Source organism: Eretmochelys imbricata, chromosome 23, assembly GCF_965152235.1.
Source record: "Eretmochelys imbricata isolate rEreImb1 chromosome 23, rEreImb1.hap1, whole genome shotgun sequence".
Lineage (NCBI taxonomy): Eukaryota > Metazoa > Chordata > Testudines > Cheloniidae > Eretmochelys > Eretmochelys imbricata.
In genome coordinates this window covers 5,780,566-5,841,784 of record NC_135594.1, presented here as the reverse complement: position 1 = coordinate 5,841,784, position 61,219 = coordinate 5,780,566, and the positions used below count along the sequence as shown (strand labels likewise).

At 58.2% G+C, this 61,219-nt stretch overlaps 3 protein-coding genes across 3 annotated transcripts; all 3 read left to right on the top strand.

Moving 5' to 3' along the window:
• Positions 1–14,095: 14,095 nt before the first annotated feature.
• On the top strand, positions 14,096–16,604 carry MYPOP (Myb related transcription factor, partner of profilin). Its single transcript, XM_077840717.1, has 2 exons — positions 14,096–14,528; positions 15,925–16,604. Exons 1-2 carry the CDS (start codon positions 14,096–14,098, stop codon positions 16,602–16,604), a joined length of 1,113 nt encoding a protein of 370 aa, XP_077696843.1.
• Positions 16,605–20,528: 3,924 nt separating this feature from the next.
• Positions 20,529–24,859, top strand: IRF2BP1 (interferon regulatory factor 2 binding protein 1). The gene is given in 2 exon segments (XM_077840353.1): positions 20,529–21,436; positions 21,439–24,859. Coding segments are annotated over 2 exon segments (1,803 nt in total). The 5' UTR covers positions 20,529–20,614; the 3' UTR covers positions 22,420–24,859.
• A 7,537-nt stretch (positions 24,860–32,396) lies between these two features.
• Positions 32,397–55,226, top strand: FOXA3 (forkhead box A3). The gene is made up of 2 exons (XM_077840566.1): positions 32,397–32,468; positions 54,057–55,226. The coding sequence occupies exons 1-2, from the start codon at positions 32,397–32,399 to the stop codon at positions 55,224–55,226; spliced, it is 1,242 nt and encodes a 413-aa protein (XP_077696692.1).
• Positions 55,227–61,219: the final 5,993 nt, after the last annotated feature.

Here is a 61,219-nt window from a genome sequence, read left to right as displayed (position 1 = left end):
AGTGGGGGACAGAGGGGTGCACGGAGTGGGTGACAGAGGGGGGTTCAGGAGGCGGGAAGAGGGGGGTTCAGGAGGGGAGAATGGGGTGCAGGGGTGGGGGACTGAGGGGGGTGCACAGGGGGGTGCACGGGGGGGAGAGGAGCCTCCAGATGCAATTGACAAAGGAGGGCAGCTCCAGCAGCCGGGCTCAGGGGGGTGATACGAGCTCCCCCCCACCGCTTCCCTCTAGCCCCCAGCCCCCACGGGAAGGAAGGGGGGTGCAAGGCGGGCGGCGGGGGCTTGGGGAGGAACAAACACAAAGGAGGCAGGAAGAGAGGGATGGAGGCGGCGGGGAAGGGCGCAAAGGACCCTCCGCTCCCCCCCAGCAGAAGGGCTCCGCGGGCTGCCCCCCGGGGGCAGGTGGGGGGAAAGGCGGCGGAAGGGTTGAGCAGGTCTGGAGGGAGCTGGGGCGGAAGGGCCGGCCGCGGGCACAGGCGAAGGGCTAAAACCTCCCGCGATCGCTGCAGCCCGAGGCGGAGAGCGCGGCCGCCGGTCCCCAGTGCAGCATCCTCGCCCCAGCGGCCCGGCTCGGCCGAGCTCGGCCCTGACGTCGGAGACGCCCCCGCCCCTCCCCCCGCCCCAGCACATTGGCTGCCGGCCCGGCCCGGCCCGGCCCAGCTGCCTGCGGCTCCTCGGAGCTGGGGGCAGGTGCGGGGACGGGGCTGGGCGGGACGGCGTGACACGGGTGGGGGCGGGGCTGGCAGAGGGGGGCAAGAGAGGGGTGTGTTTGGGCGTGGGCCACTGTCATCCGTCTATCCCGCTACGCCCCCTCTACCTAGGGATAGACCTGTCAGCCCCTCCCCACACACCTGTCTGCCCCCACACACCCCGATCCATCCCCATATCCCGCATCTATCCCTCCCTCCATCCATCTGCCCCTCCCCACACACCTGTCTGCCCCCCCACACCCCGATCTATCCACCCATCCCCATAAACCCCCATCTATCCATCCATCTATCAACCTGTCCCTTCCTACCCACCTGCCTGGCCCCATATACGCCGATCCGTCTATCCATCCCCATACTCCCCCAGCTATCCATCCATCCATCCATCTGTCCCTCCCTACCCACCTGTCTGCCCCCACACACCCTGATCCATCTATCCATCCCCTACACCCCCATCTATCCATCCCTCCATCCATCAATCTAACCCCCCTAAACAACTGCCTGGCTCCATACACCCCGATCCATCTATCCGTCCCCATACATCCCCATCTATCCATCCATCTATCAATCTGCCCCTCCCTACCCATCTGCCTGATCCCATACACCCCAATCCATCCACCCATCCCCATACACCTGCATCTACCCATCCATCCATCTGTCCCTTCTTACACACCTGTCTGCCCCCACACACCCTGATCCATCTATCTGTCCCCCTGCAGCCCCATCAATCCATCCATCTATAGACCTGTCCCTTCCTACCCACCTGCCTGGCCCCATACACATCCATCCATCCATCCATCACTCCCTACACACCTGCCTGTCGCCATAGTCCCCGATTCATCTATCCATCCCCACAGACACCCATCAATCTATCTGTCGATCGATCTATCCCCTCATACTCACCCATCTATCCCTATACACATCTCTATCTATGCATTTCTCAATCTATCGATTGATCGATCTATCCTCAAACACCCCAATCCATTTATTCATCCCTGTACACACCCCATCTAGCTATCTACACAGTGTTGCTATAGCCATGTTGGTCCCAGGATGTTAGAGACACAAGGTGGTTGAAGAAATGTCTTTTATTGGACCAGCTTCTGTTCTTGAGAGAGACAAGTTTTCAAGCTCTTCTTCAGGTCTATCTATCAGTCTGTCTGTCTGGCCAGTGTGTCTCCTAGCTCTTTCTCTAATTTGGGGGATCTGATAAAATACATGCCAGCAAACATTTAATGTTGTTTATATAATCTGAGCCTAGTAGGAAGTATTTCCACAATTTAAAAACAAAACAAAAAGAAAAAACAAACCAAGAAACCAAAAACTGTGAAAACCAATGTCTTAAAATGGATGTACCTTGCTCTGGAGTGACAACAGCCATTCCCTGGAGTGCCAGACACCCAACCCCAGGAGTAACAACACCCATCCCCAGGTGTGCCAGACACCCATCCCCAGGAGTGACAACACCCATCCCCTGGATTGATAACACCCATCCCCTGGAGTGCCTGACACCATCCCCTGGAGTGCCGGACACCCACCCCCAGGAGTGACAACACCTATCCCCGGGAGTGCCCAACACCCATCTCCAGGAGTGACAACACCCATGCCCTGGATTGACAACACCCATCCTCTGGAGTGCCCGACACCCATCCCCAGGAGTGACAACACCCATCCCCTGGAGTGCCGGACACCCATCCCAGGGAATGCCTGACACCCATCCCTGGGAGTGACAACACCCATCCCCTGGAGTGCCGGACACCCATCTCCTGCAGTAATAAGGACCCTGAAGGTGAAACTGACCATAGACATGCTGTTGACATAGGGAATGCCCAGCTGATCAATCACTGCCATGTGTGGTAACTCCTTTTTGAAAAAGGCCTGATCCTCCAACATCAATGGCCGGGTGAAATAAAACATGGGGAACCCTGTCACGGGGGCAGGAATGGCAGACAGCTTCATGCCAGGGGCTGGTAGGTTTTAGAAGGCTGGTGTCTTTGGAGTCGAGGTAGCAAATGAACACAAATGGGCCTTCTATAAGGACAGATGCAGGTAGGAATGAAACTTTGATGTGGAAAGTCCACGGGTGCTAATGACACAGTAAAAAGTGAAAGGGAAATGAAGGGTGTTAATTGTGATAAGTGAACTGGATTTTAATAGGTTTCCCCTTTAAACAAGCTCAGGTACCGTTAGTATCTATTTGGAGCCTGATCCATGGAACACTTTCAAGCAGAGCGTGGTCCCTTTGGCTCCCATACGGACGAGATCCCCTAGCACAATAGGGCAAACTGGAGGAGTCCTGGATTGGCGTTGTGTTAGGTATAGCAGCAGGCAGACCACACCTGTTGGCCGTGTGGAGACGGGCTGCAGTAGGCTGGCCTGTCATGTCCATTCATTTGTCCACAAGAAACCAAAATCTTCTGGCAAACCTGGATGCGATGAGTGAAAATTTCCATTTGGTCAAAAAAGCCTTTTTCTGTCAACCCCGCCCCACTCCTCGATTTCTTCATAACTTAAATTTTTCAACCAGCATCGTTTTGTGATCCCCACTCTTGATTTTTCAGGAAAAGACCATCTGTGGCGAGCTTGGCTACCCTCTCCCTGACCCAGGTGTGAATCCGGAATAACTCCACTGGTGTGAGCGGCAGAACTGATAAATGAGAGAATCAGCAAGACATTACAGCATTCTGCACCAGCGTGCCGTGCCCAGGGCCGGCCAATTTCACTTTCTAGTTTGGGTCCATTTCACACTGGGATTCCCCAGCGTTTTTCCCCTGCTGCTCTTGGGATATTGCACCCAAGCCCGACCCGCAGGGGGAAGCGCCGGGGAATGAAATAACTCCTGAAAACACTGGCTAGGAGAGTGTGTAAATGAGGGGCTGATGGTTGTATTTTGCGTCTGAAAACCTCACATTTGATCTTAAATTCATTTCATGCTCTCCCTGGTTCTTATCTGGCCCCGATCACTGTGGCATCTGGGTGCCTCCTGGCTCTGCAGTGAGTGACACGACTAGCACCTGCCCCGTGCAGTTCGTTCCCTCTGCAGGGACTGTGCTGTGGAGTGGGTTGTTTTGGGGTAGGGTGTTTGGGTTTACAGGTACACACTGCACTGTGGGGATGTCAGAGCAGGCGAAGGAGGGCGACGAGGGTGGGCAGGGGGACCAGGATGGTCCTAGTTCATTCCACAGGCTGGAACCAGCTCCCACCCAGACAAACTTCACCCTGACAATGGAGAGTCCCTCCGGGCCAGAGAAGCAGAGCTGTCCCACCCCAGCACTTTCAGCTCTTTTCCATCCCTGGGCCCAGGCCCCTGAGTGCCTTGAAGATCAGGACCAAGCCTTTGCCCTGCATGGGGAGTCGCTGTAGAGAGAGGAGGACAGAACTCACCGGAGGCAGTGTGGCCTACTGGGTACAGCACTGGATTGGGCTGGTGGGTGACCTTCCCCGTGCCTCAGTTTCCCCCGCCGTGCAATGGGGATAATGATCCTTGTGAAGCACTTTGGGAGCTACTGAGGACCAGCGCTCAATGAGATTAGTATCACTAATTGGGAAGAGGCCCATTCGCAGAGGTCATTTTTGGTGACCTCGGCTTGCTTCTGTTTTTATAATAGATCACAGAGCCGGAGACGCGTAAGCCTGGCAGGGACCTCGAGAGGCCTCGAGTCCAGCCCCCTGCACTCATGGCAGGAGCACGAAGTAATTTGCCTGCCCCTGCCAGGTGTGAGGCCAGTGGAGATTCTGCAGCCTCCCTGGGCGATTTGTTCCACCGTGACGTGGCTTTGGCAACACGATGCCGGCACACGGCATGCTCTCGGCACAGTGTTTCCAGCCATTCCCCCAGCCCTAAGCTAGCCCTGGAGACCCCATAAGCCTAAGGAGCGGCACGTTGAGTTGAAACCCTAGCGAGCATGCAGCTCACATCTTCCCGCTACTGAGCCTTTCGCCACCTAGCCCTGGCCTTGTTCCCTAGATGAGCTGCCTGCCCCCCTATCTGTGACCACTCCACAACCCTGCCCTCCTGGGATACAGGCCAGGATCCCTGATCCCCAGCTTCCAAGTGACATCTGGCAAATAGTCATTGACCCCCCATTTGCTGGAAGGAATTGCAGGCCACGTCCCTCTCTAGCAGCTGGCCCAAAGACAAGAGCAACAATTCCGGCAGGAACCATCCCTAGCTCCTGTCGTCGGGCGGATCTCAAAGCGCTTTCCGCCGGGACATTGTGCAGATGGGGAAATGGAGGCTCACATGGACAGTGCGGGGAGGGGGCTTGTGTTATGGCTGCATATGATAGAACCGCCTGGTGTTTTTTTAATTCACCTGGTGCAAAACCATCCTTTAAAACAGCTTCTTTCCCCCTTACAAACCAGGCTCAGCGGTGGATCAGGACGTGCTCCTCCCAGCTGGGTCGGCAGCTGTAGCCAGGCGAATCCCCATGAGAAATACAGGCTCCAATGGGTCATGGTGCAGGTGTGATCAGCCATCGGACCAAGCTGCCCGGGGAAGTGGTGGGGTCTCCATCTCTTGATGGCTTCAATTCAGGGGAGCTGAGGGACTGGAATGACCTGGGCTATACAAGGGGGCAGGTTATTGGGTCCTTTTGCTGACAGATGCTGCCCGCTGTCAGGTGAACATGGGTGGCACATGAATGCCCCCTTTGGGCAAGCTAGCCCCAGCCAGCCCTGCCCCTTCTGCCCCCCCTCACCCATCAAAGCCCTGAGGGCCCTCCTCCCACAACTGGAGGAGCCCCAGACAAATCACCCCAAGCACCAGGCCGCCTTCTGGCCCTGAGCACTGCCCCAAGCCCTCAGCTGCCAGGCTGCCCGACTAACCCCCAGGGCACCGGCCAGCCCCCGAGTGCCGTCCTGGCCCACAGGCCACTGACTGGCTGGCCCCAAGCCGCCCCCTGATCTCCTATACCCGCCACCCATGCAGATGGGACGCGACGAGGGGTCCTTCAGAGCGGCAAGGACGGGGCTCCCAGAGGGAGGGAACCCCCAGCAGCTGCAGCCACTCCCAGCTGTCTCCAGTGACCCCCCAGGGGTGAGAGGCTGGGGTGTAATTCCAGGCCAGCAGTGAGGCAGAGGCCCCGCACCTCACCCCGGGGGATGTTGCTGGTTGCAAAGTCTCACCTTGCAGGAGGGTCGACTCAGCCAAAAGCAGCTTCTGTCGGACAATGTGGGCTGTGAGGCAGGGCAATCACGCAGTGATGTTCGGCTTGGATGGGTGGGTACAGGGGTAGTTTGATATAGAAATGGGTTTTTTTGGGTGGGGCAGTTGTAGGTTTTAGGCACAGGACTCCTGGGTTCTCTTTTCGGCTCTGGGAGGGGGGTAGGGTCTAGTGGTTAGATCAGGGGGGCTGGGAGCCAGGACTCCAGGATTCTGTCCCCAGCTCTGGGAAGGGAGTGGGGTCCAGTGGTTAGAGCAGGGGGGCTGGGAACCAGGACTCCTGGGTTCTAGCACAGCTCTGGGAAGGGTGTGGCTCTGATGGTGGGAGTGGCGGGGCTAGGTGGGAGGATTCGTGGGATCTTTCCCTAGCTGTGGGGTTAGCGCAGCGAAGGTTGGGGAATCAGGACTCCTGGGTTCTATTCCCAGCAACGAGAGAGAGTGCGGGCTAGTGGTTAGAGCAGTGTCAGGGAGAAAGAGGAAGTAAGGGGGTGACCATGAAATAACAGCTTAAAATAAAGCCGGGGGGGTGGGGGGGGCTTTGCTTTAGTAGGTGGATACACAAGGGTTTATGGAAGGGCCCTGGCTCCCCGCTCCAGTTCCCAGCGTCCTTGCTGGGGGAAGCCAGTGCCAATGGGCCCCTGCCACCTGGGACAAGTCCAGCCAGCCGGCTGCTTTGTGGATGCCACCCTGCAGAGCCGGCGAGGGTCATGCCGCACAGGAACGCCATTTCCCGGGGAGCGCCGGCAGAGCTGAGGAGAGGCAAAGGGGCCCCCGGACTCCTCAGGGGATAGACCTTGGGGTGCAGGAGGAGAAGAGCCGGAGTGGCTCTGTGCCCCTTGCTGGAATGGATTCTGGGGGAAACCCCAGGGAGGGACAAACCTGCCCTGGATCCCTGGGTCCCCCTGGAACGGGTCTGGCTGCAGCCAGCGCCCAGGGAGGGCAGGGAAAGGGCCCACTTGGATGGCTGAGGCCGAGTCCCGCCGGGCACTGAGAACCTCCCTGGTGTCCCAGCCTGGGCCGAACGGGGGGAGCTGGGAGCAGATGGGCCCTTTCATCCTGCCAGGCGGAGCTGCAGCCTTTGGCTGGGCTCAATAGCGTCAGGGGGAGGAGGGGAGGCGGCCGAGCGCGGCTCCTGAATGCTAAACGGCTCCCGCATTGTGTGCGCCGCCCCATCTGTCCCTTCGCGCTCGGCTATTGTCCACGGCCGCCACATCTGGACGCCGCGCACCCCTCCCCCACCACACGGCCTCCAGGGACACAGAGGCGCCCCCCCCCCACACCCTCTTTGTGTCCCGGTACCAGGGCCAGGCTGCTAAAGGGTCTCACCCGTGGGGCACCGAGTGGGCAGGGAGCCCCCCTCTTCCTCAGGGCCGCCCTGCGGGGAGAGGAGCCTGGGGGGAAACTGCACAGGGTTGGGGAGCGCCCCGAGCACCAAACTGGGCCCAGCACTGACTGTGGGGGGAAAGCACCCCCTGCTGAACTCCTCTCACCCTGCTCCCTGCAGCACAGCGCCCCCTAGCACCACACGGGGCCCAGCAGCGACTGCGAGGGGAGAGCGCCCCCTGCTGAGCCCCTCCCAACCCGCTCCCTGCAGCCCAGCACCCCCTAGCGCTGCATTGGGGTCAGCACTGACTGTGAGGGGAGAGCGCCCCCTGCTGAACCCCTCCCACCCTGCTCCCTGCAGCACAGCGCCCCCTAGCGCTGCATTGGGGTCAGCACTGACTGTGAGGGGAGAGCGCCCCCTGCTGAACCCCTCCCACCCTGCTCCCTGCGGCACAGCGCCCCCCAGCTCCACACGGGGCCCAGCAGCGACTGCGAGGGGAGAGCGCCCCCTGCTGAGCCCCTCCCAACCCGCTCCCTGCAGCACAGCACCCCCTAGCGCTGCATTGGGGTCAGCACTGACTGCGAGGGGAGAGCGCCCCCTGCTGAGCCCCTCCCACCCTGCTCCCTGCGGCACAGCACCCCCTAGCGCTGCATTGGGGTCAGCACTGACTGTGAGGGGAGAGCGCCCCCTGCTGAACCCCTCCCACCCTGCTCCCTGCAGCACAGCACCCCCTAGCGCTGCATTGGGGTCAGCACTGACTGTGAGGGGAGAGCGCCCCCTGCTGAACCCCTCCCACCCTGCTCCCTGCAGCACAGCGCCCCCCAGCTCCACACTGGGCCCAGCACTGACTGTGAGGGGAGAGCGCCCCCTGCTGAGCCCCTCCCAACCCGCTCCCTGCAGCCCAGCGCCCCCTAGCACCTCACTGGGGCATTGTGGGTAATATTAACAGCCCTGCTTACTGGAAAACGCAACCCATTTCGTCAGTTCTCAGGGTTTTTCTTGGAAAGCTCCCATGGCAAAGCTGCTTAATGTAGCTTATGGGAGCAAAGCATCTTGCAGCCCAAGTCAGGATCCCGTGTGTCTCCCCCTCTTCCGTTCCCTGGGCTCAGGGTTCTGGGCGCTGGGCCCCTCGCACTGGAGGACAGAGTCCCCCCTCTCCTCCCCCCCCCCAAAAAACCTTCCAGTCTATCGGCTGAGTCCAGCGTCGCTAATCTCCTCTCTCTGCCCTGTGATCTCCAGCGGCTGCCACCCCTGTGGCTCACAGACTCACAGATTCCAAGGCCAGACGGGACCCGTGTGCCCATCTTAGGGAGGGTCTACCCTGGGCACTTACCCTGGCACAGCTGTGTTGCTCTGGCGGTGCGAACCATTCGCACCGCGGAGAGGTGGCGCTAGACTGCCCGAACCCGCGGTGGGGAGGAATTCTTCCATCACCCCAGCGACCATCTGCCGGGGAGGTGGGTTACCGATGCCAATGGGAGAACCCCTCCCAGCGGCCCAGCTGAGCCAGTCTAGTATTTAATGAGAGCGATGGACCCTTCCCAAAAACGGGGGGGAGGGGCCACCGGTGCCCAAACGGTGGCCCCGCCCCCCATACTGCACAAGCCCTCGCCCCATGCCACCCCTTCCCCACGAGCCCCCACCTCCCACTCACCCCAACCCCCCGTCCTCGCACCATCCCCTTCCCCTGAGGCCTTCCCCTGCCCGGCCTCTTCCCCCAAGACCCCTCTCCCCCATTGCTCACCCTTACAGCAGGTTAGAAGTGGTGGGGCCGTGACCCCTGGTCCCGCGCCCCTGTATTTTAAGTGTAGACACGGCTGCAGGCCAGTTGCCTTCCCCAAAATAATTACTAGCACAGCTCTTTTAGGAAAACACCTGACCCTAATTTTAAAACAGCCAGTGATGGAGAATCCACCACGGCCCCCAGCCAGCGAGTTGCTCCCATGCTTCATCACCTGTTAAAAAAATCACACCTTATGTCTAGTCTGAACTGGTCTCGCTTCCAAGGGTGGATGCAGAGTTAGTGGGGCCCTGTGCTCAGCTTCATTTTGGGGGCCCCTCCTTGGGATCCAGCCAAGAAAAAGCACATTCTCTCTTATCTCCCCCCCACCCTTGTTTTTCATTCTTTTTTCCTTCATCCTCCTCCTATAAGTAATAGCAAGTAAATGAAAGTAAAGTTGACAGTTTTTCTAGTCTAATTTATTTCTCCACAGACCACTTGAAAATCGCTGGAGGTCTCGGCGAACCACTTAATGATCTTTCAAATATTGTTTGTACCATTAGCTAACTAGTTTAAAGCACTTTGGATAAGAGCCCTTAAGAAAACATTGGGGTGCAGGGTCTGGGAGGGAGTTAGGATGCAGGAGGGGGCTCAGGGCTGGGGGTGCAGGGTCTGGGAGGGAGTTAGGGTGCAGGAGCAGGCTGAGGGTTGGGGTGCAGGGTCTGGCCAGGAGTTAGGGTGCAGGAGGAGGCTCAGGGCTGGGGGTGCAGGGTCTCGGAGGGAGTTAGGGTGCAGGAGCAGGCTGGGGGTTGGGGTACAGGGTCTGACCAGGAGTTAGGGTGCGGGAAGGGGCTCAGGGCTGGGGCAGGAGGTTGGGGTGTGGAGCGCTTACCTGGGGCAGCTCCCATTTGGTGCGAGGGGTGCAGGTGGGGTGGGGGGGTTGCAGGAGTCAGGGAGGGCAGAGGGCTGGGGGGATGACGGTGTGCACCGGTGCAGGAGTCAGGGCTGGGGTCGTGGGGTGCTCCCGGCCCCCAGCCCTGCCCGCCGCCGTGAGAGCAGGCTGGGCTGGGCCCCTTTGGCAACCCGGTGCTGGTTCTGTGGGAAGGAGCAGAAAAGAGCATGGGGCTGCGGTATACGCTGGCATGGGATTTCTTTGCCCTGGTTTGCTGTAAGTGTGAACAGTGAGAGATTGCTAATCACAGGGCAGTGGGCGGGCTTATGCAAATTAGGAGCATACAGAGAAACCAGCCAGAGGAGGGCAGCTGCAAGACTTGTCTGTCTTTGAACAGAATTGTGTGTTCAGGGTTCTCGCTTTGAATCCTGCCCCTGGAGTCATGTCGGGAGTGACCTCACGTGGAGTCACCTAGCGATGGTGTTTGTTGCAGGGCTGGGAGCTGGTCACGGTGAGGTAGAGAGCATGGGGTGCAGGGGTGGGCGCGCGTCACAGAGTCTCAGCATTGTTTCTCTGCTCTCTGAACTAAAATCAAGTGTAGAACATAGCCATTATATGAACCACGTACCCTCATCTCTCAATGTCTGTACTTTGACCTGTTAAACTTTTACCCCCAATGGGGGATGTTGCAGATTATGTATTCCTTATGCTATCTGATCCTAAACTGAATTTTGCACTCCTTGATAATCTGTACCTCATTCCCTGATAACCAGAAACTTCTATGCTTAAACTCTGTACCATTTTTTTTAATTTTAACATCATCTTAATAAAATTATTAAATTTGTTCTTATCAGTTTAATCTCTAATAGGCCCTGTCTAAGGACTGTGTATTAAATTGTTTTTTGGAACAGGGGGCTGGGCTAGGAGCTTGCTCCCCCCTGGTATTGCAGTGCCATCAGGAACGATGTGACTCCCTCCGGGGAGAATCTTCTGGTCAGAAAAACAGAAAGAGTTTCACTGGGATGGTGGTTCTTTAAAGGGGATTTTTTTAAAATAGTTGAAAAAGCTGAAATCTTTGGCTCAGGGCTGGAGATGTGTGTATGTATGGGGGGGAGGGGAAACTTAGGTCTGGGTAGCAGCACATGAGAGCGGAGACCCCCTGGTCTGCGGCTCCCTTCCCTTGGCCTTTTTCCAGGGGCCCCAGCAGCGGTGCACGCCAGGGACTGCACCTGCCCGGCGTCCAGAGGCGCAGGACAGGTGCAGACGTGGTGCTCGGGGCCGCCAGCGCCAGCCTGCAGCAGGAGTCCCGGGAACCAGCAGGAGCGTGGCTCACCGGCTGGCAGAGCACAGCTCTTAAACAGCTCCCTCCCTGCAGGGAGTGCTGGACGGTGCTGGGCCGCCCGGCCCTGGGGCCCCCTGTAGTTGGGGGGGGTGCCCATGCCAGTGTACTGTTTGTTTCATTGTAAATCCGCCTCTGCTTGCTTCAGGGCATCAGACCCTTGTCTGGTGTCAGACCCTTGTCTGCCAGGAGTCCTTTATTAGCGAATTTCTGTTCCCCGGGCTGGAGGGGCCCTGCTAGACTGGGATCAAGTCACCCTTGAGCCTTCTCTAACAGATCCAGCCCCTGGACAACTACCTACAGAGGGAAGAGCCAAGGGCCCCTCCCCATGGCCTCTGACTGGTTGGGGGCTGGGCTTTATTAGGTTCCTGGATTCCCCTTGGCTTCAGAGCTAGCGAGGGACTCCTGGGTTCCTCGGGCATCCCCCAAGGCTGCCTGCCCCGTGTCCGCTGGCTGGGGGTGAAGCTGCATGCTGGCAGACAGGCCAGCCTGTGTCAGCAGCCTGGCACCTGCTGGCCATGGCAGGGGATACGGTAAAAAAGATTTACCTTAAAGGATGCGGTGAGGAGGAAATCGGTTCTATTGTCCCGGCCTGAAACAAAGCTTCACTAAAAACACCTGCATGGGCCAATGGGGGGACACTGAGCTATTAACTCAGCCTGCTGGCGGTGTGCTGGTTTATTAACAATCATAAGGAATTAATTATTTTATGCATTCTGGTAGCGCCTCAGAGCCCCAGTCATGGGTCAGGCCCCCACTGTGTCAGGCGCTGTATATTTTATTGCTATTAGGTGTGTTATGGTAGCACCTTGGTGCCCCAGTCTTGCACCAGGCCCCCATGGCGTTAGGGGCTGTACAAAGACACCCCAAGGAGTGAAATGGGTTCATTTTTTGTTCCGTGCTTAGCCAACCCCTGGCACAGCCAGGTGCTGACCAGTGACTGGGGCTCCAGGGCAATACAGTAAAATGAAGAATCACCACTATTATTATTATTAATTACTCTCCCCCCCCCCCCCCAGCCTCCTGCTAATTCTTTAATTTGTTTCAACCTTTGGAAGCCGACTGGCTGGTCAGTTTGACCTTTTGTTCCTAGTCAGTTTCAGGCTTGGGTCCCAGCCACTAGGTCAGTGAGGATCTTGGGGTCAGTGCTTGGTTCCCCCTCAGCTTCCACCCCTGAAGCGAAAGGAGTAATGCTGAAGCCAGCAGCAGTAGGGCATTATCATCCTCTGACATGTGCCAGCCACCGGACAGGGTCAAAGACCCGCAGACACAGGGGACTTCCATTCCCCTTCCTCTTATGGCAGAACAAAGGGTCACACCACACAGCATTAACCCGGGGTTTGGGGCACAGGCGCTACGGACCCATGCTGGAGTCACAGGGTCACAGCCTGAATCCATGACTATGAGAGGGGGGAGCTACCCTGGGTGTAACTGACACAGCGATGCTGCCTGAGTCTGCCGAGAGCCTGAGCCCCTTGCTGTGAGAGGGGGAGCTGCCCCAGGCATCCCAACGAGATGCTGACTCCCAGTCCCACTGCTCCCGGGGCCCGGACAACCCCACCCCAGCGGAGGACTTTGTGCAGAGCAGGAGAGGAAGAGCACTTGGAGTCAAGCTCCATGCGCCCATCGGCTGTTGCGGTAAGCGCTGATCCCCTCGGCTGCCCAGTGTCCCCACCTCACTGGGGTGGAGAGAGGAGCTTGGGTGTGGGGAGGGGAAAGTCCCCTTTGTCCCTGGCCATTGCTGCTGCTCCCCTGAGGCTCAGGACCTTCTGTTGGGGGCAGGGAGCCAACAGAAGGGGGTGAATCTTGCAGCCCCATCCCCCATGAAGCCTGGTGAACCCCTCACCAGTGGGGAGATAACAGGGGATCCTAAAAGAGACCTAGACCTAGCCCGCTTCCCTACCCTTTCTCCGCAGGACTGCTCCTTCTCTGACCTGCCTTCCCTCCCCACAGGAAATGCCAAGGTCCAACAGGCAGCCAGAGGCAAAATGGGCAGGGTATGGAACGAGCTAGAGGCGGTGTGTGGAGATAGATAGATAGATGGGTGTATGGGGATGGATGGATGGTTAGATCAGATAGATAGATAGATAGATAGATGGGTGTATGGGGATGGATGGATGGTTAGATCAGATAGATAGATAGATAGATAGATGGGTGTATGGGGATGGATGGATGGTTAGATCAGATAGATAGATAGATAGATAGATGGGTGTATGGGGATGGATGGATGGTTAGATCAGATAGATAGATAGATAGATAGATGGGTGTATGGGGATGGATGGATGGTTAGATCAGATAGATAGATAGATAGATAGATGGATGTATGGGGATGGATGGGGTGTATAGATAGATGTGTGGGGAGGAATAGCTCACTGGATCGATCACTCTGGAGACTTTCCCACCCCACTTGAGGCTGGGGAGCAGCGCCCCCGTTGCCAGGCTCAGGGGTTCTGCATCCTCCAGCCTGCGGTGGTGGGGGGAGGAAGGACTGGCAGGGGGACCCAGGCAGGGTTGCTACGGAAACCGAGCGCCCTTGGCCTGCTGGGAGCAGGGCTGGGAGTGAGCATGCCCGGTGCCGGGGAATGGGAGGGGACGGAGGCAGCCGGGCGGAGGAAGGACAGGGGAGGCTGGCGCCAGGCTGCAGCAGGGGCCAGAGTGGGCAGGGGCACGCATTGCGGAGTGGGAGGGCACAGACACCCCTCCCCAGCAGAGCGGGGGGCTCGGCTTCATGCCGGGGAGGGAAGGGAGCAGCAGAGAGGAGGTCAGACTAGATGATCATGATGGTCCCTTCTGGCCGTAAAGTCTCTGAGTCTCTGAGATCTGCAGGGCACTGTCTTGCCTGGCACCGTGCCCCCTTCCTCTAGCACCACCGTGGGGCCCGCCTCGCCGTGCAGGGTATCCACGCCCTCTGGGGACCCCCCCCCAGCCGCCCCTCCCCACTGGGCACCAGGCATGCCCGGGGACGCCGAGGAGATCACCCGTCTGCGCAAGCCCCGTTTCTCCTACGAGGAGAACCAGATCCTGATCCAGGAGGTGCGCGCCCACTACGCCAAGCTGTACGGTGCCCAGAGCCGGCAGGTGACGGTCGCCGAGCGCCGGCGGGTCTGGGAGGGCATCGCCGCCAAGATCAACACCATCACCAGCTGGAAGCGGACGGGCCAGGAGGTGCAGAAGCGCTGGAATGACTTCAAGCGGCGCACCAAGGAGAAGCTGGCGCGGGTGCCCCATTCCACCCAGGGCGCTGGGGGAGCAGCTGCCAGCGAGGAGACCTTCTCGGCGGAGGAGGAAACCATCTTCACCATCCTGGGGCCCGGCGTGGTGATGGGGCCCGGTGGGGCGGAGCAGCACCCCGCAGCCTTCGCCCACAGATACCACCATGGCTCTGGTGAGTGCCCGCCCCAGGATGGGAACGTGCCACCCACCGGTGGGCAGGGCCGACTCCCCCAGCCAGGGACAGCGGTACCACCAGATCTAGGGGGGCTTGGTAATACCCCCTCATGAACCAGACAGTAATTGGGGAATTTGAGGGGGCACTTGGAGCTGCGTCGCCTCACACGGGGCTACCAAGCTAAGCACCGTGGGGTAGAGTCAGAGCTGAGATGAGAGAGCCCGTCTGGTGCCAAGGGAAACCCAGGTGCTGTGGGGTGGGAGCTTAGTAGGGGGCACTCTCCCCTCGCCATCAGTCCTGACCCCAATGTCCCAGTGCAGCACCAGGTGGTGCTGTGCTGCAGGGAGAGGGGTGGGGGCTCAGTAGGGGGGCACTCACAGCTCAGTGTCTGTGCTGACCCCAGTGGGGGCAGTAGGGGGCGCTGTGCTGTAAGGAGCGTGGCACGTGCTCAGCAGGGGGCGCCCTCCCCTTGGTCAATGCTGACCCCTGTAGGGCACTAGGGGGTGCCGTGCTACAGGGAGCGTGGCAGGGGCTCGGCAGGGAGGGCTCTCCCCTCGGTTAGTGCTGACCCCTGTGGGGCACTAGCGGGTGCTGCACTACAGGGCTGTTGGGTGGGGGCCAGCAGGGGATGCTCTCCCCTCAGTCAGTGCTGACCCCTTTGGGACACTAGGGGGCGCTGTGCTGCAGGGACAGGGGTCAGGGCTCTGTCCCCTGGCAGCCAGCACCAGCCCCCCTACGGTGTGAGGGGGTGGAGTGGGGCCCAGCAGGGGTGCACACACAGTCACTCACAGCGCCCCCTAGCATGACACTGGGGCAAGACAGAAACCTCGACTGACCCAGTTGGCTGGCTGCTTCGCCCTGAGCTCTGCCTGGGTGAGCCGAGCTTGGTGGGACTCACGCCATCTCTCAGTGGGGCGGGTCCTTCGGGGCACAGCTAGTTAATTAGTACTGACTGTGCCACCAACCTGCCCTGCTCCTCACAGCTCCACTCCTCACTGCTGCCCGCTCTGGGATCAGAACCCAGGAGTCCTGGGCCCAGGCCACAGCGGGTGCAGGGCATTAGGAGGTGGGGGCAGTTCAGCTCTGCTGAGGCGGCCGCTTGTCCTGGCAACAGGACCCCCGTCCCCTCTGGGAGCCAAGCAGGATGGGGTACCAGGAGGCAACCCCAGCTCCAGGACAACTTCAGGAGGGCTAACCTCTGGGGGACGGACGGGAGGGGGGTGGTTCCGCCCCGCGCGCCCCCCCCCCCGGGGGGAATAGACCAGAGGGGACAGTCCCGGCCACCACCACTTCTGGGGAACAGATCCCACCCTTTGGGGGGACGCACACTTTGGGGAGCGACCTGCCCTGTGTCCAGAGCCCACAGCCGACGCTCTCTCTTCTCTCTCTGCAGAGACGCTGGCTGGGGGCAAGGTCTCCTCCAGCCCCAAGCCCTCGGTCCAGCCCCCGTGCTGCGCCCTGGATGGGGTCCTGCTGCGGCCAAAGGAGCGCGACTCGCCGGCGCCCCCCTCGGTGGAGCCCTCCCTTCAGATTGTGCGGCTGGCACCCTCGCCAGCCGGGCTGGGCTGCCGGCCCCACCCGGGACACTCGCCCACGGAGCAGCTGGGCAGGGAGCGGCCCCTGGGCTCCCCACCCCCCCGGCGCCGGCGTCCGCACTCTGAGCCACCCCCAGAGCCCTCGCTGGATCTCCTGGCTGCCCAGCGGGAGACGGCCGAGGCCATCCGCGACCTGACCTACACCATGCACCACAGCCTGGACCGTCTCACCAACGTGGTAGCCGCCCTCCTGCCCCTCCTCCCGGCCCAGGGACCTGGCCTGGGCGCCCCTCGCGGGGGCCTCTTCCACCAGCAGGCGCCCGTCGGCTCCCCACTGCCAGCACCCCCCACCAAGAGCCCACTCCCCGCCGAGACCTTCACCACCAAGGTGGAAATGTCCTCTGAGCCAGCGGAGAATGCGGGACAATCTCAAGGGGGCCTCCCCGCCGAGGCCCCCTCCTGCTGCAGCTCCCCGCCACTGAAGCGAAGGAAGGGGATCCCCGCTCGGAAGCGTAGGGGGCGCTGGAAGAATCTGTGACTCCCCAGAGCTTGGGGATCCCCCATGGCGGATCCTGCCCCCCAAAGTAGGCGGGTGCAGGGCACCAGCCACGGGACAGCGAGAGTTCAGTCACTTGAAGGGAAGTTCTCCTGCAGCCCCCCCGCAATCCGATCATCCCACATACCCCATGGTGCAGAGGACGCCCCGTCTGCTCTAACAGAGAGCGATTCCCCCTCCCCCCCGGGGCTTTGCTACAGTGGATGAGCTGAGTGGTCAGCAAAGCCCTGGCAAAAGGGCTGAATGTGTCTGCAGATGGAAATCGGAGACTGCCACACCCTCTGCCCAGCTCTGCCGGTGACCCTCAATCCCAACCCACAGGCTCCCCCCAGCTCTGCCAGGGCCCTTCACTCCAGACCCACAGCCCCCTGCCAGCCCAGCCCTGGGCTCCCCCCACCCCCGACCCACAGTCCATCTGCTACTCCTGTAACTGGCCAATGCCACTAAATTGTGTCCAGGCAGGGGCAGGTTTATAACATGGATAAACACTGTCCAGGAGTCAGGTGAGATCCCCAACCCCACAGGCCAGGACTGAGCCCCAGGGCACGGAGAGGCAATTGTTGCCTTCCTCTGGGTTCCCCTTTCACTTCTGTGTCTGTCTTGGTGCTCCCCTGGAGGGATCCGACAACACAACCCCGCCCCATGCCCCAAGGTCGGGATCCGTGTCCAGGCTTCAGATTCCAGGTCTGGGTTCAGATTCAGCGTCCAGCCCAAGGTTTGGGGTCCCTCTTGGGGGTCCCACAGTCCCCCCCCCCCAGCGACAGACCACAGGGGTGGGGGGCTTTTATACGCCTGTTAGCAAGGCGCCGGGGAGCAAGGGGTTAACGGCCCAAGTGTCTGTGTGGGGGGGGATGGATTTCAGCCCACATGACCGGAGGGGGTGGGGTGTCAGGTCTAGTCTGTCCTTCCTGCGTCACATCCCCTAGAGGTCACCCGAAGGAGGGATAGTGGCAGACACCCCAGGGCCCCTGCCTGGGAAGGCCTCGCTCGGGGGTGCCCATTTGCACCCCTTGGTCCAGACACCCCCCCGCCCCCCGGGACACGCAATAAACTATTTTCATACTGAACCCTGCAACCTGTGGGGCGTCTTCGGGGGAGGGGGAACTGCCGGGGGGGCTATTGGTGTATTGCCATGGGTACCCACTGATCTCACCAGACACCCCTCCATCCCGCCACCCCTCCCTCCACACCCCTGCCCAACCCCTCTGTCCCGCCCTCCATCTATCCCTACAGCACCCCTCTATCCCTCCCCCCACACCTCTCCCTCCATCCCCCCTACAGACACCCCTCCATCCCGCCATCCCTCCCTCCACACCCCTGCCCAACCCCTGTCCTGCCCTCCATCTATCCCTACAGCACCCCTCTATCCCTCCCCCCACACCTCTCCCTCCACCCCCCCTACAGACACCCCTCCATCCTGCCACCCCTCCGTCCCTCCCTCCATCTATCCCTACAACACTCCTCTATCTCTCCCCCCACACCTCTCCCTCCATCCCCCCTACAGACACCCCTCCATCCTGCCACCCCTCCGTCCCTCCCTCCATCTATCCCTACAACACCCCTCTATCTCTCCCCCCACACCTCTCCCTCTATCCCCCCTACAGACACCCCTCCATCCCGCCACTCCTCCCTCCACACCCCTGCCCAACCCCTGTCCTGCCCTCCATCTATCCCTACAGCACCCCTCTATCCCTCCCCCCACACCTCTCCCTCCATCCCCCCTACAGACACCCCTCCATCCTGCCACCCCTCCGTCCCTCCCTCCATCTATCCCTACAACACCCCTCTATCTCTCCCCCCACACCTCTCCCTCTATCCCCCCTACAGACACCCCTCCATCCCGCCACTCCTCCCTCCACACCCCTGCCCAACCCCTCTGTCCCACCCTCCATCTATCCTTACAACACCCCTCTATCCCTCCCCTCACACCTCTCCCTCCATCCCCCCTACAGACACCCCTCCATCCCTCCCTCCACACCCCTGCCCAACCCCTCTGTCCCTCCCTCCATCTATCCCTACGACACCCCTCTATCCCTGCCTGCACACCTCTCCCTCCATCCCCCCCTACAGACACCCCTCCATCCCGCCACCCCTCCGTCCCTCCCTCCATCTATCCCTACAACACCCCTCCATCCCTCCCCCCACACCTCTCCCTCCATCCCCCCTACAGACACCCCTCCATCCCTCCCCCCCCACCTCTCCCTCCATCCCCCCCTACAGACACCCCTCCATCCCGCCACCCCTCCCTCCACACCGCTGCCCAATCCCTCTGTCCCTCCCTCCCCCCACACTCCATCCTCCATCCCCCCTAGAGACACCCCTCTATCCACCCCCCCACATTCATCCCTCTCTGCTCTCTCCCTCCCCCACTCCTCGCTCCCCCCCATACCCCTACCCCGCCCCTCCACCCTCCAACACCCCTCTAACCATTCCTCCACCCCCACCCCTTTGTCCATCCATCCCCACACTCCCACATCTATCCAGACCCCACCCCACCCCCTTTCTGCACCCCTCTCTCCACTGCCCCACACACATGCCATTCCCAGCCCCAGCACGCCCCTCACCGGGGTATCTGGCCTCCAGCCCCTCCCAGGGTCGGGGGCTGCGGTTGCAGCGGGCGGGCCGGTCCCCCCTTGGGGGCCGACCGGGTGGGGAGGGGGGTCACACGCGGATGGATCCTTCCCCAACCCCCGTTTCCCCCAGACTGGGCCGGGTCCGCGGGGCGCCGCTCGGCCACCTGGGGGTCGGGGGGGCCGCGGGGCATTCTGGGAATCGTAGGCTCTCTCGCACCCCCCCCCCCCCCAGTGGCAGGACGGAGCTATTAACCCTTCCGGGGCTGGAGCCCTGCCAGCTTCCCCAGTCAGGGCGAGAGGGAGCGAGGGCCGCGCCCCGCCGGGGCCAAACCCGTCCTGAAGGGGGGATGGGAGGAGAGAGAGAGAGAGAGAGAGGGAAGGTAGAAAGAAGGATGGATGAGTGTGAAAGGAAGGATGGACGGACGGACGGCAGGCGCTGGGTGCGAGGGGCCAGTGCTTGGGGCAGGGGTGACTCTGAGCCCCCCAGGCAAGGAAGAGGGAGGGTCTGTGTGTTTGGTGCCACGCGGTTCGCTGGGTCCCACCCCAGAGGTGGCTGCATTCAGGCCTCTATCCCGCCCCACCCCCACTCCTTGGAAGGCGCCGGTCGACCACCCCTCGTCCCCCTCTCATTTACTGCATGGCCTCCTCCCTGCCCCCTGCTGGGGCAAACCATTGGGGCAGAGGGCGCTCCATAGGGGGCACTCTCCCCATCCAGAGCCTCCGGGGGGGATGACTCCAGCCCCTCAGCTGTGGGGCGGGGGTCAAACCAGCTGGGAATGAAGTGGAGAGCCCCTGGGTTGCTGCTATCACTGTGCGATCTGGTGGGGCCAGCCTCAGTGCGATGTGGGATGGGGGCTGGGAGCCAGGGTGCCTGGGTTCTATCTCTGGCTCTGGAGGAGGTGTGGGGTCTAGTGGTTGTGGGGCGGGGCTGGGAGCCAGGACACCTGGGTTCTATTCCTGACTTTGGAAGGGGAACGGGAGCTAGGCCCCGGCTCTGCCACTGACTCACTGGGTGACCCTGGTCAAATCCCTTTGCTGCGCCAGGCCTCAGTTTCCCCCCTTAGTATAACAAGCCGGGGAGAGGAAACTGCACCAAACCATTCATTAACAACATCCTTAATCACCCTGGATGGGCTCTCACGAATGGCCCGTACTCCCGCAGGCGGGGGGAGGGGTCCGGCTGACGACCCCAGGCCAAGGCGGGGGAGGGGTCCCAGCCAGGCATGTGCCCCTTTAAGACGGCCCCGGCGGGCGGGACTACATGTCCCAGCAGGCGCCGCGGCGGAGTTATGTAAGTTTCTCCATGAGCAGGGCAGCAGCCGCAGCGGGCGGCGGAGCGCGGACCGGGCCGCTCCTAGGCTGCGCGGGGCCCTGCGCGGGGCGCGCAAGGCGCGAGGGGGCGGCGGCGGCGGCACCATCATGGCCGCGGTGCAGGCGTCCCGCCGGCAGTGGTGTTACTTGTGCGACCTGCCCAAGATGCCGTGGGCCATGATCTGGGATTTCAGCGAGGCCGTGTGCCGGGGCTGCGTGAACTTCGAAGGGGCCGATCGCATCGAGTTCCTCATCGAGACGGCGCGGCAGCTCAAGCGCAGCCACGCCATGCAGGACGCCCGCTCGCCGGGGCCCCAGGCCGTCAAGCATGCCAAGGACGGAGGGCCCCTGGACAGGGCCGGGCTGGAGCGCTACGAGCGGGCCCGGGGGCCCGGCGACTACACCCTCAGCCCCCGGCTGCCCAACGGCCTGGCCCGGGCGGAGGACGGGGGGCCCGAAGGCAGCCGGCAGAGCCCCACCGCCCGGCGGGCGCTGATCGGCCCCGTGCCGCCCAGCTTGGGGCTGATGGGGGCGCCGCAGGGCTTGCTGGCCGCCGTGTCGGGGCTGGGGGCCCGGGGGCCCGGCTTGGGCTTGGCCGCCTCCTCGCCCCTCCTGGGGGAGCTGGGCAAGGCGCGGGGGCCCTACGGCGAATACGAGAAGCAGCGCAATGTGGAGTGCCTGGCCGAGCTGAGCGAGGCCCTGCGGGGCCGGGCGGAGGAGTGGCACGGCAAGCCCAAGGCGGTGCGGGAGCAGCTGCTGGCCCTCTCGGCCTGCGCCCCCTTCAACGTGCGTTTCAAGAAGGACCACGCGCTGGTGGGGCGTATCTTCGCCTTCGACGCCGCCCCCCGGCCCGGCTACGAGTTCGAGCTGAAGCTCTTCGTCGAGTACCCATGCGGCTCGGGCAGCGTCTACGCCGGTGTCCTCGCCTTGGCGCCTTGGCCAAGCAGATGTTTCACGACTGCCTCAAGGACCCCGGCAAGGTGATCTCCTCCGGCTACAAGTACCTGGAGTACGAGAAGCGCCACGGCACCGGGGACTGGCACCTGCTGGGGGAGCTCTTCACCGAGGGCGTCCGGTTCTTCCGCGACCCCCCGGCCCCCGAGGCCCTGCCCCAGCAGTTCCTAGACAGCAGCTGCGCCATGCTGCCCAGCGCCCTGGTGCGGGCCATGCCGCCCCGGGCCGTCATGCGGCGCCGCAAAGCCTCCCCGGAGCCGGAGGGCGAGGGGGGCGCGGCGGGCAAGCTGACGGGCGAGGAGCAACAGCAGAGGCAGAACTGGCTTCCCCAAGGCTCGGCCGGGATCTACTCGCCGGGCATGGCCCACCTTGCCACGCCCGCCGGCCAGGCCCCCGGGCCCGAGGGCGCCCTGCGCAACGACCCCTCGCCCATCACCGCGCTGAAGAACGTCGCCGACGCCCTGGGAGCCGGGCAGTCGCCGAAGGACGCCAACCCCGTCCACTCCACCACGGCCCGGCAAAACAGCGCCAGCCCTGCCTCGCCCGCTGCCTCGACCCAGCACCGGCTGGTCCCCCGCAATGGCGAACCTGGGCAGGCGCCTTCCTCGTCCTCCTCTTCCTCCGGGGCCCACTCGGCCGGCGGCACCGACTCGGCTGGCGCCCAGAGCGCCCCCGATTCCTCGGGCGGCCCCAGCAGCGCCCCCCTGTGCTGCACCATCTGCCACGAGCGGCTGGAAGACACCCACTTTGTGCAGTGCCCGTCGGTGCCCTGTCACAAGTTCTGCTTCCCTTGCTCCCGCGATTTCATCAAAGCCCAGGGGGCGGCCGGCGAGGTCTATTGCCCCAGCGGGGAGAAGTGCCCCCTGGCCGGCTCCAACGTGCCCTGGGCCTTCATGCAGGGAGAAATCGCCACCATCTTGGCCGGAGACGTGCGAGTCAAAAAGGAGCGTGATCCGTGAACCGAGAGCCGGGAGGGGGGATCGTGGGGGATCCCCCCTCGCCTGTGATCTGGGGGCCCCCTGGCAGCAAGAGGCCTCAGGAATAACTGGCGCTACAATTAACTTATTGCCCTTTTTAACCTTTCCCAGTCTGGGGCCCTGTGTATAATCTATTTTTTAATATTTCCATAGTACTCTTATATATGAGGTCATATCTACATAACCGACTGGGGGGGGGGGGATTGCGTGTGTGTTTGGGGGGAGATGGGAGGGTTTGCTACATAGCAGCATAAGGGGTTTGAGGGTGGGAGTGGTAAGGGACAGAGCAAGGCCCAGAGCCCGTTTTGGGCCACCCTGGAGATGGAATCTCTCTTTTCCGCCCCAGAGGGCATGCAACTGTGGCAGGGACTCCCTGCCTGTCTGCTAATGTGTCTCAGGCCTGGCAAGGGGTCACCCCTGGGGTGAGGGTGCCATGTGTCAATCTCCGTGGCTCACTGGGGCTGCGGCTCCTGCCAGTCGATGGAAGCAGCTGAGAACCCACAAACTCGCTCCATGCGAGGAGGGGGGAGAGGGATGTGAGCTTTGCCTGTCACGGTCCTGGGTCCGGATCGCAGCTGGTACCCCCTAGAGGGGAATGGCCCCATATCCCCATGTCCCTTGCTCGCTCTCCTAGCCAGGGGGGCAGTCCGGGCCTTGGGGCCAGACTCTGGGCACCTTATTTAGCAGCTCAGCTCCTGGCATTCTGGGTTCCAAGGTTTGGGGAACTCTTCCCCCCCCCCCCCGCCCCTCTTGTGGGTTCCCCAGCCGGGCCCATAAGGGAGCCCCCCTTCCCCCGGGGAGAGCAGCACAGGGACCCTGTGAGGTGAAGGGTGACCAGCTGTGCCTCCTTGCCACCCAACTACCTGTGCCAGTCTGCTCACTCCTGACTTGCAGCCCCCTGCTAGCACAGCCCTGGGCTCCCCCCAGCTCTGCCGGTGACCCTCACTCCTGACCTGCATCCCCCTGCTAGGCCAGCCCTGGGCTCCCCCCCTGGCTTGGCTGATGCCCCTTGAGCCCGACCCGCAGCCTGACTGGGAGCCACGAGCAGAGGTTGCTTGGCTGAATAGTGTGGATGGGAGCGAACGAGACCCACCAGACTAATGTCACGTGAGCCCTCAGTAGCGCACAGAGTTACAGCTGAGCCCGCAGCGAGAACTAACCCCCCCACCCCCCCATATTCAGGTGCTAGTGCACAGCCATTCCCCACTAATCCTTACGAGCGGGAGTCAGGACTCCTGGGTTCAATTCCCTATATGGGGCTAAAGCTGGGAAGACACTGCCCTGGAGAGATTTGAGGTTCCTGTTGTTTGAATGGGGGAACCCCAGCTTCCTTGGCCAGAGAAACAGTTTTGAGAGGAGATGGGGTTGATTTACAATAGGGCCTACCTTTGTTGTTGTTGATGATTGTAGGATCCAGGCTGTCTGGGAAGGAGACAAGGGGATGACAGCCAAGATTCCTGGATTCTGTCCCCAGCTTGGGGAGGGGAGTGGGGTCTAGTGGTTAGAGCAGAGGGCTGGGAGCCAGGACGCCTGGGTTCTATCCAAGGCTTTGCTACAGGTTTGCTGTGCAGCTGTGGGCTAGATACTTCACCTCTCTGGGCCTCAGTTTCCTTCTGTCAAGTGGGGAGGCTGGCCCTGTAACTGCTCAGCCAGCCTAGGGCTGCGATGTCCCCCTTTGTCAGTGCTCCTCTTTCAGAGCCCCCCAGTAACAACCCAGGGGCACTCCTGAATCCCCATGACAACAAAGATCCTTGTGCAACCCTACAATAACAAACCGGCATCCCGTGTCTCCAAGGACAAAATTCATAAGCAGTGGGGAAAAGGAAGAGGAGCAGTTCTGTGGGTGACCCCTCCCCCCAGCTCAGCCAGCGGCCCCTTTAAGGGGTCCTCGCTGATTTCCGGTCCCCACCCCCACCACTGGATTTCCATCGTAGGCAACAAGCGTTCCTTGGTGGGCAGCACAGCGACCTGAGATGGCCTGGACACCCCAGGGAGCTCGGAATAAGGGGGTGGGAGAGAAAAGTGCCTAGACCCCGGTTTCCGTGGGGGACTGACCTCCCCGCCCCCTCCCCCCAACACACGCACCCCGTGCTCCCTGGGGCAGGGGAATCTTAATACCAAAATGCTGAGCAGACACACACAGAAATGGGGCCACATCTGAGGGGCTGTGTGCTGGGGGCACCTCGTGGTGTGGGTGGGCCAAAGGTAAAAAGGGTCTGGGGCAGGGGAATACAAGATTCCCTCTCTTTTAACTGCTCCCCTGCCACGCCTGGCTTGGGGGCCCCATGGGGCTGTGCCTTGGCTGGGAGGTTATTTGGGGGGAGATTCTTGTGTGGGGGGTCCCACTGGGTCTCCCTGCCATGCCTGGACCCAGCGGGATGGGCCAGGGAGGCTCCTATGGGTGCAATGGGGGAGCAGGTGTTGGGAGGGGGGAGTGTAGGACATGGGGGTGTCTGGTGAGGGGATGCTCCCAGCTTCAGGCACCTCTGGGGGTTGGGGGGGGGAATCAAATCAGCTTGTGATTCTCTTTGTTTTTTGTCAATAAACTGATTCTTCTGTTTGTTTTTGTTTAAAGAGCAGATTGGCTGGTTCTTGGGGGAGGCAACGGGGGGGGGGGGCTTTCCTTGGGGGGGAGGAGGGCAGTTGCCAGGGCAGTAACAGGATCGGGGGGGATGAAGCAGATGCTGGGAACACCCCTACCTTGTACCTGGGATGTGTTCAGTTTTAAGGAGCTAAGCGGGGGGGGGCTGGGCAGTGTTTGCATGGGAGTCCCTCGAGGGGGAAATTCCAGGTGCTGCAGGGAGCAGCATGGGAGCGCAGCAGGGGGTGCTCTCCTCTGGCTCTCAGTGCCAGCCCCAATCCTCTGGTACAACGCTAGGGGGCGCTGTGCCTCAGGGAGCAGGGTAGACTCAAGGGTTAGTGCGCAGGGCTGGCAGTCAGGACTCCTGGGTTCCTTTCCCGACTCCGCCACTGACCTGCTCTGAGCTGGGCAAGTCCCTTCTGCCCTCCGGGTCTCGTGGGCCCATCTGACCCGGGGGCTGTTCTGAGCGTGGAGATCCTAGAATCCCAGGGCAGCCTTGGCCTCTCCCGGTACTGGGACAGTGCATGGGGCCTGCCCCTCATCTACTCCAATCCCTCTGGGGCCCAGGGCTAGGAAATCTGGTAACGTTTGATGCCAGGAATCAGTCCCACAGATGGTGCCAGCGAGACAGCCCTGTGGCCCGACTACCCCCGGGTTCCCACTCGCTGCCCCTGCCTGGGAGGGACCCCCACAGCCACAAGGGGGGCTCGGGACCCGGGGCCTGTTCAGTCCTCAGCTGCTCTGCTGGGGCTGCCAAGGAGGGACCTGGCTAGTGCCGGTGAGGGGGGTGCATCCCTCCTGAGCCAGCCAGTGCCCCACCCTGGGGCTGGATGGGAGCCAGTGCCCCCTAGAGGGGAAAGGCCCCATGCACCATTCCCTGTCCCAGCCAGTCCCTGCCCAGGGGCTCTATCTGCAGGACACTGAGCATGACCCCCCCCCCCCATTTCTCAGACCCCTGGGTTGGCTCAGTCCCTGGGTGCTGGCCTGGGCAGGGTGCAAGGGCCCATTGCAGTGACCCAGTCAGCCAGCAGGGGGAGCAAGTCTCATGTACCTCCAGGTGTCAGCAACAGCTGGGGTCTGGCCAAGAACAACCTGTCTCCTGCCTTGTATGGGGCTGCAGGGGCCCTGCACTGAGGACTGGACAGGCCCATGGCTCTGATCTGGGGGGTGGATCTGGGGCTAGATGGGTCCTGGCTTTGATCCGTGGGCTGAATACAGGGCTGGATGGGCCTGTGGCTCTGATCTGGGGGGTGGATACGGGGCTAGATGGGCTGATGGCTCTGATCTGGGGGGCGGGGGGTGGATACGGGGCTGGATGGGCCCGAGGCTCTGATCCGGAGCATTTCCTTGTGGGGTGACGAGGAGGTGAGCCGGAGGTGGGAGAGGCCTCTGAGTAGGGTTGCCAACTGTCTAATTGCACAAACCCAAACACCCTTGCCCCTCCCACTGCCCTGCCCCTTCCCCAAGGCCCCGCCTCTGCTCACTCCACCCCCCCATTCCTCTGTTGCTCACTCTTCCCCGCCCTCACTCACTTTCACTGGGCTGGGGCAGGGAGTTGGGGTGCAGGAGTGGGTTGGGCTTGGGGCATGGGGCCGAGGGGTTCGGCGTGTGGGAGGGGGTTCCAGGCTGAGCCTAGGGCCAGGGATTTGGGGTGTGGGAGGGGACTGCAGGCTGGGGCAGGGGGGTTGGGGTGTAGGAGGGGGTGCAAGGTGTGGGAGGGGGCTGGGGCCGGGGGTTGGGGTGCAGGAGGGGGTGCAGGTTTTGGGAGGGAGTTTGGGTGGGGGAGGGGATTTTGGGATGAGCCTGGGGCAAGGGGTTGCGGTGCAGGAAGGGGTTCAGGGTTTGGGCTCTGGGAGGGAGTTTGGGTGCAGGAGGGGGCTCAGAGATGGGGTGTGGGCTCTGGGAGGGAGTTTGGGTGTGGGAGTGGGCTGGGGCAGGTCGTTGGGGTGCAAGGGGGGTTCAGGGCTGGGGCAGGTCGTTGGGATGGAGGAGGGGGTGTGGGCTCTTGGAGGGAGTTTGGGAGGTGGAGGGGGCTCTGGGCTGAGCCTGGGGCAGGGGGTTGGGATGCGGGAGGGTGTTCGGGATGTGGGAGGGTGTTCATGATGTGGGTTCTGGGAAGGAGTTTGGATGAGGGCGGGGGCTCGGGCAGGGAGGTGCGGGATCCGGCCTGACAGCACTTTCCTCAGGCAGTTCCCGGAAGTGGCCAGCATGTCCGGTAGCAGCTCCTAGACTCAGGGGTGGCCAGGAGGCTCTGCACATTGCCCCGCCTGCAGGCACCGCCCCTGCAGCTCCCATTGGCTGTGGTTCCCTATTCCTGGCCAATGGGAGCTGCAGAGTTGGCTCTCGGGGCAGGGGCAGCACGCGCTGTGGAGACCCCCTGGCTGTGCCTCCTAGGAGTTGCTGCCAGACATGTTGGCCGCTTTTGGGAGCCACGCGGGGCCAGGGCAGGAAGGGAGCCTGTCTTAGCCCTAACAACGAGGCGTCCTTGTGGCACCTTAGAGACTAACAAATTTATTTGGGCATAAGCTTTTGTGGGCTAAAACCCACTTCATCAGATGCACAGAGTGGAAAATACAGTCAGCAGGTATAAATACACAACACATGAAAAGATGGGAGTTGCCTTACCGAGTGGAGGGGTCAGTGCTAACAAGGCCAATTCAATTAGGGTGGATGTGGCCCATTTCCAACAGTTGACAAGAAGGGGTGAATATCAACAGAGGGAAAATTACTCTTTGTAGTGACCCAGCCACTTCCAGTCTTTATTCAGGCCTAATTTGATGGTGTCCAGTTTGCAAATTAATTCCAGTTCTGCAGGTTTCAGAGTAACAGCCGTGTTAGTCTGTATTCGCAAAAAGAAAAGGAGGACTTGTGGCACCTTAGAGACTAACCAATTTATTTGAGCATGAGCTTTCGTGAGCTACAGCTCTCTTTGGAGTCTGTTTTTGAAGGTTTTTTCTTGAAGAATTGCCACTTTTAAGTCTGTTATTGAATGTCCAGGGAGCTTGAAGTGTTCTCCGACTGGTTTTTGAATGTTACAATTCTTGATGTCTGATTTGTGTCCATTTATTCTTTTGCGTAGAGACTGTCCGGTTTGGCCAATGTACATGGCAGAGGGGCATTGCTGGCACATGATGGCAGATATCACATTGGTAGATGTGCAGGCGAACGAGCTCCTGATGGCGTGGCTGATGTGGTTAGGTCCTATGATGGTGTCCCCTGAATAGACATGCGGACAGAGTTGGCACCGGGGTTAGTTGCAGGGATTGGTTAGTGTTGCTGTTGTGTGGTGTGTGGTTGTTGGTGAGTATTTGCTTCAGATTGGGGGGCTGTCTGTGAGGACTGGCCTGTCTCCCAAGGTCTGTGAGAGTGAGGGATCGTCCTTCAGGATAGGGTGTAGACCCTTGATGATGCGTTGGAGGGGTTTTAGTTGGGGGCTGAAGGTTACGGCTAGTGGCGTTCTGTTACTTTCTTTGCTGGGCCTGTCCTGGAGTAGGTGACTTCTTAGCCCCGCTGCACCACCGGACTTTTAGTGGCCTAAAATCTCCCAGATTGGCTTCAGTAGCCTCCAGGAGATGGAGCCCGATTCCGGGAGACTCCTGGCCAAACCGGAAGGGTTGGCGACCCTAGCTCCCAGCTGCGCTGCCAGGGAGTCCCGCGGCCCTTCGAGCCCGACTGGCATGGGGCTGTGGGCCTGGCACCGGCCCTGCACTGTCCCACACGTCCCGGGGCTGCAGCTGCAGAGGCCCGGACGGCAGGACTGTTTGGGGTGTGGCTGTGTCTGCTGCTGGCCACCCCAGCCTGTCCATGGGGTGAGGGAAAGAGACTCCCCACCCTCTGCCACTTCCCTCGCCTGGCAGCTAGGGCTGGCCCCAGTGCGGCTCTAGGGCCCTGTGCTGGTGGTGACAGCTCCCCCCATGCCTTGGGCTGTGCCTCAGCCAGGGCTGCCCAGTGCCCCATAGTGCCGGCCCCTGCCGCAGTGGGGCGGGGCCCACGGAGCGCCAGGGGCCAGGCCGGGCAGGGACTATGCGATAAGCCCCAGGAACTGGTGATAAAGGTGACCGCACCCCCCTCCCAGCTGTGCCACTCCTCCACCCCACCCAGCACGTCCGCCCAGCCCACCTGGGGGGGTGAGTCAGAGATGGCCAGAGTCGGGTCCCCCCCCCCGACCCCATGCCTGTCCTGCCCCCTGCTCTGCCCGTCTCCTCCCTGCCAGCTTGGTGTGGTTCCCCCTCCCACCCTCAATGCCCCAGTGCTGGGGTCTGGACAGGGACACCCCTAATCCACTCCCCTGGGGCTGAGACCCCCCCCCTCCTCCCCGGACACTGACACTGCCCCACATCCACAGTAACGTCTGCAGGGGCCTTTGAGATCCACACGGGAAAATTCCCCCCCTCCCCAGCTCTTCCCCCACCTCCTCCCCTACCCCTCTGGAGCTCAGCCCCCCCCCCACACACACATGAGGGGCCAGTCTCAATCTGAGCTGCTTTCTCCCATGGCAGCTGACACCCCCCCCCAGCTCTGGTCCCCCCTGTGATCTACTGGGCAGGGATGGGGGCTGATGGGCAAGGCCCCTGGAGGGGGCTGGGTCTCCCAGGGATGTGCTGTGCCCACATGCCTGGCATCTCAATGCCCTCCCCTGCTGAGCTAGAGGGGGTCTGGATGCCCCAGCGGGATGGGGGGAGCAATGGGGGGTGATGTGGGGGACTCTGAGCTGTGGGAGGGGGATGGAGGGGGCCTGAGCCATGAAAGGGAACGTGTGTGGGGGGGTCACAACAGTGCAGGAGGGTGGAAAGGTGTGGGGGGGTCAGGACTATGCAGGAGGGGTGTTGGGGGATATTGGCTCTGTGCCCCCAAACCCGTGTCCCCCTCCCCCAGTGTCTGTCTGCCCCCCGTCCAGCGTCCCCCTGACTCCAGGCTAGGCCCTGCTCTGCTCCTGCATCTGCTACCCAGCTCCAGCGAGAGCCCACACCGGCCCCGCTCTGCCCCTCGGCGGGAGGTCAGGAGCACCCGGGGCAGAGCACCGCGGGCACAGAGCCCAGCTGTGCTGGCGGATGCCATCTGACCCCTCTGCTCCAGCGACGTGGCGAACGGGAGCTGCCTGCCCCCGGCCTGCCCCATCCACGGGGCCTTCTGCGCCCCCCCAGCCTGGCGAAGCGGGCCCGCCCCTTGGCACAAAGCTGGCCAGTTCTCAGAGCCTGTCCTCCCCCGCTCGCTGTGGGTTCATGGTGCTTCAGGCCGGGAGGGGCCATCAGATCGTCTAGTTCCCCCTTGGCTACGCCCCCGGCCAGCGAATTGGCCCCTGTACGGAGCCCAACCACTTGTGTGTGACTCTGGCGTCTCTTCCCAGACAACTCCAGATGGAGACTCCACCGCTCCCCGTGCAGCTGCTTAGCCTTGGCCCCCCTCCCTCCTGTGCTGACCCACGGCCAGGAGCCAGGGCCAACGCAGGGGGCAGAGTTCAAGCTAGGCTGCGGGGGTGGCGTGTATCTGGTTTGCGAGGTTCACGTTTAGCTGCTTTCCACCTTGGGGAAGGACACAAGACACCATTGAGCAAACTGACCAACGTTATGGGGCATGTAATAGATAGAGAGAGAGAGAGGGTGGGTGGGGATAGATAGATAGATAGAGGGGTGTACGGGGATAGATGGATAGACAGAGAGAGAGGGTGGGTGGGTGGGTGAGGATAGATAGATGATAAAGGGGGTGTATGGGGATGGATAGATAGATAGAAGGGGTGTATGGAGATAGATAGATACATAGATAGAAGGGGTGTATGGGGATAGAGAGAGAGAGAGAGAGAGAGAGGGTGGGTGGGGATAAATAGATGATAAAGGGGGTGTATGAGGATGGATAGACAGATAGAGGGGTGTACGGGGATAGATGGATAGACAGAGAGAGAGGGTGGGTGGGTGAGGATAGATAGATGATAAAGGGGGTGTATGGGGATGGATAGATAGATAGAAGGGGTGTATGGAGATAGATAGATACATAGATAGAAGGGGTGTATGGGGATAGAGAGAGAGAGAGAGAGAGAGAGGGTGGGTGGGGATAGATAGATGATAAAGGGGGTGTATGAGGATGGATAGACAGATAGAGGGGTGTACGGGGATAGATGGATGGACAGAGAGAGAGGGTGGGTGGGTGAGGATAGATAGATGATAAAGGGGGTGTATGGGGATGGATAGATAGATAGAAGGGGTGTATGGAGATAGATAGATAGATAGATAGAAGGGGTGTACAGGGATAGATAGAGAGAGAGGGTGGGTGGGGATAGATAGATAGATTAGATGATAAAGGGGGTGTATGGGGATGGATAGATAGATAGATAGATTAGATTAGATGGGCGTGTATGGGGATGCACAGATCTATCTATCTAACCAAACACCCCCATCCACCCCCATCAATCTAACCCAGAGGTTTTCAGCCTGTGGTCCGTGGCCCACCCGGGGATTCACAGACTGTGTGTAAGATTTCCACAGGGTTCCACGTCTCCCTTCTAAAGTTTTGGGGAGCCCACAAATGAAAAAAGGTTGACCCCCATCCCCCGCTCTAATCAACTCTATCCCCACACACGTCTATATGTCTGTCTATCCTGTCCCCCTCCCGGCTCGACCCAGCGCTGGCTGTCAGGTTACCCGCCCACCCCAGGCTCAGCTCCGGAGTCCTCCTGCCCCAGCAGGGCCTGCCGGTGTGTGGACGGAGTTGGGCTCTTTCCTTGTCTGAGCCTGGTATTTCCGTCTGTTCTGGCCCCTGCCTCCCAGCGCTGCGTCCCTCGGCTGCCACCAGGGGGCAGAACCGACCTGGCTCCCACCAGGTTCTGGCCAGCCGCTAACTATTTAAATTGGGAGCCAGAGGCTGGGAGGTGGGATCAGAACTGGCCCTATAAAGCCCTTGTGCAGCGACCGGGACCCAGCTGGGAGCCCAGGGTGAGGGGAGAACACGTCGCTGTCCTGGGATCCACGCCACCACGGGGGACGGTGCCACGCGGGGAGGGGGCTGCAGCCGGGAGAGGTCACAGAGTGGATCCAGGGCCGTGGTGCCCAGAACCTGTTGCGATATTGACTGTCCCTTCGCCATGGACAGCTGCTGAGCGTGGGCTTTCTTCCGGGCCCCGACGCCAACCCAGATCTGAGGCCCCCCTCGCTTTTCCCATCGACGCACAGCTGCGTATCTTCCCACCTGGAAGCCAGGCAAACTCCATCCTCTGTGCTCCAGGTCCGGGCTGGCGTGTCCCACTCCCGCCTTTCGGGACCGGCTCTGAGAAGGGAAGCAGTGAGTGAAGGTGGAAAACAGGGCAGGGCAGCACCCAGCTGGCCGAAGTTGGATTGGGTTTACTGGAGACCAGCTGAGAGTCGGTTCCTTTTGCCCGGGGCTTGGAATGCTGGGATCCGTCAAAATGGAATCGCACGACATCTCCGAGTGGAACGCGTACTACAGCGAGCCCACGGAGGTACGTCAAGCGGGGCACGTTTGAACCCAGTTCTAGCTGTCAGGTTAGAAGACGTGGCTTTCTAATATTCGGGAGGAGGGGGAGGAAATTGACATTACAAAAAAATTTCTACCTGGAATGAGAGGGACGGGGGAGCGGAAAAATCACATTGGTTTCCAGTGCCCCCCTTAAAGTGATCTGTTCTGGGGGAGGGAAGCCCGCACCCCAGGAAGTGCAGGTTGTATCTGGAGCTGCTGCAATGCAGCTGGTTCTGGGGTGCACGCGGCGTAGCAAAGAACACCCCAGGACGTCTCTGCCACTCAGGGTTTTCCTGTCTCCTTTCCAGCAAAGTTGTTGTCACGCAGCAAGGTGTTGGGGCCTGTTCTGCCCGCTGGTGGCTTTAGATATTAAACTCCCCGGGACCTTGGGGGCATTAAACGTGAAGAGGGGATCCCCCGGGATAAAGGGCAGGGTACTCCTGGGCTTGGATCCGGGGGGAGGGGGTGTATGTGTGTACCTGCCGCGGATCCCCTTCTTCACAGGAGTGATACCCCCACCCATGAAGTCCCCTGGCACAAGCAGAGCAGTGGGTTTTGCTGTTCCTGGAAATCCTCTTTCAGAACAGCGAGGAGAGTGCAAAGCGGAGCAGGGAAGGAGGAGGCAGAGCTGGGGGGCAGTGGGTAGGGCTGAAGGCAGGCAGAAGGGGCAGGAAGGGAGGGACGTTCCTCCACCTCATCTCATGGCACCTTCAGCCCCCCTCCAGCCCTGGCATCGCACACCATGAGCGGTGACAAATGACCTGTCCCCCAAACCTCCAGACTGGCTGAGAAACCCTGAGATTTTACAAAGCAGCCAGCGTCAACTCTCTGCCACCTGGTCTGGGCGCCTTTTCCTCCGCAGGCACGAAGGCAGGATATGGATTCGATTCCCCTGTGATCACAGGACTCCAGGAGCCGGGGCTGCCAGCAAAGCAGCCAGATAGTGTGATGCCCCCCAGAACTGGGCCTCTCTCCAGCCCCACTGCTCTAAAGGGCCCGATTCTGCTCCCTGCTGGGAGCCCCAAGCAGTGCCTGGCACAGCAGGGCTGATCCCTGGGGAAGGAGAGCAGAATTGGGCTCGGCAGCATGAGGCAGCATTGGGCCCGAATCACTAGGGGTCGTCCCCCTGCACCTGATCCAAAGCCCCTGGCAGCCAACAGGCCGGATCCTCCTCTCACTCGAGTTTTACTCCTCACCCTTCCTGATCCACCCCAGGTGTGAACGGGAGGAGAGGTGCCCAGTGGTGGTGTTCCCTCTGCACCGGGCCCCCTGCCCACCCCACATGAGCGCGGACGGACTCTGCTTGGGTCCCACTGGTGTAAACAAGAGCACCGGTGTCGGGGAGCCACACCGGCTCGACACCACCGGAGAGGAGCTCAGAACCGGGCGGCAGGGGACTGTAAATTGGCTTTGGAACAAAGCAGAATAGTGCCCCCCACCCCCATCCACACACACAGCCCCCGTCTGGGACCTATGGGGTGAAACAGATAGATAGATAGATAGACTCAGTTGGCGTTTTGTAAATGGCAGAAGGCCCTCGGGCTTTAACACAGTAGCAGCAATGAATCTAATAATCAATTAATCTCAATAATTAATAACGAACAGAGTTCAGCTAATTCACTACACAGCCAGGCTTGGTCCTTGTCCAGAGGGTCCCATTGCCAGAGAGCCCTGCCCCACATGGAAAACTCAATCCACATGCGCACTGGTCATTGTTGCTATGGTCGGCCGGGGGCGGATGGTAGAACGGGTCTCTCCTAGCCCCTAGCCCAGATGGCGTAGTGTAGCTTGGGTCCTGCAGGCTCCCCTCACCGTGGTATCTGGGCCCTCCCTGCACACACTTAGCACTGGGCGCCCACTCCCACTCCAACACACAGGCCTGGTGCGGCCGAATGAACCAGGCACTTGCCGTGCCGCGCTCTCGGGGGTTCCTCCCGATTTACACGAGGGGAGCACGGCTGGCCGTGCTGGGCACTATGGTGATGGGTGTCGCACAAGAACAGCAAGCTGGCTGGATCGTGGGGGCTGGTTGCGATGGTTGCATCTGGGGCTCCCAGCCGGTTCTGGGGGTCACACTCAGGCTGTTTCCCTGCCGTGCGTCCCATGACTCAGCTGCCCCCACCCCTGTGCGCAGAACCTGCTCCAGCCGGCCCGGTCTGGGCTGCCGGGCAGCCAGGGCAGTGGCTGGGGGCCACTCCCGTCAGGGCAGGGCGGGGGGCCAGCCCCTTCCCGTGGTGACGCCACGCGGGAGGAGCCAGCTGTCCCCGGGGATCGGGGCCAGGTGCTCCCTTGGCAAACACGCCGGGTGGGAGGGCTCCATGCCGCAGGGAGAGCAAACACGGACAGGTGACCGTGGGGAAGCTGCCACCCAGGAGCCACGCCAGAGGCTGGAGCAAGAGGGAGCCCAGCCCACAGCCTGCCACGGAGATAAAGGGCCAGATCCCTACCTGGTGTAAAGCAGGAGTGACTCCATTGGAGTTAATGGGGCCAGATCCCAGCTGGTGTCAATCACTGGAATCTGTGGGGCCAGATCCCAAAGCAGGAGTAACTCCACAGAAGCTAATAGCTTTCTGCTGCTTTACATCAGCATAAATCATCCAAATGCTTTCCTTTCCATGGCGGGCGTCCCCACAACTGGCTTCTATTACTGCCTCTGCTACTGTCTTGCTGGGCAAGTCACTTCCCCTCTCTATGTCTCAGTTTACCCTCCTCTCCTTAACTGTGCCCTGATCTGTTGGGCAGAAACTGTTTCTCACTATATGTCTGTGCAGCGCCCGGCGCAATGGGATCCTGATCTCAGTCACTGTGTGTCTGTGCGGCACCCAGCACAACGGGGCCCTGATCTCGGTCACTGTGTGTCTGTGCAGGGCCCGTCGCGATGGGGCCCTGATCTTGGTCACTGTGTGTCTGGGTAGCGCCCGTCCGAGATCAGGGCCCCATCGTGCCGGGCCCTGCACAGAAATTGAGTGAGAGACAGCCCCTACCTTGAAGAATTTGCAATCTAAACAAGTCAAAATTATTATCACTATTTTACAGATGGGGAAACTGAGGCAGAGAGGGGCAGGGACTTGCCCCTGGGGGGCTGTGACAGAGCTGGGGATACAACTGAGATCCGCTTACCCGGGACCCAGCCTTCCTCTCTAGCTAATGGCTGCGTTTATCTCTAGTGGTAGGAACCATTTGAAATGTAATTGGAAAACAGAGCAGGGGGCAGAAAATCCCACCGTGATTTTCTTTCCCTGGTTTCCTATCAGCTGCATTGAAAAATACAACATCTCTTCTTCATTCCCGGCAAGGAATTCAGGCCAGGGTGGGAGTCAGCCTGGGACAGTGGGTCCAGAACAAGACCCAGGCCCCACTTCTATAGACTCATAGACTCCAAGGCCAGAAGAGACCAGTCTGAGCATGTATTTTGGCCCCCTGGATAACAAAATCCATAGAACTTCTCCCGGATAATTCCTAGAGCAGAGCTTTTAGGAAAATATCCCGGCTTGATTTAAACATTGTTGGTGATGGAGAATCCCCCACGGCCTTCGGGAAATGGCTAATTCCCCTCACTATGAAAAATTTACCCCTTATTTCCAGCTGGAATTCGTCTAGCTTCAGCCACCAGCCACTGTGTCTTGTTAGACCTTAATCTGCTAGCTTGGGAAAGGGACATGAAATTCACCATACCTGTAAGCTGTGATTGGTTCCCTAAACCAGGTCCGTCGGCTCCCTGGTTGCCTACCGAGAGCTTTCCAACTGTGACTAGTCGCACCTGGGTGTGTTTGCACCAGGAGCGGTGCCGCTTTCCCTTCCTGCCCACCTGCTGCCGGGCAAAAAGGCTCCCAGGCGAGTGATCAGATGAACAGATGCCATCAACATTTTTAGCCGAACTGGTGGCTGTGAGTTCCCCTATCCCGTTCTTGTGCTTGGCACGTCTGGGCTAAAAAATTATTCGAGGTCTGTAATGGAATAATTACCAGATGTGCCGTGAAATGAAACTGCCTAGCGGGGCAAATGATTTATTGATTATTATTAAGTAAGCAGTAGCCAATTCCATGGGCTTAGAGGTCAACCTGTGGAACTCCTTGCCAGAGGATGTTGTGAAGGCCAAGACTATAACAGGGTTCAAAAAAGAACTAGATAAATTCATGGAGGATAGGTCCATCAATGGCTGTTAGCCAGGATGGCAGGAATGGTGTCCCTAGCCTCTGTTTGCCAGAGGCAGGGAATGGGCAACAGGGAATGGATCACTGAAGATTGCCTGTTCTGGTTATGCCTTCTGGGGCACCTGGCACTGGCCGCTGTCAGATGACAGGATACTGGGCTAGAGGGACCTTTGGTCTGACCCAATATGGCCGTTCTTATGTTCTTATGTCACTGGACTCAAAATGAGGGTATTTCCTTAGTGCAGTTGGTTTTTTTCTACTCTGTACTCCAGTCCTGGAACAGAGGTGGTGGCAAACAGCATGCCAGCAACCCCGCCCCTTTCAGAACCAGCACTGGTGCTTGGTTCCCCGGAACCAGCCATGCCCCAAGAATTGCCTCCGTTTGTCCCCCTTAAGACAGATCCTCGCTGTTTGCAACAGCGCCTCCCGGGAACGAACCAGCATAAACAGCGTAACAAGGAGGAAGTGTCTCTGCAAAGACCGTGCGCTGCAGAAAAAGAACTCGTGTGGCCGGGTGTAACAGCGCCATCTAGTGACTTCTGCTGCAACATTATCATCACAGGTGCACTGTGGATCCCGCTCCAACGGCAGGGCACCCACAGGGACGAAGGGGGCAGCGCCTCTTGCAGAGCGTTTGTGCGAGACATGCCCCACGCGTGTTTGACTTGCGCTGTGTAGCCCCGTCTGCTTCAGGCATGTCCTGCCCTGCGGACCAGCATAAATGGTTTCCGTTCTGTGGATAGATTTGGGGGGGCGGATTCTCCCCTCCAGCTGGAGTAATTTCACCCAAGCCAGTGGAGTTTCCATGCCCTACAACTGGTGTCCAGAGGAGATTCAGGCTCCTATTTTGGGCGTGGGGTGTTACACCGAAGAATTCCCCAGGTGGCAGCCTGCAGCTGACCAGTAATGGCCCTCGAGGGGGCGGCTTTTGGAGCAGTTGATGGTCTGGTCTTTGATTTTCTGGTGGTTAGAACAAAAAGAATGCGGGGGAGGCAGGACGCCTGGGTTCTATTCCCTGCTCTAGGACGCAGTGAGTGGTCTGGTGGTTAAAGGGGTAGGAACATAGAATTCTATGATTCTATGATAGGGCTGGGAGGTAGGACACCTGGGTTTTATTGCTGGCCAGGAAAGTGGAGGGTGGTGACAGCAGGGGCAAGCGGAGTTCTGTTCTCAGCTCTGCTTGCAGCGTGACCTGGGGCAAGTCACTTGCCCCTCTCTGTAAACTGAGACAACAGCATGCTGAGGTGCTTTGAGATCCTCGGGGGGCAGGAACTGCTGTCTTTGCTTCGGATCCCTCTCTGCGAGCGTCCAGAGCTGTATTCCAACCACCAGCCAATGGCACTGGAATGTGGGCCCAACCGGCTACATGATGGGAAAAACACGACATCCGGGCTGGGTGCGCACAGTCCAGCCTGCTTTGCAGTCCCTCTTTCCGTTACATGGTGCTTAATTTGCAAGCTATCGGATGTCTTCTGTATAACAGTCTCACCACTTGAATGACGGGAACTGGGTTTTTAGCATCTAAACCCGACTACGCAGGCTGGGGGGGAGGCTGTTTTCTTTCGCATTTATTGCTAAACCCTTTCAGTTTTAAGATTGGACACTAGTAGCTGAAACGTCTGGGATCTATAGCTGGGGCAAACCTGCATAACTCCATTGGCATTAATGGGGCCTGATCCCCAGCTGGTGTCAATGGGCCAGATCCCAGCCGGTGTCAATCGGCCGTAGCTCCATGGGAGTCTACAGAGCCAATTCTCCAACTGCGGTAAATCAGGGTCACTCCATTGGAGTCAATGGGCCAGATCCTCAGCTGGGGTAAACGAGCTCACTGAAGCCAAAGGAGTAATACTGATTTACCCCCAGCGGATCTGACCCTGATGTGCAGGGAGGGGAATACCCTTTCCAGCAGGGCAGCATTTGTTCCTAGAAAAAGCTCTTTGGCTGAAGAGTCAAGTTGGAGAGCAATAGGCAGCTTTGGGGGAGCCCAGGAAGGGGGGCGTTAGGTCCTGAACATTGCAAGATTGGCTTAGTGAGGGGGAGGTTTCAAACCCAATTGCTCCCAGGGCTCCCTTCATTTCCCATCTGGCTTCGGAGCCCTTGGGAGTCAACTTTACAAGTGTTTCTTAGCAACCAGCGTGGCCAGACTTCAACTTAAAACCCAAAGGAAAGTGGAGATTCTCACTGATTCATATGACTCTGGGAGCTGGGGCTTTAAGGAACACACCAGCTATTACAAGGAGATCATGAGGGCTGGCACCGCTGCATGACAGCCCTGGGGATGAGAGAGATCTGGGACAGGGATCCCATCTCCCAAATGCATTAGGTATCAGCAGGCTTTCTAAGGTGGGGTCACACCCGCACACACTTTAAAGCAGGGTCATTCTCACACCCACACGGACACACCCCCACACTTTGAAGCAGGGCCACTGACACACACACTCAAGCATACGTCACACCCCACCCCCAGCACTGCCAACTGCCCACTTTTATTGTGCGTCTCAGACTAGCCTATGGTTTTCTCAAAGCTCCAGCTGCAGGAGTCATGGGAACACAATGGAAATGCAGCTGGCCTTTCTTTTATAACAAAGTGAGTTCCTCACACTGTGGCTGTGGAGAAAAGCTTGTCACCTTGACCCACGGTCAGCCTCAATGCTCAGAAACCGGAGGACCAAGAAAAGGAATCCAATGTGTGTTGCTTTTGAAAAATCTCATGCTTTTTTGAGGCCTGCTTCCTGATATTTGAACTACTTTGACTCTCAGCTCTTTGGGGCAGCACCTAGCGTGATGGAATTCTGGTCCATGAACCCCTGGGTTCTATTTGTAGTTGAGGGAGGGGAGTCGGGTCTAGTGGTTAGAGTGGGGGGGCTAGGAGCCAGGACACCTGGGTTCTATCCCTGGCTCTGGAAGGGGAGTAGGGTCTATTGGTTAGAGCAGAGAGGGTCCTATGCCTGGATTTGTCACTGATCTGTGCTGTGACTTTGGACATCTCTGCTCTGTGCCTCAGTTTCCCCATCTGAAAAATGTTGGCTTCCTGCGGTCATGAAGGGTCAGAGGCCTGGAGGTGGCTGGAGCTCCCAGCACAGAAAGGGAAGCGTCTGGTCCAGACGCCTCAATGTCCCTCTCCCATCCCTGACAGATACCTTTTTCTCCTACGTTCAGGAAGTCACCCTCCCCTCCACCGTCCTGCCCTCCCTCCGTCCCAGCACTGGGGCTGGACTGCAGCATATCCCACAGCCTGGGCTTGAACAGCTGGTCCCTTCCCAGCCTGCGGCATCCGCCCCCTGTCCCGTGCTCCAGGCCCAGCACAGTGACCTGATTGTCCTCCATGCCGAGGGCTCTTCAGGAGCAAAGAGGCCAGGGAACAGCCACGTCTGGAGCAGACGGGGAGCTTCGGCCATGAAGCAAAGGGGGAGACTCGGGATGGGGCCTGGGGCCGGTTAACATGTCTGATTCCCTGCTCCGCTGGGAGGTGAGATGATCCGACGCAGGGGATCTTGACTCCAAAGGAGCCTCTGTTACAGGGTGTTTCCTTCCCCGGGCCCGGGTGGGTGCCGGGGGCCAGTTCTCTCCCTGCCCCGATGCAGAAAGGGGAAGGGGTCCCGGGAGTTAGTGCTGAGCTAGCTGACGGGGTGTGGGGGGAAGGGTCCTCAGGTTCTTCCCAGGCTAGGGGGCTCTAGAGACTGACGCCAAATCCTCACTCAGGCAAAATCCCCAGTGCCTCTTCTAAAACCAGGGGTTTGCCCTATGGACTGGATGTTTCTTGTTAGGTGCATGGAGGATTGAGATCAGGGCCCCATCGCGCCAGGCGCTGCCCAGACACACAGTGACCGAGATCGGGGCCCCGTCGGGCCGGGCGCTGCCCAGACACACAGTGACCGAGATCAGGGCCCTGTTGGGCCGGGCGCCGCCCAGACACACAGTGACCGAGATCAGGGCCCCATCGGGCTGGGCGCTGCCCAGACTTATCCCCTGCCTTAAAGATCCCACAGTCTAAGCAGACAAAGGAAGAAGTACTGCTTTCCATTAACACCTGGTCAAACCATGGCCCCAGAGAGATTAAATGTCTTGTCCAAGGTCACACAGAGACTCTGTAGCAGATCTGTGAACTGAAGGCTGGTCTCCCGAGTCCCGGGTCAGGACCCCACTCCCTCCCCAGCACTGTCCTTTCTCCTCCTCCATCGCTCCTTTAGAAGAGATACAGGGTTTGACCCAGTGGGCATGGCCCCAGGATTGGGCCCCCAGCCGCTCAGACGCTAGGGGCTGTATTTGGCCAGCAAGCCAAGCACTGATTTGAGTGGGAATTTGGCACTGCCCTGGTATCTGAGAGGCGGCCGCAGGGGTGAAAACTAACTGAGGAGTTTTTGTGGGAGGGGTGGGGGAAGAAGCAGGAGACTCCTAACAGGTGCTAAACTGCGGGTTTACTCCAGGCTGGGGGCTCAATCCAGTGTTGCCAGCTCTCCGGAGCCTTGGGAATTGTTGGCCTGTTTCTTAGAGCTCCAGCACCTGGAGTCCCGTGAATATGGGAGAATCTCAGTTCTGTTTTTAAAATCAATTCCACCTCTAGCCCTGGTGGGCGTGTACAACAGGGGGTTCCTGGAAGGCCCCAAATCCAGATGCCTGGCAAACAGCCCCCCCAAACGTATGAAGTTTTTGGGAAAAAACAGTAAATCCCATGATTTTTAAGTCAGTCTTGGGATTTTTCTGGCACCGGGGTTGGGCATATGAGGTCTATGTCTGAGGGTATCTGGATAATTGCATGGCAGGGACACGGCTTTGTAATAGGCCCGGTGCCCAGCTGGGGGTGCTCTCCCCAGTGTCACAAGTTCCCATCCTACCTCTGCGTTGTGAGTGTGGCTTGTGGGGGAGGGCGGCTTGCCCAGCAGGAGGTTAAAGATTCCTCTGCCATTTAGGGGAGGGGCAAGGGCGTACCCCGATGTCCTGGCTGGCCTCCCCCCGGCTTGTGATAGACCTGATACCAATGTCCAAGGCTGCGAGTGAGCTGCTGCCGCAGGGAGAATGGTTCTGGTGTTTGCCTTACACAATCGCTGTGTCTACAGCCCTGTTTGGAAAGGCTTTGGGGCCGCCCGGGCCGTGAGTGACACCACCGTCCTCGGCTGTTGCAACTGCTCCAGGCCTGGCCATATGGATCCACCCTGCCACGAACACGTGTGCTTTGTGCGTCGAACCACATGAGCGGCACTCACCCGGCACGGCTGGGGCATGTAGCCACACGCCCCAACACAGGACACACCAGCACAGCGGTGGGTTTGCTGTGAGGCAAGGAGCAGCAGTGCCTGGTAAAAATAACAATAATAATGTATAAGAAGATTAGAGATTATCCATTTGCATACACTCTATCTAGCTATCTAGCTATCCCCATAACCCCATCTATCTAATCTATCTATCTATCCCCATACACCCTATCTCTCACAAGGAGAGGCTGAGGGAACTGTAGTTATTTAGTCTGCAGAAGAGAAGCGTGAGGGGGGATTTGATAGCAACCCTTCAACTCCCTGAAGAGGGGTTTCCAAAGAGGATGGAGCTCGGCTGTTCTCAGCGGTGGCAGATGACAGAATGAGGAGCAATGGTCTCAAGTTGCAGTAGGAGAGGTCTAGGTTGGATATTAGGAAACACTATTTCACTAGGAGGGTGATGACGCACTGGAATGGGTTACCTAGGGAGGTGGTAGAATCTCCATCCTTAGAGGTTTTTAAGGCCCGGCTTGACAAAGCCCTGGCTGGGATGATTTAGTTGCGGATTGGTCCTGCTTTGAGCAGGGGGTTGGACTAGATACCTCCTGAGGTCCCTTCCAACCCTGATATTCTATGATTCTGTCTCTCTATCTACCCATCCCCATACACCCTATCTATCTATCTATCTATCTATCTATCTATCTATCTATCTATCTATCTATCCTCATATCCCCATCTATCTATCCATCCATCCATCCCCATACACCCCATCTATCGAATCTATCTAATTAGTAGAATAGAATCTGGAGTAATTGGTCCTGCTTCGAGCAGGGGGTTGGACTAGATGACCTTCAGGGGTCCCTTCCAACCCTGATATTCTATGATTCTATGATTCTGTAATTAGATTAAACTGTTTCTTCCCGGCCTTTCCCCTGACATACAAATACCACCCTGTCTGTGGCCAGAAAGGCTGTGGCCAGAAAGGCTCCCTGCTCTGGCCATGCGGCTCCTCTCCCGCTCACCTGCCCCCACTGGGCTGCAGATGGCCACGGTCTGCAGCAGGATCTCCCTGCTGAATGACATGGGGCTGACGCAAGGCCGGGGAGATAAGCACCGTAAAGCAATCAGGCAGCAAGGAAATAGGAAGCAGAAGGGGACGGGGGATGTCAGTATTTACACTGGAGATCCTGGCAGATAATAATGCCGGCTGGCTCAATGGGTCCAGACCTGGGGCTCTTCAACGCTCCTCTCAGCCCTGCCACTTGCACAGTGCCTCAGTTTCCCTTCTGTAGAAGGGGGCTAATTCCACTGGCCAGAGGGGGGTGGTGAGAGTGACTTGGTTAATATTTGCAGAGCTCTCTGAGGGTGACTTAGCCTTGCTTAGAGCACAAGCCTCACATTCAGGAGATGGGTCTCCCATCTCTGCTGCTGTCTCCTTCGGTGACCTTGGGCCAGGCCCTGAATCTCGATGGGCCTTAGCTCCCTCTCTCTCCAATACAGATACTGATCCTTCCTTCGTCTGGTCAGACCATGAGCTCTTCGGGGCAGAGACTGTCTCCTACTGTGTGTCTGGGCAGCGCCCAGCTCAACTGGGCCCTGATCTCGGTCACTGTGTGTCTGGGCAGCGCCTGGCCCGACGGGGCCCTGATCTCGGTCACTGTGTGCCTGGGCAGTTCTGTGACCTGTACATGGGGTCTGTACGTCAGGGCCCCGTCGCACCGGGCGCTGCCCAGACACACAGTGACCAAGATCAGGGCCCCGTCGCACCCAGCGCTGCCCAGACACACAGTGAGATATAATCCTGACTTCAAAGAGCCTACAGGCCAAATAAGCAAGGATGCCCAGTGCCTTCTAAGTGCCAGCCCAGTGCCCATTCCACTGGGCCTGATTCCTCTCCGTATATGGGGAACTAATATTAGCACCTACCAGGGAGCCAAGCCGTTTGCTGCACCTAATCCGGATCTGAAGTTTGCAGAAGTGTAAATGGGGGACAGGTCAGTTAATGGCAGTGGCGTTACTCCAGACCCCGACCAGCGTCACTGAGACCAAGCTCAGCTCCTGTGTGCTTCAGGTTTTTATGTGATCACTGTATTATATGTAGCTTTTAGTTATTTATCTAGTGTGTGATCTTACTGACGGCCGTGACGCTCAGAACTGGCTCTTGGGCGCAAGCAGACAACCTGCAGTTTAATAAAGCCATGCACCTAGGAGCTAAGAACCTCGGCCCCACTTACAAGGCAGGGGACTCTATCCTGGGAAGCCGGGACTCTGAAAAAGCTTGGCACCGTGGAGGAGAATCAGCTGCGCATGAGCTGCCAGTGTGACACTGGGGCCAAAAGGGTGACTGCAATCCTGGGAGGCATCCACGGGGGATCTTGAATAGGAGCAGAGAGGTGATTTTACTTTGTGTTTGGCCCTGGTGCGACCACTGCTGGGATCCTGGGACCAGTTCCGGGGCCCACAGTTCAAGCAGGATGTTGGTAAATTGCAGAGGGCTCAGAGAAGAGCCGCGAGAAAGATTGAAGGGTTAGGAAACCTGCCTTGCAGTGAGACATGCCAGGAGCTCTCTCTGGTTTAACAAAGAGACAGTTAAAAGGGGACTTGACCCCCGCCCCCATCTATAAGCACCTACAGATATTTCATAATGGGCTCTTCAGTCTAGCAGAGGAAAGTCGAACACGATCCAATGGCTAGAAGTTGAAGCCAGACAAATTCAGACTGGAAATAAGCGGTAAATGTTTAACAGTGAGCGTCATTAACCATTGGAAGGACTTCCTGTGGGACATGGTGGATTCTCCGTCACTGGCAATTTTTAAAACAAGATGGGACGGGTTTTATGTAACAGCTCTGCCCTAGGAATGATTTTGGGGTGGTTCTCTGGCCCGTGCGCTCCAGGAGGTCAGGCTAGATGGTCACAGGGGTCCTGTCTGGTCTTGGGCTCCGTGAATCTGTGAAACCCTGCTGTTTCCCAGGAGGACCCTGAGTCATTCCCACGCAGCGAGACGGGGATATTGATCTCGGCCGGCTCAGGTTCTATCTCCCCAGGCTGATGGAGGTGCTGCATGTTCTGGCCAAAGCCCCTCAAGCGGGAGCCGGTCACACCAGCGCCAGGGGCGCTCAGCTGAGGCAGTGACAGAGTGACATGGGTGCTCTCTCTGTCTCCCCCCCACACCCCACACAGTGGGAAGGAGGCTGTGGGTGAGGTCAGTGATCCAGAGGCATCCCAAGGATTCCTGCCCATATGTCTGACATCAGACAGGAGGCCAGGGGCCAGATGGGCCTACGATGTGCTCAGGGGTGCCAGGGTGTTATTGAGAGACAGGCCAGGACCAAAACATCAGCTCTGAAGCCTCTGAGCTGTTGGTTCTGGCTCAGGGTCTGCACCGTCACACACGCAGACTCCTGGAGACAGCGCTGCTCTGCCCATCTGGAGTATCAGGATTACAGAGAGTGGGTAACATGCTCCGTATGCCCCCCAGTGGAGCTATGGCCAACTGACACCGGCTGGGATCTGGCCCATTGACTCCAATGGGGCTACGGCCGACTGACACCCGCTGGGATCTGGGCCACTGACTCCAATGGGGCTACGGCCGACTGACCCCAGCTGGGATCTGGCCATTGACTCCAATGGGGCTACGGCCGACTGACACTGGCTGGGATCTGGCCCATTGACTCCAATGGGGCTACGGCGGACTGACCCCAGCTGGGATCTGGGCCATTGACTCCAATGGGGCTACGGCCGACTGACACCGGCTGGGATCTGGCCCATTGACTCCAGTGGGGCTACGGCCGACTGACCCCAGCTGGGATCTGGGCCATTGACTCCAATGGGGCTATGGCCGACTGATCCCAGCTGGGATCTGGGCCATTGACTCCAATGGGGCTACGGCCGACTGACACTGGCTGGGATCTGGGCCATTGACTCCAATGGGGCTACGGCCGACTGACCCCAGCTGGGATCTGGGCCATTGACTCCAATGGGGCTACGGCCGACTGACACCGGCTGGGATCTGGGCCATTGACTCCAATGGGGCCATTGTCTCCAATTGACACCAGCTGTGTCCAGTTTTGGGCCCCACACTACAAGAAGGATGTGGAAAAATTGGAAAGCGTCCAGCGGAGGGCAACAAAAATGATTAGGGGACTGGAACACATGACTTATGAGGAGATGCCGAGGGAACTGGGCATGTTTAGTCTGCAGAAGAGAAGAGTGAGGGGGGATTTGATAGCAGCCTTCAGCTACTTGAAAGGGGGTCCAAAGAGGATGGATCTAGACTGTTCTCAGTGGTAGCTGATGACAGAACAAGGAGTAATGGTCTCAAGTTGCAGTGGGAGAGGTCTAGGTTGGATATGAGGAAAAACTTTTTCACTAGGAGGGGGGTGAAGCACTGGAATGGGTTCCCTAGGGAAGTGGTGGAATCTCCTTCCTTTGAGGTTTTTAAGGTCAGGCTTGACAAAGCCCTGGCTGGGATGATTTTAGTTGGGGATTGGTCCTGCTTTGAGCAGGGGGTTGGACTAGATACCTCCTGAGGTCCCTTCCAAGCCTGGTATTCTACGATTCTATTCTATGATCTGGCCCATCGAAGCTTTGGATGATTGACCCAGCTGGGATCTGTCCCACTCACTGATATTTCGCTGAACATTCAATATAAGCAGCGAACAGCATCCGTCTCCCCAGATCAAAATTGCACAGTCGTGTCTGACATTTGCTCAGGGCAGGTGGCCGCACCCGCCGGGCAGCCCCGCGTTAGCCAGTCAGAGAGAGCCATGTCCCGGGATTCATGCAGCTGTGCCAATAGGAGATCGAACTCAATCTAGGGCCCCGCTTAACCCACCCTCTGAAGAGCCGGGCGGGCGGGCGGGCAGGCGACCCTTTCCTGCCAGCACAGACAGAGCGAGCCTGCCGCAGGCCGGTGGATGCTGGCAGTCCTGGTGGCTGGGCTGCTCACTGGGTGATCACACTCCGCTAGGAGGCGGCACACCGGGAACAGAGGGGTCTGGAGCATGTGTGTCATCGCACATTAGCACACACACATACTCCCCTTCCCTGGCGGGAAGCTGGGAGTCACCAAGGAGAGGTACAATTGGCCAGATGCATTCTGGGGTATTTTTTCCCCACCATCCTGCGAAGCATCAGAGATCAGCCACAGCTGGAGACGGGACCCTGGACGGGGTGAGCCAGTGCTCTGAGGTGGCCCGGAAAATCCTCTCTCTAGGTGCAGGGCTGGTGGGTCTGGTCCATGTGTTCAGGGTCAAGCTGATCGCCAGGTTCGGGGTCGGGGAGGAGCTTTCCTGGGTTCTGGCCCCAGCTCTGGGAGGGGATTGGGATCTAGTGGTTAGAGCAGGGGGCTGGGAGCCAGGACTGCTGGGTTCCATTCTGAGCTCTGGGATGGGGGAGTGGGATCTAGTGGTTAGAGCAGGGGGGCTGGATGCCAGGACTCCTGGATTCCATTCCCAGCTCTGGTGTGAGGGCGTGGGGTCCCAGCGCTGCAGCTGACTCTCTGAAGGACCTTGGCAACAACAAGTCATTTCCCAATGCTGTGCCTCAGTTTCCCCCTCTGCAGCACAGGGGTGACAATACTGCCCTGACTGCTCCTGGGGAAGATCCATGCATGTCTGTGAGGAGCTTTGAGATCCTCCTGGGGGGCCCCAGAGCAGAGCCCATGCAGTAGGTTTATTTCTCTCTGTGGCCAGAGAGGGACAGAGGCTGCTACAGAACAGGGGGCGCATATCCCCACCTGCCCCTGGGCTCGGAGGGGCTGCCTCAGTGAGGAGGGGCTCAGTTTACCCCCTGCTCTTCTGAGACTGTTACAAGTTGCAGGAGCAGTCACAGAGTTCTGGGGAAAGCCGTCTCCACACTGGGGTCAGATGGGTGGAGGGTCCCTTGGGCTGGGGGGCCATGGGGCCTGTGCTGGGGTCAGATAGGGTGGGGGGGTCCCTCGGACTCGGAGTCCATGGGGCCTGTGCTGGGATGGGGGGTCCCTCGGGCTGGGGGTCCATGGGGCCTGTGCTGAGTCAGATGGGGAGGGGGTCTCTTGGGCTGCGGGGAGCCAATGGGGCCTGTGCTGTGGTCAGATGGGGAGGAGGGTCCCTCAGACGGGGGGAGGCAAGGGGGTAAGTGTAGGCCAGGGCTGGGGGTGAATTTGCAGCCAAATGTTCATTTCAGCCGCCCAGCCAGACCCCTCCGCTCGCCCAGGAACTGCCGGGTGTGGAAGGACCTAAGCGAAGATGAACAGCAACATAGGGATTTCATGGGGGAGTCAGGGATGGCCTTAGCTAGCGTCTCACAACTGACTGGGCAGAGTGTGTAGTAATTGGTAACAGGGTGGGGCAAAGAGATGCCAACTGAGAGCAAGGCCCAGTCGTGCTGGCCAGGTGCTGCCCAGACACACAGTGACCGAGATCAGGGCCCCATCGCGCTAGGCGCTGCCCAGAACCCAGTGACTGAGATCGGGGCCCTGTCGCGCCGAGCACTGCCCAGACACACAGTGACCGAGATTGGGGCCCCGTCGCGCCGGGCGCTGCCCAGACATTCAGTGACCGAGATCGGGGCCCCGTCGGGCCGGGTGCTGCCCAGACACCCAGTGACTGAGATCGGGGCCCCGTCGCGCTGAGAGCTGCCCAGACACACAGTGACCGAGATCGGGGCCCCGTCGCGCCGGGCACTGCCCAGACACCCAGTGACTGAGATCAGGGCCCCGTCGCGCTGAGAGCTGCCCAGACACACAGTGACTGAGATCGGGGCCCCGTCGGGCCGGGCGCTGCCCAGACACACAGTGACCGAGATCGGGGCCCCGTCGCGCAGGGCGCTGCCCAGACACACAGTGACCGAGATCGGGGCCCCGTCGCGCAGGGCGCTGCCCAGACATACAGTGACCGAGATCAGGGCCCCGTCGCGCCGGGCGCTGCCCAGACATTCAGTGACCGAGATCGGGGCCCCGTCGGGCCGGGCGCTGTCCAGACACCCAGTGACTGAGATCAGGGCCCCGTCGCGCTGAGAGCTGCCCAGACACACAGTGACCGAGATTGGGGCCCTGTCGCGCCGGGCGCTGCCCAGACATTCAGTGACCGAGATCAGGGCCCCGTCGCGCTGGGCACTGCCCAGACACACAGTGACCGAGATCAGGGCCCCGTCGCGCTGGGCGCTGCGCAGACACCCAGTGACTGAGATCGTGGCCCCGTCGCGTTGAGAGCTGCCCAGACACACAGTGACTGAGATCGGGGCCCCATTGCGCAGGGCACTGCCCAGACACGCAGTGACCGAGATCAGGGCCCCGTCGTGCAGGGCACTGCCCAGACACGCAGTGACCGAGATTGGGGCCCCGTTGCGCCGGGCGCTGCCCAGACACACAGTGACCAAGATCAGAGCCCCATCACCCCGGGTGCTGCCTAGACACAAAGTGACCGAGATCAGGACTCCATCGTGTCGAGTTGCCAACGTTGTATTTAAAAAATAAGGGACTGTTTTCTTAGCATTCCCACCCCACCTCTCCTCCCACTATTATTTGGGGTCCCAGCGCCCTGCCAAGGTGGCTAGGGGCAAGGTTTGGCCTTTCTGCAGCTCAGTGTCTGTTTGCAAAGCCTGGTTGCAGCCTTTGCATAGAATTGGGGTGAAATTGAATAGTGCAAACCGTAAGGTCAGGCACTTAGGGACTAACAACAAGAATTTTTGCTATAAACTGGGGACGTATCAGTTGGAAACAACAGAGGAAGACCTGGGAGTATTGGTTGATCACAGGATGACTATGAGCCGCTAACGTGATCCAGCCATTGAAAAGGCTAACTCAGTCCTTGGATGCGTCAGGAGAGGGATTTCCAGCAGAGATAGGGAAGCGGTAGTACCTTGTACGAGGCACTGGTGGGACTCATCTGGAATACTGTGTGCAGTGCTGGTCTCCCAAGTTTAAGAAAAATTAATTCAAACTGGGACAGATGCAGAGAAGGGCTACGAGGATGATCCGAGGAATGGAAACCCTGCCTTAAGAGAGGAGACTCAAGGAGCTTGGCTTGTTTAGCCTGACCAAACGCAGGCTAAGGGGAGATAGGATTCCTCTCTATAAACACATCAGAGAGAGAAATACCAGGGAGAGGGAGGAGTTATTTAAGGTAAGCACCAATGTGGACACAAGAACAAATGGATACAAACTGGCCATCAACAAGTTTAGCCTTGAAATTAGACCAAGGTTTCTGACTCTCAGAGGAGTGACGTTCTGGAGCAGCCTCCCAAGGGGAGCAGTGGGGGAAAAACACCTACCCGGCTTCACGACTGAGCTTGATACATTTATGGAGGGGTGGGATGACAAAACTGCCTACAATGGCTAGCAGCAAATATCTCCCAAGTTACAGCTGGTGATGGGACGCTGAGTTACTACAGAGAATTCTTTCCCAGGTGTCTGGCTGGCGGGTCTTGCCCACATGCTCAGGGTCTAACAGATTGCCATATTTGGAGTCAGGAAGGAATTCCTCCCCCCTCCCCCCCCCGGCTCAGATTGGCAAAGACCCTGGGGTTTTTTTTTTTTGCCTTCCTCTGCAGCATGGGGCCTGGGTCACTTGCAGGTTTAAATTAGAGCAAATGGTGGATGATTTGAGGACTTCAGTAACTCAGAGATAAGGGGGCTATCACAGGAGTGGGTGGGTGAGGTTCTGTGACCTGCCACGTGCAGGAGGTCAGACTAGACAATCATGATGGTCCCTTCTGGCCTTAAAGTCCGTGAATCTTTTAAAACCAAACAGGGCAAAACTCCTTTGAAAATCAGTTCCAGGACTCGGCTAATGTCAAAAGCAACCGTATAGTAACAAAGCCATGTGCCCAGCCCAGCACTCACAAGCTGCCCTACAATAATGACGCAGCATGCATACTGACCTTAATTAATACACTAGCACATGTCCTGAAGTCCAAAGGGAGATCCAGAAGGATAAGTTATTGTGGGACGTTATGAGGCAGTGTTGCTGGTTGCCATGTTCCACCCCAGAGGTGGCCACAGGAGCAGGAGATCTTGGCATGGAGATTGCTGCTGAGTCAGCCTGCAGAGTGGAAGATGCTGTATTTCAGTAGAAAATTGGGTTTTCCGCTAATGGACATTTTGGTGTGACAAGTGTCTGAAAAGCCAACATGCCCCAAAACGGACATCGCTCAGTTCAGATTCCTGCCTCATGGAAGCTGTAGTTCAGTTTCCTTTTAGGGGAAGTCTTCAATTTCTTCAATTTCCTTTTAGGGGAAGTCTCTTCAGCTGGACAACATCTCCCATAGTGCACCACATCTAGCGATTCCCAGGACAAAACCACCTTCCCTCACCAGGAAGGGTGACCACGGTGCATCATGGGAGATGTAGTCCGACCAGAGAGCGTGGCCTATAGAGAAGAATGGGGAGCATGAGGCATCTGAACTACAACTCCCATGAGGCACACAAGCAAAATTTCCAAGCTGAGTTTGCCGCTGAAAAAAGTTGCTGCTTAATTTCTTTTCCCCCTTCAAGTGAGCAGGGGTTGAACAGCTGTTTCCTGTAGAACGCCCCCATCTGGGTAGGAGCCCATGTCTTGTCCCATTTGCCTCCAAGATTGACCCTTTCCGCCACGAGCATCTCTTTGCTACTGCCCACAGTTTCCCCATCTGTAAAATGGGACTAGTGACCCCCCACCTCACAAGGAGAGCTAATTAGTTCCTGCCAAGTGCTGCTAGATAGCGCAGCAGGGCTGGAGGAAGCCTGGGAAGGCTGGAAGTGGGATAGGAGAGCTCAGTTCAGCTGGGCACCAGAGCCCTGTGAATTTTGGATGATGGTTTCAAGGCTGTAATAGAGTTTGGGGTGCACACTGGCAGGACTTTGGGTTGGGCTGGGCGAAGGTTCAGGAATCTGGTTTGCGTCGGGGCGGGGGAACCATGGTGGATTCTGCTATACCTAAAATTACAGGAATAAGCTAAACTGCCATGAGCACCTTTATAGCAATGTAACCGCGTCCACAGGAGAAGCTGGGCTGCTTTCACCTGCTCTGTTTCTAAATCAGTACAGTCCTAAGGATTCAAACACAGGGCATAGATCACCCCTTCATCCAAGCAGGCAGCCTGAAACCTGAGTCCCTCCAGACCCCCACATTTCTGGAGCTCTTTTCTGAATTCCTGGCAACATGTCAATGTCAAAGAGTTATGTTTGAATAAGCGTTTCTTCCTCACAGCTCACCCATCTATCGCTCCCTCTCTCTATATATGTCTATTTATACACATACACCCCATCTATCTATCTATCTATCTATCTATCTAATCATTGCTGTAAGGCACCTGTCGGCACCGTATACAAGCTCTTTCACCCTCTCCTCGTTTCTAGAGCTTTGCCGTACGAGGGAGAAGGGTGACAAAGCCCCATGACCCTTGCAGACCAGAGAGCCCTGCCCAGGGATCTTTCCTGGCTGCAGGGTTCCCACGTCTCTGATTTGCCCCCTCCAAAGCCTCAGGGGCTGATTCACACCCTGCCAAATCAGCAGCTGGCTGGAAATTTGCCCCTGAGCTGTCTATTCCCCCGACAACGTCTTGACTGAATGAGAGCTTTTCGGCAGAGGATCTCAAAGCATAACTGTATGAACCGAGGAGTAGGGGCAGGGAGGGGATTTTCCCTCCGTATCTGGCGTTGGTGAGGCTGATACCTCATCCTGCATCCAGCTCTGGGGGCTGCATTTTAAAAGGGATGTTGACACATTGGCAAGGGCACAAGAAGAGCCACAAAACCAATCAGGGCCAGACGGTGAGAAACCAGCGGAGTTCAGTCTGTGTCGGTGATCAGAGAAAAGATCAAGAGGTGACTTGATCAGTGTCTAAGTATCTTCCTGGGGCGAAAACACCAGGCACTAGCGGAGAAAGGGCAGAACCAGCTGAAAATCAGGCCCAAGTGCGGGTGATTAAGCTGCGGGAACAAACTGCCCAGGGAAGTGGTGGGTCCTTCAGCTCTTGGTGTCTCTTGGAGGCCTGTTTAGCAGATGCTTCATCCAAACACAGGTTGTTGGGCGCAATTCAGGGGTGACTGGGGGATCTAATGGTCCCTTCTGGACCGAAAGGCTCTGACTCTTTCCCACGGCATGGAGTGGTCCCGGGATGCAGTCAGACCCACGAAAGTCCCGGAAGAACGAAGCCAGGTAGCAAACCCGTTCTGCCATCGTCACTGCAGTCTACAGGGGAGCTTAGCCCACCAGGTGGGTTTTCATCATGGAATCTCAAAGCACTTTGCAGAGCTGTGGCCGGTTTACAATTGGAACCCAGGAGTCCTGGCTCCCAGGCCTGTGCCTGGCACGCTGAGGAGCAGTGTTCATGGGTTTGGAGCCTGATCGAAACCCCATTGAAATTGATGGCAGTTTTTCCATTTACTTCAACGGGCTTCCAATGAGGCTGTGGTTGAGCTGTGGGCTGCAAAACTTAGCAACGCTCAACACCACAGACAGGAAACATACAAGGTGGCACCGACTGCATTGATTGGCAGCAGGGCAGCGCTCATAAATGAGCCCTTTCTGTTAAAGCCTATCTAGTGTAAATAGCAGGCACCATTGTTACACCTGCGACTGGGATCCCACTTTGCATTGCACTAAGCTGTTTATTTAATGAACTCTGCTTTAAAGGTGACCTGAGAAGGGGACAAAATACTGGGTTTATGGCCTTCCTTCGCAGACCTGAAGGAGAGCTGGCTGGTTCGTTATTTGAAAGAAGCAAGTTTTGCTGCTCCTTTTTCACATTAGAAATGGCAGTCTTGGGAGTGAGGGCTGGATTCTGATCTCAGCTCCATTGGTATAAATCTGGAGTCACTCCTGATGTCAAGGAAGTAAGGCCTGGAGTCTGATCTCAGCTCCACTGGTGTAAATCTGGAATGTCTCCACTGAAGTTAATAGAGTTAGAGCCAGATTTTGGTCTGAGTTCTACTGGTGTAAATCTGGATTCACTCCAGTTTACATGAGAACAGAATACAGACCTCTATCTTACACACTCCTGAATTACTTTTCCTGCTACAATCCATTCCCATCCTATCCCCTGGATGCCAAATCCAGCTCTTGATTACACTGGTGCAAAGCAGGAGTAACTCCACTGTGTCCACATTTACCCTAGTGTTACTGAGACCCGAAGCCAGCCCTTGGTGTGCGAGTTACTGCCCTGCCTCACGTCACCGACCCTCTCGACTATGTCACCCCTGAACTAGTCCGAAGCCCTCTGTGGTAGTTGCAAGGCTAACTCTGTCCCTTGGCTTCTCCTAGGTCTATCCATCCGTGAGCACCATGACCTCCAGCCTGGGGCCGATGAACACCATCAACTCCTACATGACACTCAACTCGCTCAGTTCCCCCAGCTCCATTAACATGACCTACCCGAACAGCCCTTCCCTCACCGGGCTGACCAGCTCCGCCAGCCCCATGGGCCTTCCCACTATGACGTCGCCTGTCAGCCCGGTGCTGACGCCACTAGGGACCCAAGCACCCACCATAAACTCCCTATCCCCCTACCCGAACGTGAGCCAGTCCCTGGCCCCTCTGGGATACCCAGCCTCGGGCATCAACCGGCCCAAGGAGATCAACAAGTCATACCGGCGCACGCTGACTCACGCCAAGCCCCCGTATTCCTATATATCCCTCATCACCATGGCCATCCAGCAGGCCCCCAGCAAGATGCTGACCCTCAACGAGATCTACCAGTGGATCATGGACCTCTTCCCGTATTATCGGGAGAACCAGCAACGCTGGCAGAACTCCATCCGGCACTCGCTCTCCTTCAACGACTGCTTCGTCAAAGTGGCCCGCTCCCCGGACAAGCCTGGCAAAGGCTCCTACTGGGCCCTGCACCCCAACTCCGGCAACATGTTCGAGAACGGCTGCTACCTGCGGCGCCAGAAGCGCTTCAAGATTGAAGACAAGGCCAAGAAACCGAACGCCAAGCCATCGGGCGCCCAGGAGCAGGCTTCCAAACACCCTGAGCGGCTCCAAGAAGGCCAAAGCCCCAACACAGCTTCCGAAGGGGCCGAGTCTGGCCATTCAGATGCCTCCCACGGTTCTGAGGAGCAAAGGGGCCTGGTCCAGTTGGACTGCTCTGGCGTGCAGGGTTCATCTCCGGCCTCCGAGGCCTCCCCCATCTCTCAGCCCATGAATAGCCACTACTTCCCCTCTTCCATCACCAGTCTGGACCTCCCAAACGACCTCAAAATGGACCCTCAGTACAACTTCAATCACCCCTTCTCCATCACCAACCTGATGTCCTCCGAGCAGAGCCACAAGATCGACCTGAAGGCTTACGAGCAGGCCATGGCCTACAGCGGCTACGGCTCCCCCACTGCGCCGGACGGCAAACACGCCTACGAGACGGCCACTTCGCTCAGTGAAACTGGCTCCTACTACCAGAGCCTGTACAGCCGCTCCCTGCTCAATGCCTCGTAATGGCCCCCCTTCGGAGAGCCAAGGCCGCTTGCGGAGATTGGGGGCAAGGGGCAGACGCCTTTCCCCCACCTACCCCCCTGAGTGTAAGACGTTCCCGTCCATTGTCCACCATGCACGACATGGGGAAAGGAACGAGAGGCCAGCTCCTGTGCCAGGCACTGTGTAGGGGCTCCTTTTCTGGGTGTGGAAAATACCCTCCCACTCCCCAGCTCCCCCCACCCTCCAAACCTTTCAAGGGAGCAGGGCAAAGTCTCTCCCCAAGGTAATGGCCAGGTGGGGTCAACACATTCCACATCTCCCCTTGTCCTGGCCACTTCCTGGGAGACCACGCCAGCCAGTCAACAGCCCAGCTAGGATCCTGCCCCTGGTTCTGTGCCATTAGCTACCAGAACGGTGCCATTGAGCTCAGCGGCAAGGGAGGGCCCTCCCCAGCTAGGGTGGGGCATTGGGTGAGCAGCCTTGTCTGTTTCCAACAAGAAGAGCTGTACATCCACCCCCTGACCTAGAACTGGGAGCCTGGGAGCAGCCCTTGTAGTTCCCCAGGCACATGGAATTCACTGCCGAAATGTTACAGTTCCCAAGAGCTTCTCCAGGCGATCCCCAAACCCTGTAGATCCGCACATGGCAGGATTCCACTGTTACGTCCAAGGGGCTTGGTTATGCCACCAACACATTGGGCCCCGTGAGTGTGAAGCCTGGTGCGGGGGGAGGAATTGTTCTAGATTTTTGTTGTTGTTGTTTTTTGTAAATGGCTTTCTATTTAAATATTTGCTTTGGAAAAGGGGTTAATAGAGTCGGTTTTAATATATCATACTTTAGAGAGGGATTTGTTTGTGGATGGTTCGTTTTAAGTGTGTCTTTCCTTTTTTTTTTTTTTTTTTTTTTTTTTGGTATTCAAGATCATTAAAAAAATAACACACTTCTTCGCTGCAAGATTTCATCTGTCCAAATAGGAGGTTACATCGTTATCATAATTACCTGAGGAGAGCTAATGTGACTCCAATTTTTAAAAAGGGCTCCAGAGGGGATCCCGGCAATTACAGGCTGGTAAACCTGACTTCAGTACCGGGCAAACTGGTTGAAACTATAGTAAAGAACAAGGTTGTCAGACAATGACATATGTTGGGAAAGAGTTAACATGAGTTTTGTAAAGGGAAATCATGCCTCACCAATCTACTAGAGTTGTTTGAGGGGGGCAACTAAAATGATTAGCGGGCTGGGGCACATGACTTACAAGGAGAGGCAGAGGGAACTGGGGTTATTTAGTCTGCAGAAGAGAAGAGTGAGGGGGGATTTGATAGCAGCCTTCAACTACCTGAAGGGGGGTTCCAAAGAGGATGGAGCTCGGCTGTTCTCAGTGGTGGCAGATAACAGAACGAGGAGCAATGGTCTCAAGTTGCAGTGGAGGAGGTCCAGGTTGGAAACACTATTAGGAAACACTATTTCACTAGGAGGGTGGTGAAGCACTGGAATGGGTTACCTAGGGAGGTGGTAGACCCCATCCTTTGAGGTTTTTAAGGCTCGGCTTGACAAAGCCCTGGCTGGGATGACTTAGTTGGGGTTGGTCCTGCTTTGACCAGCGGTTGGACTAGATACCTCCTGAGGTCTCTTGCAAGCCTAATCTTCTCCGATTCTGTGTGGACAAGAGGGATCCAGTGGATATAGTGTACTTAGCTTTTCAGAAAGCCTTTGACAAGGTCCTTCACCAAAGGCTCTTAAGCAAAGTAAGTCATCATGAGAGAAGAGGGAAGGTCCTCTCATGGATTGGTAACTGGTTAAAAAATATGAAACAAAGGGTAGGTATAAATGGCCAGTTTTCAGAATGGAGAGAGGTAACTAGTGGTGTCCCCCAGGGGTCTGTACTGGGACCTGTCCTTTTCAACATATTGATAAATGATGGAAAAGGGGTAAACAGTGAGGTGGCAAGGTTTGCAGATGATACAAAACTACTCAAGACAGTTAAGTCCCAGGCAGAGTGCGAAGAGCTACAAAGGGATCTCTCAAAACTGGGGGACTGGGCAACAAAATGGCTGATGAAATTCAATGGTGATAAATGCAAAGTGATGCACATTGGAAACCATAATCCCAACTATACATATAAAATGATGGGGTCTAAATTAGCCGTTACCACTCAAGAGAGAGATCTTGGAGTCATTGTGGAGAGTTCTCTGAAAACATCCACTCAATGTGCAGCGGCCGTCAGAAAAGCCAACAGAACGTTGGGAATCATTAAGAAAGGGAGAGAGAATAGGACAGAAAATACAATATTGCCTCTGTATCAGTGCTCTCTAACCTTTTTGAGCACAAGATAACTTCCCCGCCCCTTCTGTTAGGCCCCGCCCCACTCATTCCATTCCCCCCCCCCCGTCCCTTGCTCTCCCCCCAACACTCACTTTCACCAGGTTGGGGCAGGGGGTTGGGGTGTGGGAGGGGGTGTGGGCTCTGGACTGGGGCTGAGGGGTTCGGAATGTGGGAGGGACTCTGGGCTGAGCCTGGGGCAGCGGGTTGGGGTTCAGGGTGCGGGCTCCGGGAGGGAGTTTGGGTGCAGGAGGGGGCTCAGGGCTGGGGCAGGAGGTTGGGGTGTAGGAGGGGGTGCGGAGTGCTGGCTCCAGAAGGGGGCTAAGGGCTCAGGCAGCAGGTGGGGGTGCAGGGTGTGGGCTCTGGGAGGGGGCTGGGGCAGGGAGTTGGGGTGCAGGAGGGGGTGCAGGCTTTAGGAGGGAGTTGGGGTGTGGGAGGGGTATGGAAGGGGGCTCAGGGCTGGTGCCGAGGGTTGGGGTACAGGAGAGGGTGTGGGCTGTGGGAGGGAGTTTGGGTGTGGGAGGGGTTCGGGGTGCAGGCTCTGACAGGGCACTGCTTACCTCAGGCAGCTCCCGGGCAGTGGCACAGCGGAGCTAAGGTAGGCTCCTTGCCTGCCCTGGCCCCGTGCTGCTCCCAGCAGCGGCCAGCATGTCTGGCCATGGCTCCTGGTGGGGAGGGGCAGGTGGCTCTGCGCGCTTTCCCCCTCCGCCGGCACTGCTCCCACAGCTCCCATTGGCCGCGGTTCCCCATTCCCAGCCAATGGGAGCTGCGGGGCCAGTGCCTGCGAAGGGGAGCAGCGCGCAGAGACCTCCCATGCCGGCCACTTCTGGGAGCGGCGCAGGGCCAGAGCAGGCAGGGAGCCTGCCTTGTCCCCACTGCACTGCTGGACTGTTAGTGGCCAATCTCCTGGTTTGGCTGCAGGAGGGTTGGCAACCCTAGACTGAGACTGAGATTGACTGTCAGCGGCTCCACGATCGATCAGTTGATCATGATCTACCGGTCGGTGACCACTGCTCTATATAAATCCAAAGTATGCACACATCTGGAATACTGCATGCAGATGTGGTGGCCCCATCTCACAAAAGATATATTGGAATTGGAAAAGATTCAGAAAAGAACAACAGAAATTACAAGGGGTATGGAACGGCTTCCATATGAGGAGAGATTAGTAAGACTGGGACTTTTCAGCTTGGAAAAGAGATGACTAAGGGGGGATATGATAGAGGTCTATAAAATCATGACTGGTGTGGACAAAGTAAATAGGGAAGTGTTATTTACTCCTTTCCTTAACACAAGAACTCGGGGGTCACCAAATGAAATTAATAGGCAGCAGGTCTTAAACAAAAAAAAGGAGTATTTCTTCACACAACGCACAGTCAACCTGTGGAACTCTTTGCCAGAGGATGTTGTGAAGGCCAAGGCTATAACAGGCTTCAAAAAGAACTAGATAAATTCGTGGAGGAAAGGTCCATCAATGACTATTAGCCAGGATGGGCAGGGACTGTGTCCCTAGCCTCTGTTTGCCAGAAGCTGGGAATGGGTGACAGGGCATGGATCATTTAATGATTCCCTGTTCTGTTCATTCCCTCTGGGGCACCTGGCATTAGCCTTTGTCGGAAGACAAGGATACTAGGCTGGATGGATCCAGTCTGGCCGTTCTTATGTTCTTATGTTTTTATGTTCTTATGTACCTCCCCACGCATGTAGCTGGAGTCGGGGGAATTCTGCCTACAATGACACCACTGTCATAGTGGTTTAGCTACATGGGAAGAGCCAAGTGAAACTCGGAGTTTCTGTCTTGCAGGAAATTCCGATATTCTAATATTTGATTTTTCTCCAAAACAATCAAATGTGTCCAAAAATTTGCATGGATTGAAACAGTCCATAAATGTTGACTGGGAAATGAGGAAACGTTTCGTTTTCAATTGGTTTGACATTAAACTGCATCTGTGATGGGAGCTGTGCCTCATGCCCCTATGGACTGCATATCCCATGATTCACCACAGATTCATGATTCCCATGATGCATCATCTGGCTCGCTCTCAGAGGACACCATGGTCCATGGGGGATGTAGTCCATCCAGGGAGCCTGACCAATAGGAGAGAATGGGGGCATGAAGGATCTGCACTACAACTCCCATGAGGCATGGCAGCACATTAGCAGAGGCAGTTTAATGTCCATCTAACCTGCAAGGAAATATTTCATTTGTAGTTTCTGCAAAATCAAAATATGCCAAATTTTTAATCCAGGAAAAGCCATTTCCATCCAAAAAATCCTTTAAAAAAAATCCCAACCAGCTCTAGACACAACTCATCAGAGGATCAGGACCACAGCTGGCTCGCGGTGAGATTCCCCGTGCATGTCAGTGGTTGTGTATTCCCCAGGGTAAATTCCACTCTGAGAGCTCCTTTGTCCCCTTGTTTGATCAGCAACTGGGTCACCAACCAACCGGATTTTCTGCAAACGTTTGCCAAAAAGTTTGAGTGCACATTTTATTATTATTATGTGCATGACAGGACCATTTAGAATTCCCAACCAAAATGAGGGCCCCGTCGTGCCAGGCGCTGCCCAGACACACCGTGACCGAGATCAGGCCCTGTGGTGCCGGGCGCTGCACAGACACACCGTGACCAAGATCAGGGCCCTGTCGCGCCTGGCGCTGCCCAGACACACCGTGACCGAGATCAGGGCCCTGTCACGCCTGGCGCTGCCCAGACATACCGTGACCGAGATCAGGCCCTGTGGTGCCGGGCGCTGCACAGACACACCGTGACCGAGATCAGGGCCCCGTCGCGCCAGGCGCTGCCCAGACACACCGTGACCGAGATCAGGGCCCCGTCGTGCCAGGCACTGCACAGACACACCGTGACCGAGATCAGGGCCCTGTCGCGCCTGGCGCTATCCAGACACACCGTGACCGAGATCAGGGCCCCGTCGTGCCAGGCACTGCACAGACACAGGGTGAGAGATTGTCCCTTGCCCCAAAGAGCTTCCCTTCCTTTTTTCTCCCGAGCTCCCCCCATACAGACAGGGCCCTGAAGTAGCATGTGACTCTCCCATGGTCACACAGGCAGAACCTGGATCTCCTGATTCCTAACCTAGGGCTTTAACCACACAGCCCCCTTCCGCTAGCCCCGAGCTCTCTCTGACCCAGCCGCTCCCTCCAGGGGTTCAGACACACTCTTGGGAGGACAACGGGGCAGGGCCTAGCGCCAAATACCTGGGTGACATCCCAGCCTTACCACAATGTTTGCAGCTCTCATGGCTGGGGAAAAACGCTAGAAAGTGACGCAACACTCCAATGGAGGTTACTGGGGTCCCCCCACCCAGCGGGGAGAGACAGATGTGATTTGACACCCAATGGGGGTTACTGGGGTCCCCCCCCCAGCGGGGAGAGACAGGTGTGATCCGACACCCAATGCGGGGACCTTCTAGAGATCAAACCAGGTTATTCTAGACACGCACCGCCCCACTATGCCCCCTGGGGAAGGTGGCCAATGACTGGATGAGGAAGAGCTGGGGCTGGTCCTGGTTCAGTGTGGGAGATGAGCCCTCTCCCAGCCCAGCCCCACACCCGTCCCAGGCCCGCCATGGGGCCCAGGTCCCCAACTCCCCCCGCCCCCAACATCTTGATGGGGCCCAGCTGCCGCCCTTTCCAGCCCCACTACTGGATCCAGGCCTCGCCACCCCCAGCT

What these genes read in the sequence shown, in the direction of transcription:
- MYPOP (XM_077840717.1), top strand. Translation starts at nt 14,096, where the DNA reads ATGCCCGGGGACGCCGAGGAGATCACCCGTCTGCGCAAGCCCCGTTTC. An exon ending in CAGATACCACCATGGCTCTG is followed by an intron (nt 14,529 to 15,924) that starts GTGAGTGCCCGC and finishes CTCTCTCTGCAG; the next exon opens with AGACGCTGGCTGGGGGCAAG.
- FOXA3 (XM_077840566.1), top strand. Translation starts at nt 32,397, where the DNA reads ATGCTGGGATCCGTCAAAATGGAATCGCACGACATCTCCGAGTGGAAC. An exon ending in ACTACAGCGAGCCCACGGAG is followed by an intron (nt 32,469 to 54,056) that starts GTACGTCAAGCG and finishes GGCTTCTCCTAG; the next exon opens with GTCTATCCATCCGTGAGCAC.